Source organism: Arvicanthis niloticus, chromosome 5, assembly GCF_011762505.2.
Source record: "Arvicanthis niloticus isolate mArvNil1 chromosome 5, mArvNil1.pat.X, whole genome shotgun sequence".
Classification (NCBI taxonomy): Eukaryota; Metazoa; Chordata; class Mammalia; order Rodentia; family Muridae; genus Arvicanthis; species Arvicanthis niloticus.
Genome location: NC_047662.1, coordinates 35323352 through 35391332, shown reverse-complemented (window position 1 = coordinate 35391332; position 67981 = coordinate 35323352). Strand labels below are relative to the sequence as shown.

Sequence of the window (67981 nt, the reverse complement as noted above, 5' to 3'; positions counted from 1 at the left end):
GAGAACCAGTCGACTGACGGAGCTGGCTGAATTTGGAAGTGAAACAAAGGTGATTGCATAGTAACAAAAACGGGGCAAGAAATAAGTAAATAGAAACAGATGAAAAAGGATTTAAAGATGCAAGGAGTAAATTGCAGGCTGCTCTGAGTCAAGAGAGCCAAACAGATAGATAAAGGTTATAGTAACAAAAACAGGGCAAGAAAAAAATAAGCAAAAACAGATGAAAAAGGTTTTAAAGATGCAAGGAGTAAATTGCAGGCTGCTCTGAGTCAAGAGAGCCAAACAGATAAATAAATAAAGGGTATAGTAACGAAAATGGGGCAAGAAATAAGTGAGTAAAAACAGATGAAAAAGGCTTTAAAGACGTGAGAAATAAATAGAAGGCTGCTCTAGACAGAGAGCTAAGCAGAATGATAATGTCAATTGATTTAACTTTCAAAATGGGTGTGATTCTGAGTTATATAGTTATATTTTTCTAGATAAAAACGCAATTTAAAGGTTTTTCTGGTTACTGGCTTAAGGAAAGGCTAATTTGGAAAAAAAGGTTTTTCTATGAGTTTTCTAATGAGGCCATTAAGGTAGTAGTTATGTCTTCCAGAATTATATGGATCAGACATGACAGAGGTAGGCCTCCAGAACACTAGATTTCAGAGAATCAAAATAATTATCTTGATACTAAACCTTGTTTTGAGATTTGTATATTGCAGAATGAATCTTATCACCCACATGTTCACTGATGCCCTGGACTTCCAGCTGGATGCAGTTAAGACAGACTTCAGATGCTTATCAATTTACCCTTCCCCTCATTCCTCTTCTAAAAGTCAACGCCCATGTTCAGCTTGAAGAAGTTAATGAAGAGTCGGCGCCCCAATTCCCTGGACTTGGGGACTGAGGTGGTTAATATTAGGCTGTCTTTATCTGTATAATTGTTACTAAGCTGATGCAAAATTCAAGGATTTCATTGGTATAAATTTGTGGGTACAAGGCTTAGACCTTTCACTTCTCCAACAGGGGAAGTTGTGTGTTGCCTTAAAGAGTGTTGCTTTTATATCAACGGTTTAGATATTAAGTCTCTTGTCTCTCGGGTTCATGCTGTTCAAACTGATGGCTTTGGTACGGCAACAGATAACAAATGAAACCCATACAGGTCCACTATTACAGGCTGGAAGTAGGGGACTCTGAAACCTCTGTCATTAAGACTGATGAAGATTAACCCCTAACTTGCGTGTTAAGCCGGATAGCCAATGACGGGTAAGAGAGCATATCGAGACCCTTGCCCCTAAAATAAGGGAGGCCTCACCATCTTAAGTGAGGCTGGGGTCCTTTGTTCCAACCTAGGACAGGCACAGTTTCCGTAAGTTTTCCCAGCCTTCCCTTTTGAAAAAAATTTTAAAAGGGGGACCTGTTGGGAGCCAACTTTAGTAGAAAGCGGCTAGATCAACTTTGCAGCCATCTGGAACCATATACCCTGATGAAAGACTTGGTTGTCAAAAGCCTATAACAGCTGAAGCACACTCTGATAAATATATTGTTTATCCCACATAGCTTGTTTTGCTGTTTAGTGACCTCAGCTGTATGGTGCACGTGGTAAAATGTTTTCACCTGTGTTCTCCTGCTTGTGTATATAAATACCTCCGAATTCCCTTCAATAGGAGAGACTTGAGAAAATAGAAGAGACTGAATCACACCCTGTCTTGTCTCCATTCTTCGCGTCACTTGCCCCAAGAGCTACACTCTCTCTTGACCAGAGCACTTAGCCCCAAAAGTGTTGAGGCAGAATGTGGGCCTCAACAGGACCCATCCATCCACATCAATCATCAAGCAAGAAAATGCACCACAGGCTAATCTGGTGGAGACATTTTCTCGATTGATTCTCCTTCCCCTATCTTGTGTCAAGCTGACAAAACACTGACCAGGAATTTCTCTTTTATTTTATCCACTGTGGACATTTTCTCCTGACTCTGATTCTTCCTATGGACTCTAAGGTTTTGAATCCCATGAAAAGCTCCTTAGCAGAAATTTAACTTGCACCCGCTTTTCTGAGTATCCTGTTGGCTGTAAGGTCAGCCATCTTCCAACTGGCTGCCCTTCCACAAGCGAATCTCCACTGTATGGTCATCTCCACCTTACAACTTTTACTACACAAAGCAGTATAACCTCAAGCAATCTGTTGACACTCCTGTCCCTTGTGTGTTACCTCAAGGCCTAAAATTTTTGTTTTAAACCTTTAACCTTTTTAAAATTTTAATTTTAATTTTTTTTAGGACATCTCTATACTCAACATACTGGACCCCACAAGCAGGTATGCCGTCCCATTGCATACAGCAAGAAGGCACACTATCTCATATAATGTGAGGAAATTTTACACCATAAAATGTCAGGATGCCCACCTCCATCCCCGAATGCCTACAGGTTGCTCTGCCCTCAGACTGTTCAGCCTCAGTTCTATGCCCTGCTACTCATAGCCAGGACCATGCAATCACACCTCCCAAACTTATTGCTGGTTCTGTCAGTCCCTGCTTATGTATCATTATACTGTGGAATATAAACAAACATCTACTCACTCTACATAGGGAACCTCTGATAGCACAAAGTATGGATACACCAGAATCCAACCTGGTAAATCCATGAACTTACTGGCATTACTTATGGGATATGGGCCAGTGGTTACTCACAGGATCAGAAATGACCGAATAACAGCTGCATCACAAAGCACATCCCAGCACCCAGTGCTGTGGTCACGAAAGCTGGACACCTGGGGCTCACTGGACAGCCTGCAGGCTCAACAGTGTCTCTTTGATGAAGGACATCTCTTCTTGGAAGCTCAGCTTGTCTGAGAGTATCTCTCAGTCATTCTGCTTATGTAAGTTTGAGAAGGGCAGAACCTATTCAATCTGGTCAGCTTCAGGGACTTTTTGAAGTTTTTAAGTTGTTTACTTCCTGAGTCTAAGCAGCTTCCCTGAGGAATAGTGTTTCACCTCCCTTTAGACAGTGGTTCTTAACCTTCCTAATGCTGTGACCCTTTAATGCAGTTCCTTATGTTGTGGTGACCCCAACCATAAAGTTATTTTTGTTGCTACTTCATAATTGTAATTTTGGTACTGTTATGAAACATAACGTAAATATTTTTGGAGATAGAGGTTTGCCAAAGGGGTTATGACCCACAGGTTGAGAAATGCTGCTTTAGACTATCCTTCATCTTAAGACTGAATGTTTTATCTTATAAAAAATGAGAAGCACCAAATAACCTTTTCAGCTAATTGTGGATATTCTTCATGTTCTCGGAAAGCTGGAGATGATAGCTTCCTGGAGATAAATAGCAATGAAAACGTTTCATATTTTAGTACATTAATTGATCTATCATTGTGCAGTGAGAATCACGAGCTCAAGGTTAGAACGGATAACATGCAAGAGTCAGTCTCCAGAAAAGTATCCATTGATCTGTCTCATTCTTTGAACAGCTCATTTACACAGCGTGATTTTGTAAGAGGTATTAAATCATTTGAAGAATACTTCTTGACCAACTTACACAGCGCTCTCTCTCTCTCTCTCTCTCTCTCTCTCTCTCTCTCTCTCTCTCCTCCACCTCTTTTTCCCCTCTCCCTCTCTCCCTCTCCCTCTCTCCACAAAATGTCTCATGTAGCCCAGGTTAGTCCAGAACTCACCGTGAAGCTGAGGATACTAGTCTTAGTACCATGAAGTCCTAGTCTTCCCACGTCCACCTCCCAAGTGTTGGGATCACAGCCACATGCCATCATGCTCATTTTCCCTTCTGTTCTGAGGCAGGGTCTCACAGTGTAGCCCAGGCTGGCCTAATTCAGGATTAAATGGAACTCATAGAAATCCTCCTGTCCCACCTGCTCACATGATTAAATGTTGACACATCTCTTTATACAGTATCAAGACCTCAGCAGATACACACATTCAGAGCATTGCCACTCGTCTCATCAGACCTGGGAAGCTTTAAATTCATGGCAACGATTTACCAATTCGAATTTTTATGTCGAAGCTCTAATTTCAGCTTTGGCAACAAACACTAATACTTTATTTCTTGGACTAACACACTCATTTCATTCATTTTAGAGAAAAGGTCTGACAAATTCACCGGTCTGAGAAGTACAGCTCATCATGTTGGGGAAATCCAAGTCATGAGCTTCCAGCCATCCCAGGCCCTGAGCACATCTCAGGAGCTGTCTCCTTCTCAGAGATCCCCACTCTGGTAGGTGGGCACTCTGCTTTCCGTGTGGGTCAACAGCCCAATATTCTGGTAAATAAAGTATACTTCCCATTTTACCACACACAATATTAAAAAGGCATGGGCTAAAGGGTTAAGTATAGTCAATCATTAAGCAGGAGGCACACATGCAATCCCAGCACCTGAACACCTGTAATCCCAGCACCTGAACACCTGTAATCCCAGCACCTGAACACCTGTAATCCCAGCACCTGGACACCTGTAATCCCAGCACCTGGACACCTGTAATCCCAGCACCTGGACACCTGTAATCCCAGCACCTGGACACCTGTAATCCCAGCACCTGAACACCTGTAATCCCAGCACCTGAACACCTGTAATCCCAGCACCTGGACACCTGTAATCACCGCATCTGGACACCTGTAATCCCAGCACCTGGACACCTGTAATCACCGCATCTGGACACCTGTAATCCCAGCACCTGGACACCTGTAATCACCGCATCTGGACACCTGTAATCCCAGCACCTGGACACCTGTAATCACCGCATCTGGACACCTGTAATCCCAGCACCTGGACACCTGTAATCACCGCATCTGGACACCTGTAATCCCAGGATTTGAACACCTGTAATCCTAGGACCTGGACACCTGTTCTCTCAGCACCTAGATACCTGCACTCTCAGCAGTGGGAGGCTGAGTGAAGACCAGGACCTTGGCTCACAAAGCAAGTTAGTTGGGGCTGAGAGATGACTCAGATGTTAAGAGTATACTTTGCTCTTGTAGAGGACCCAGGCCTGATTCCCAGTCACTGCATGGTGGCTTCCAACCACTTGTAACTTCAGATCCAGGGATCTGAAGCTCTCTTCAGACTGCTGAAGTCACCACAGGCGTGCCCCCCCGCCCCACAGAGGCACAACATGCATACACACAAAAAATTAGGACATCTCTAAACAAATGTAGCCCTCAGTCCCTGTCCTTTGAAAAAACAATTCATTGTCCTCTGGTCTGACTAGGAATGCATAGTTCCTAGTCAGTTGCCAAGTTCCTTGACCCTACTTACATGCCAGCATTTTTACTCACTGTCACTCTGGTGTCCTATGTGAAAATATCAGCAAGTCAAAGTGACAGATAACAATTTGTTATTGTTAGCAATAGCTTTTGCCTGTGGATACACAAAAGGATCTTTGCACTTACCAGGATTGGTTAACACCTCAGAATTGTTCAAATTAAAGAATTACAACAGCTAACCCAGTGGTGCATACCTATAACCCTGCAATGAGATTGCAATCTCAGCACTGTTATCCCAGTTTGAGAAGGAAGGCTCAATGTGAATTTGAGGCCAGCCTGGGCTTACATAGTCAGCTCCAGCCTCAGCCTGGATAATAAAAGAACGTAGTAGCCATATTTACTTTTTATTTTACTTTAAAACATGTATTATATGTGTGTGTTATGTATGTATGTGTCTGTATGTAAAGGCATGTGCATGTCACTGTGTGTATATTATGTATTTGTGTGTAAAGGCATGTACATCTCACTGTGTATGTGTGTGTGTCTGTGTGTGAAGGCATGTGCATGTCAGCGTATGTGTGTGTGTAGATCAGAGGACAATCTTGGATACTGGTCCTCTTCCACCTTGTTCAGGCAGGATCTCCTGTTTACCACTGCACTTCATTCTCCAGGTTAGTTGGCCTGTTTCTGTGGATTCATTCTCCTGTCTCTGGCTCCCATCTCACCATAGGCATGCTGGTATTACAGACCTCCATTACCACTCTGGCATCCAGAGGTTCAGAATTTATCTCATAGGTTAGTGCTCCAAGCACCAAGCCCTTTTTACCTGCATAGCTAGTCCTCTGGCCCGTTTACTTTTCTTTTTAAATGACTCTTTTAAAAAAGCTATCACTCCAAGGCATGTAAAAATGCTTTCATAAATATCTCATGGAAAAAAAAATGAAGACCAACTCCATCTGTGGTACTATTTGCTTTACTTCCTCAAAAAATAAAAGTGGGGGGAGGAGAGAAGGAGAATTCGGCCCCAGGGGACTGTATCAGGCATGTGAAGCCATCCATCATGTATGTCATGGTGAGCTGACAGAGTCCTGGGACTCGAAAGCCTAGTGGTGCTGGGAACTCAGGGCCCTCCGTCACCTTCTCCCCTCCCACAACCCTACTAGCTGCAGAATGTCCATAACACAGTCACACAGTTTGTCTGTCTGTCTGTCTGTCTGTCTGTGTCTCTGTGCCCTCTGTCTGTGCTTCTCTGCCTCTGTCTGTGTCTCTTTTACACGCATGGGTGTGCATGCACATGCCCACATGCACACTGCTGTGGCTGCTCTCAAACAACATAAGTAACGAGCTGAACCACGTGTATGTTATAGCTGCACAGTCACATAAAAGCCACAGAAAAGTCTCAACAGCCAACAGCCAATCTCATAGTGTCCAAAGCAGTTCTTACTGTTTCATGGTCACAGCCAGAGAGCTTCAATTGCCATAGACTCATTCATAACCCTCAGAGACCAGTATGGCCCCTATGTTAAACATCGTCTGCCTAAGCAGTCTGTGTGTACTCTGATAGCATAGACTTTGGACACATGCCAGCCTGGGCTCAAGTTCAATCTTAACCACGGATTAATTGTATAATTATTTAACCTGTATGTCCTTAGCTCTAGAAAATGGAGATTATTTTTACTTTACAAACTTGATGTGAAGATAACATAAAATAACAAGGCAAATGAGAGTATACTGTCTGACCCAGTGTGACCTGAGGACTCACGGTAACTGCCATGTGTGGCTCTTGTCACCAGAGGGCACCAGGGCTCCAAGGTGTCTGTGGAATTTGTTGGAAGCAAATATTCCAGAAAGGCTGCGATTCCTGGAGTTTGAGGATATGTGCAGACTACGGAGGTGTATAGGTGTATTGAGACTGGGAAGGTTCTGGTAAACCCAGCTAGGGCCTCTGTATGTTTCTAGGCATGCAGGGCATACTCTAGGGGAAGATCCTTGACTGGGAGGGAGCATGCAGAGTCCCCATACACCAGGCTTCCTTCTCCCACTCCCCCACTGGGCAAATCCTTTAATCCCGCACAATGCCAGGCTTCAGCCACAGCTCCTAGCACAGAGGAAGCCTGAGGACATGGATTCCAAGTCTCAGTAGTAGAGGAGCTGGGGTGCCAGCGCTGGAAAGCAGGATTCTGAGCACCAATCCACAAGCCTCACAGAGACAGCCTTCCTTCCCTTTCCTAGGTTGCACCAGAACTTCCTGACCCTGCTGTCTTTCCTGGTACTGAGCCAGCCCCAGCTGGCCTTTCCTCTCTTCCAGTCGGCTCCACACCTGCTCCCCGAGCCAGGCCCTGGTAAGAGGCTTATCAGACATGTGTTGGGGACAGATAAGGCACACACCCCCTGTACCCCACATGTCTTATCCAGCCCTGCCTTCCCAGCTGCTTGGACTTGTAGGAAGACTTGCCAGCAGAAGGAACCCCACCCACCTAGGCAACAGGCCACCCTGTCTCTAGCCCTCAAGGGCTCTCTTCCCAGCAAGCTCATTCCCTGTGATGTCATCACTTGGGGGGAAGCTTTGTCTATCATTCAAGTCCAAGAGAAGCTGGGAAAGTGGGATCAGAAAGAAGTGCTCCCCAGACACCAGGTCAGCAGCTGGACTGGGAGCAGGGGGTAGTGTCACAGGATCCTCCCCCAGAGTAGAGAGCTATTTTGGTGTTGGCTGCTTCACACATAGCCACTCCTCTTCCTGTCCTCCCTATCCATAGAGGCTCTGGGTTCATTGGGAACATGAATTGTGGGAAGAATTTATCCCACCACAGGGAAGCACTGAGTATCAGCCTCAAGTCTGGAGCTACCCCTGTCCTCTTCACAGAGAGACTCAATATTTGGGAGTCTGTGGGACCTTGCATCCCATCACTTGGAACAGCACTGAGGAGGGAGGGGTTATTGGAATGGCATCAGATGAACATAGCACCATAGCATAGACTGCTGGTCACACACATTAACATGTGGATATCGCTCCTGGTGACACAAAATCATGTTATATATTGCATGCCCATAGGATTCAGTCTCATAGCCATGTCCTTGGCCACACATGGACTCCAGATGGCCTCCTACTGAACTACAACCAACACCCCAAGAATGATACACATCAGGCAGGCACCATATATGTGGAGGGGGAGACCCCTCTTACCCAGGGCCATAATCTCGGAGAGTGACACAATTCTCAGCACACAGTAGATGCTCAGCAACATTTGGTTAAGTAGTTGCTGAATTTTACAGGTCCTGTGACCAGAGCAAGGTGGGGCCTGAGGAAAAGCCATTCTTGCTGCAGCGACTCTCCAGGCTGTATGTGGGAGCATGGGGAGGGGGGCATCTTCACTTTTGTCATTGCTACCTCCAGCCTACTTCAGTCATGGCTACTCCTCAGCTCACACCAGTCATACAGAGCCACCTCTTCTCTGGTGACCTATGACAATAGTGTTTTGCAAGTTGGCTATCAGGAACATTTGGAGGTATAGCTGTTCAAGCATCGTGAGGATGGCTTTTGAGTCCTCGATGGGGTTGGTGGGGGGGAATGCTGGCTTCCTTGGCATTGTAAAGCTCTGTTAAAGGCATTTAATAATCTAGGCACTGATTGCTCTGGAGACTTGGAGGGCTACCTGGACAGGGCCAAGCTCAGTACTTCCTGTCTGGCTGCTTGATTTCATTTGTGGCCACTGAGGTCCTGGCTGGATTGACTTAAGCTGTCATGAGCGAGGGTGACATAAGATGACCCAAAAGACACGTGGAGCTCCAGAGGAACTCGTGGATTTAAACAGCTGTTCCACACTGGGTCAGGGCAGGGAAGGAGTTGTGTAATGATGGTTGGGTTTCAAGTTCAAGAGAGGATGATTCTGAGAGCAAAGCCGACAGGATCCTCCCGACAACTCTTCCTAGCCCCCTAGGCTGGGACTGTAAGGAGGTAGGGACCACTGATCAAGCCACACTCAAATTTAAAGTACAGAATACTGCCAATTTCTCAGTAGTGTGATCAGCACACCGCCATCAAGGTGCCTCTAAAAAGTGGCTCAAGTCTGCTATCCCTCTTCGATAACTATTTGGACTCTGGTTAAGTTCTCTGATACACAGGATTTAATCCTGCTGGCTTATTGGTGACAACAGACAGGCACCCAGCCAGCACTGGGGGATCTGCTGCTGGGCCCAGCCCTCCCAGGAAATAACTCTGTAACTAGAGGTTCCTGAGACACGCCTCAACAAGCAGTGGGTGTGGTCCAGCACTGCCTGCCCACTTGCTGCCCTGTCCTCAGGTAGCAGGCCACTGGGATCTGACCCCATCCTTCCTCCCGTCTATCAGACCTGACCACCCTCCTCTCCCATGTCTTCTCTTCCTGTGGGCCAGCTGCCCAGGGCAGGGAGCCTCCCCATCAAGCATGAAGGCCATCCCAGCTCTGACCTGGGCTAGGCCCAGACCTGTCTCCCCTGAGACTTCAATCTGATTGGAAAAAAACAGACACTCTAGTTCCTGTCTTCCAGAGACAGCTTTTCAGCATGGAGTGTTTCCCTCAAGCCTCTCTTCAAAACCTACTGCAAGCAACAGTGTGACTGTCTGAAGCCTTTTATTAATTAGATGGATAACATACACATATCTTTTTGCTTTGTCACTGTTAACTAGCAAAAACTACTGAGAGTCAGCATGCCCAGTCTCTCCAAATGCCCCTTGAGATAATAATCTTCCTCAAACCCTGAGCTTCAGGACTAGGTTGCTTCTCAAATCCCAAACTCTCTGGTTATTCTAATTCTGCAATCCCCCTTCTCTTCCTCAAACCTCCACAGGCCTCAGCCTGGGGCAGGTGTGTACCCTGGGTGTCTCCATATCAGTATCCCTGCACCAACTCTCCTTCAGATGGGTTCCTTTGAGTGGATAAGGGACCTATTTTTCACTGGTCTATTAATAAGAGAAGTAGAGGCAAAAGAAGAGGCAGAGGCAAGAGGACTGCCAGAGGTTCAAGGCAGGTCAGGAGTGCATAGCAAATTTCATGTCTTCCAGAGCTGCATAGGTAGTGATCACTGTATCAAAAAACAAAACAAAACCCAAAGCAAATAAACAAAAAGCAAACAAGAACAAAACAACCCCCTCTATACACACACACACACAGCTCAGCACAAAAGCCCTTAATCCCAGCACTGTGGAAACAGAAGCAGGTGGATCACTGAGTTGGAGGTCAGTCTAGTGTATATAGTAAGATCAATGTCGGCCAGAGCTACATAGTGAGACCCTGTCTCCAGAAAAAAAATTCAGGGAGCGGAGAGGGGCTGTGTGTGTGTGTAAGGGGGCACCAGGAGGAGAAGCTGAAATCTGGATATATAGTGAATAAAGAAAGAAAAAGGAAAAAACTTAAAATCAAGTTTTAAACATTTTCTTAGAACCCTCTTAATGCCTTGTAGGCCCATCTCATCCCTATAAGGTGGACAGAAGCCTCTCTCTCAATCCCAACCTTCCCTTTACCTGGCGGCTTCTCCCAACAGCCTCCTACCCACCAGTCTCGGGAAGGAGCCATTTTGGATAATTTAAAAGAGGAGACGGGATATGAGAGACTACAAACAATTTGTAGAGGAAACTAACACCTGGTAGGAAAGATGAGAAGTGTTTAGATGCTATCTGCCCAGATCCAGGGCTTGAGCACACACATAACAACACAGCCTGCTGCAGGACCCAGTTACACTTCCAGAATCTTCTACCCAAGCACAGTCAAAGGCCACGGACACAACAGATTGCTTAGGTAGATCTACCTGTGTGTCCCTTCCCTACTCTATGCAAAACCTCCTGTAACTAGTTCGTAGGAGACTATAAACCCCAAACAGGCTATATCCGATGTGCTCAAGGACAAACTCAAAAGGGACATAAATGTCTTCCTAGATCTGATGAAATCTCCAGAATGAACAGATTGTGAGTTCCATGACAGTAGAGAGCAGGATATATGAAGGTATTGCTGGAAAAAGGCTGCAGATGTACTGTGTGGTAGAGAGAGGCCAAACTGAAGGAAGTGTGCTGGCTGTTGTCTTTTTCAGTGATTATAAATTAATAAGGTGGCTTCTCACACCAGTTAGTCTTGTGCGCGATTTTGACATGGATGCACCTGCTTTTTGGAGACTGGATGTCAATAAACAAGCAAGTTTCCTGGTCAGAAAATGAGAACTCGGTGCTGAGGGGAATCCGGAGCACATCTCTCCAGTCTCTCCAGACTAGGGCGGTTTGCTAAGCACTGGCAAGCAACAACACTCCTCTGCAATCAGCATTGTCTGTTTTGAAGGAAGGTTGGCGGTTCGCTCAAGGTAAGCAAATGTGGAAGCCCGTTCCAGATGTTAGACATCACTGACAGTATGGAGCAATGCGTTTCATGTGGGTATGCATTTACTTAGTTCATCCTTTCCATTTTGCAGAGGAGGAAACTGAGGCTCAATAAAGCATCTCTTGGCAGAGACTGAAACCTAGGCACCTGAAGTAGGCAGCCTCTGTAGCACTACTAACCAGGTAGGGCTGATCATATCAGTGTTGGAGAATTCTGGGAGAAAGGGCTCCTCAGCCTTGCAATTGCAAGGAGTGGGTCCCAGGCTTTACTCAGCTGTGCCCACAGTCTCTAGCGGCGCTACTCCAAAGGGAACGGAATTTGCTCTTGACTTCTCTCTAGGGGAAACGCAGGCGCAGAAGGCCAGGGGCCTGGCGGGCTAACTGCAGCCCCAGCCCCCCAAAGCGCCCCAGGCCTTTTGGCTTCATTCCAAGCCTAGCCCGAAGGGGAGGACATCTTCTTCCTCCAAGGGTCCCAACTGAAGGGTAGAGAGGCAAAGGAGATGGGAACTCCCTTGCGAAGCTCCACTCCCAGGGGTTCGTGAGGATCAATCATCTGAAAACTAGAGCCACTTGTAATCTTATTCCCTGGTAGGAGGAGCCTGAGTAGTCGGCACGCGGGAGGGAGGAGATGGGACCAGGGCGGGGGAGGGCGGCCAGGGGAGCCGCTCAGGGAGGGGAGGGACTTGGCTAGGTTTCTCAAGCCTTCTTCACTCTCCAAACTTTCACCAAACTCTTAGCCCCCGCCTCCCCGAAACCAAAACACAACAAGCTCTGGAGGAGCGGCGAGCAACGCGGCGGGGCGGGAGGACTGGCGGCTGCAGAGAGCCTCGGGAGGCTGATGCAACTTTCCCTTTAAGAAAGCCACCTGGGCGCACCGCGGTGCGGACCCAGCCAGCCTGGGCCGGGGGCTGCAGTATGGTAAGAGAGCTGGGGGAAGGGGACTTTGCGGCCCGTGCCCTGGTCTGTCCAGTCGTGGTTCTGGGCGTTTCTATGACCCTGGAAGGCTGAGCCCCAGAACCAGCGTTTGGATGTGTGTGTGGTGCGTGGATGCGATAGCGTTTGCTTGCGGGCATCTGTGGCGAAGAGTGTGAGTGCTCGCACTGGGATGTCTGTCTCGCCGCCAAGGTCTGGGTAGGTGCGTGAGTCTGTGTGTCATCGTTGTCACCAAGGAACTAAAGCAGGCGAGGGGGGGGTGATTTCGGAACTGGGGGGGAGCGCTGCGTACCGACGCCGGCTCGGTCGGGGGCGGCTGGTACGGGGCTGTGCGCGCAGCGCCGGAACCGAAGAGCGTCTTCGGTCTTTCTGGGGCGCCAGTGGGTCTGCCGCGGCCAGGAGCCGGCAGCGGGGTCTGTGTTCCGCGTGCAGCCTCTCGCCCCACCTCCTCTCCCAGCCGTCCTGGCTACCTATCTGTCCGCCCCAGCCGGCGGCCTTCCTAATCTGCCCGCCCACTCGCCCGCCGGGTGCCGGTTCCCGCGCGCCCGTGGTTCCTGGGAAGCAGCGAGGAAGAGCTCCTGCGCCCTCCGGTTCTCTTTTGTCCGCGGCTCGCGTGGCTGCAGCTTTGGGAGGGGACTGCGGGGCGGAGAGTGGTTTTGGGGGGCTGCTACTCTGGAGGAAAAAAAATCCACGCCCTGCCACTCAACCCTTCACTCTAGCCTTCCTTCTGGGCGCGCTTGGGGCGAGTACGGGCGGCCACAGGTGAGGCCTGGTTTCCCGCAGCTCCGGGGCGCCTGCCCCCAGCCTGTACCCCGCAGCAGGCAGCCACACACGAGCGGGAGCTGAGGCCAGCGAGCCGGGAGGGGGCTTGCCCGCAGACCCGGGAGGGGCCGAGGACGGACGGGGGCGGGGCAAGGGGGCGGAGACCTCGGCACCCCGGTACTTTTCCACCGCGGGGGGCGGGGCGGCATCCTCCACGCCAGCTGAGAGGCGCACACGTGGTGGCTGATGTAACGCCCGCCCCCCAACACACCTTGCACACTGATTAAAGCGAACCGGTCACATTTCGAGGAAGTGGGCACTCCGAGCGATGCCATGGCTCCAAAAGTGACCGCGCCCCACACCGCTAGCCTGTCCCGGGCCTCCAAGCCCTGGCCCGGCAGCTACTTAAAGGGGCCGCACCCCCTCTCGGGCCTGTTTTCCGTAGACCACGCCCCTCACCAATCACGCTTAAAGGAGCCGCGTACCACCCAGTGCTCTGACAGCTCCCTTACAAAGCTATTTCTCTCCCCCCCCCCCCCCCCCCCCCCCCCCGCTTTTGTATTTTGAGACAGAATTTCTCTGTGTAGCCCTGGGTATCCTGAAACTTAGTCTATAGACCAGGCTGGCCTTGAATTTAGAGATCTGCCTGCCTCTGCCTTCCAAGTGCTGGAATTAAAGGCATGTGCCACCACTGACTGGTACTCGTTCTATTTCTTAATTAAAGCAAGTCTGAGGCTGTGACCTCTAGAAGATTATGAGGGCAAAGAATGGGCAAAAAAAGAACACCTAAGAGGTTAGCGATATCCCCAAAGTGAGAGGCAAAAAGTTAGAGAGTAGGTGATAGAATTGATTAGGGAACAGTGGAGAATATTGAGCATGCCCAAGTGTTTCAGAGATCTCAGAGAAAACGCACCTTTACTCCTTATGTTCACCGGGACTACAGCAGTATAATTCTTAGGATACAGAAGAATCACACCTCTGCCCTGGCAGAGCTCTTCAGATAGATGGGGTGGGCAGAAGCAAGCACCCTGCACTTCGACCAGCATGCTGTATTGCGTCCTTGAGGGGTACAGTGGAGGGGTTCATGAAGATAATGGCATGGGGACTGGTTTCGATGTGGGTAGGCAGTGTACTGGTGAAAACTGGGGACCAGAGACCCTTACAGAGGGAACTGTTTCCTGAGCAAAGGTGGAGAAGCAGGAAGCCTCTGAGAAGGCTGAAGATTGCAGCAGGTAGCTGGCTTGGGGCCCCAAACAGGACGTTTTATGCACCCAGTACTGTCCTAACTCTCCTGTAGTAGTGAATAGGGACTGTGTCTCCTCCCTTCAAACTGTGAAGTACTTGAGGTTAGGGAGACCTGTTGCCTTCAGTTACTAGTGAGGGCTTGGTTTAGATAGACCTCTAAAATTGATCCACCTAGGGGCTGGAAAGATGGTTCAGTGGTTAAGAATGCATGCTGAGCCTGGCTGATCTTCCAGAAGGCCAAGGCCTAGTTCCCAGCACCAATGTCAGGAGGCTCACAATCACGTGTAACTTCAGCTTCAGGGACTGTGATGTCCTTTGTAGGCACTCCCTGACCTCTGTTCCACCCCTGTATTATGCATTCACACACATACATATAAATAAAAATAAACTGGGTGGTGGCAGCACTCAGGACTTTAATCCCAGTACTTGGGAGGCAGAGGCAAGCAGATCTCCTGAGTTTAAAGCCAGTGTGGTTCACAGAGCTAGCTCTAGAACAGTCAAGGATACACAAAGAAACCCTGTCTCAAAAAAAAAAAAATAAATAAAATAAAAAAATAAATAAAAAACAAAACAAAAAAAACAACCAAAAAACAAAACCCAAGATAAAAGAACAACCAAAAAAAATCTTTTTTTTTTTTTTTTTTTTTTTTTTTTTTTTTCTGAGACAGGGTTTCTCTGTGTAGCCCTGGCTATCCTGGAACTCACTCTGTAGACCAGGCTGGCCTCCAACTCAGAAATCCGACTGCCTCTGCCTCCCAAATGCTGGGATTAAAGGCGTGTGCTACCACTGCCCGGCAAAAAAAAAAAAAAAAATCTTAAAAAAAAAAAAAATGCCTGCATACTGCCCTTGCAGGGGACACAAAGATTCCCAGTGACCATGTTGTGGGGCTCATAACCACCTGTAACTCCAGCTAGAGGGGATCTGCTCCCTCTTCCCTGTATACACATAATTAAGACTGCAAATAGCATATAAGTTGGTCCACCTGGCTGCTTCCTGCTCACTAGAAAATCAGGAGCTTGAGCATGGGCACCTTTAGGAGGGAGCCAGTAGACCAGCACTACACTTGGTACCTTTGAAACCATAACCAAACCAAAGCCTTCCCTCTTTCAAGAAAATAAAAGGTGATCTGACAGTCCCATTTTGGGAAGAGGAAAGTCACAAGTACTAAAGGGCTCTGTGACCCCCTGTCCCTCAGCATCAGTCTTGGTGGCTCACAAACAGCCCAAAGCCCGTTTGTCCACTTCAGACCATCTCTCTTTAAACCTGCAGCATCTTGTCCCCGGAACTGCTACCAGCTTGCTCTCACTGCACCAACAGTTGGCATTCTTCTCTCACCACCTGCAGGAAGTCACTTCATCCCCACATTCCATCTCTCTATTGTCTAGATCCCCCTCCTCTCTGTCAGGGCTCATTCTGCTCCTTGGTCCTCATCGATGGTTTTCTTCCATAACTGCTTCAGCATTTTCTCATCGTTTTATCTAGAGCGATTCATATTCTCTCTCTGATCTTTTAAGTGTGTGTGTGTGTGTGCCACGAGCACGTACAGTGCCCAAAGAGACTAAGGCATCAGATCCCTGGGACTGGAGTTACAGATGGTTGTGAGCCACTTATGAGAAGCAAACTCCAGTCCTTTGAAGGAGTAGCCAGTGCTCTTCACCACTGGCCCATCTCTCTCCTCCCCCTCTTTTATTTTTTTTTTGTTTGTGTTTTGTTTGTTTTGTTTTGTTTTTTGAGACAGGGTGTCTTGGTGTAGCCCTGACTGTCCTGGAACTCACTCTGTAGACCAGGCTGGCCTCGAACTCAGAAATCCACATCCACCTGTCTCTGTCTTCTGAATGCTAGGATTAAAGGAATGCATCACCACACCTGGCTGTTCCCTTTATTTGTTTGTCTTGAGATAGGATCTTTCTATGTTACCCAAGCTAGTCTCATACTTGTGGGTGCAGATGACCCTACTTTCTCAGCTTCCTGGGGATCTGAGACTATAGGCGAGCGCTACCACACCCAAGGAGTGGTGCTTTCAAAATGCCCGTTCCAGCAACCCACTCTCCTCCAAGTTGTTCCACCTAAAAGCCTTTAATAGCTACCAGTGGCATCAGGACTCAGATGGACGTTCAGACCCCATCTTGTCCTGCTTATCTGTTCTGCCTTCCTCTTTGGCTACCAGAGCTTTGCCAGTTTCATTTTCTCCAGTCACCTCTGCCCTCTTCACTTCCTGCCCACTGCCAATTGTCCTTTTGCCCAGAGAAGCCTCACCTGCTGTGGAGTGCACACAGAGAGTTCCTCTAGCACATTGTTTATCCACATCTGTGATTACATAGTTTGACTCCCACTGCCTTCCCTGGGATGCAGGAAGGCGGAGAGACCTTTGTGTTCTTGGTGCCTAGCACAGGTCTGCCCAGAGCAGACCTGCAGTAACTGTATGTTAATAAATGAACGCAGCTGTTAAAATGCCCGCTAAGCAGTTCAGGCCAGTTACTGTTGGCTGTGTAAAACCCTGGGAGGGGATTGAAACTTTAGGGGTTTAAGAAGATGAACAGATGGAAAAGAAGGAAAATATGGAGAACTTGCCATAGACACAGAAATTAGGCAGAGACAACCCTACACCGCCCCCTCCCACTACTCATAGACACAGAAATTAGGCAGAGACAACCCTACACCGCCCCCTCCCACTAGTCTTAAGGGAATTAATTCTCAGCTGCATCCTCCAGACTGAGAATAGTCTGACTCAAAGAAGTCAGAAACCACTTAGAATCATACCTGGTGAGTACCTGAGGCCAGATCCAGCCCAAGCTGGATCCCAGAACTGCCATCTTCATTATGTTCTACAGTGACTGTGACCTGCTGCTGGTCAGTGTTACTCGTGTCTGGGTTGGAGCAGGTCTGGGGTTGGGGTTTTCCAGCTCTTCGGCACTTGATGAGGTGCCTGGCATAACGTAGGCAATTGCTGGGTACATTTCCCCCCCACCTCTCTCCATTGCTATGGCTCCAACCCAGGGCCCCAGCATGCCAATCAAGCACCTCCACTGCCCTCTACCCCTGGTTCTCCACTGATTCCTTTTGAACATCCAGATGTTCAGATGGATAGGGCCATTCCCTGGAAATGGTAAAGGCAGGAGAAGCAACAAAGCCTCATACCCCTCCGTTCTTCTAATGCAGATTAGGTAATCAGTCTTATCTTTGCTGGTGCACAAGCCACCGGAAGGCAGGGACTGCTCTGTAGTTGGTACACAGTGCTCCAGTGATTGGGTGTGATCACCGATGTCCGGTGTTAACAGTTCGCCCAAGCTTTCCAGACTAGGTGTTAGCCTCTCTGAGCATCTTCAACTATAAACCTCAAGTGTCAGAGTAGCCCAGTGAGAAGACTCTGTGGATGCAGACCAAAGACATTCTCAGTTTACTTTGATGCCCAGAGGACATGACTTCCAGCCCAGGAGGTGGATCATAACAGTATTGCCCGCCACAACTGCTATCATTTTTGTCACTATTGGTCCTTGGCAACTTTGGGATGTCAGGTCTACTTGCCAAAGGGTTGACTGATTGAGCAGGACAAAAGTATGATTGCCTTTTGAGGGGCACAGCCCTCTTGTGACTGTCACCAAAAGACCATAGCCAGGGGGATGACTTCTTTAAGTGAACACCTTTGAGAGGTGGAATCCAGCCGGAGGCACTGGCTGTTACTTCCCACCTTATCCCTGCCTAGGGAAGAGGAAACCAAGCCAGGACAAAGAACCTAATGAGTCAAGGGCTGATTTGTATAAGTAAACAGTGGCATACCTTTCCTTTGGACTTCTGTGACTTCCTGTGGGTGAGAGGTGGCCCTTGACAGGTGGCTATTGGTGAGCAAGTAACTCCGAATAGACCAGGCCCAGTGAAGGTTGAACCACCTACTCTACCTAACCCCAGGTTTTCCTCCCATGACTCGTTTGAGAGCTCTTACAAAGGTTAATCCCTTCTGAGACCTATTCTGTCCACATCTGGCATTGATGGTATGAGCTTCACCATGAGGCTCGATCTTCCTGGTTTCCCTTCCTCATCGCCAGCTCACCTGCCCGCCACCTGGTTCTTAGATGCTTCCTATACAATCCTAGGTTGGCAAGAACCTCATTCCAGGACCTCTGACTTACCAGGTCCCCCACAGTTTAGCTCAGCCCATACTTGTTAGCTGACCACTGTGCCAGGACCTAGACCCAGAAGAACAAAGGAAAGTCAGTTCCAAGCCCTCAGGTAACCACTGACTCAGGGCTGATAGGCTTCTAACCAAATGTATGTAACATGAGGTGATAAGAACCTAGTAAAGATTTGTACAAACCAGAAAGGAAGAAGACATATGCTTGTTCTCTGGGAGAAGCGTTGGGAGGGCCACAGAGAGGAGGCGGCATTCAAGCCCAGTGGTAAAGGACTTGCAAAGTTTCACTTGCAAAGTACCATTGGAGGGACAGTGTTGTAAAAGCAGGAAATGTGACTACATCTGGTGTGTCCTGTATGACCAGTGACACCGCCAAAAGCCCAGCCACCCTCCAGCCCAAGCTGAGTGGCACTAGGGTTGGAGGCCAGCATCATGGTTGCCTGACTGGGGAGAACTACTGAACGCACCCCCCCTCCTGGGGAAAGGTTTCAACCACTCACATAGATGATGAAGGACTTGGACCCCATCCCAGCTCTCTGTTCATTTTTTATCTTTTATAGGATTGGGCATCTGGAGAGTCAAAAATAGACCTTTGCCCATTGGGACAGGAAGCATGGAGAATAAGGGATCTGGGGGGAGGGCTGAGAAGGCAGTGAGGAAAGGGCTGAACCCCAGGGTCATTCAGAAGGGAGTTGGATCAGGAATGGCCTGGCAGAGGGAGTGGGTACAGAGAGAGGGACATTAGGTTCTTCTAGCTGGTGGTGTTGGTTACGTATCGTAAGAGTGTTATGTTAGAATCCAACCTCTGCTCAGACCACAGTGTCTGCAGAGGCCTCATTTCACAGATGCGCACAGGCTTATGCTGGAATACTGTGAATCCCTAGCTAACAGACATCCTGGGGCCAGGATCTCTCAGAGTTGGAAGTCCACTGTGGATATTGGTGCTGTATCACACTCCTTTCCCCATTGCCTGCCTCCTGCCTGGGAATGGCTTGGTCTGTGGAACCGACCCCATCTGTCCGCCATGCAGGTCTCTTCAGAGGCCCTGCCATTCTGTCTCTCTCTGGTGCCAGGACCTGAATTGTCTTCAGAGGCCCTGCCATTCCTTTCTGTGTATCTGTCCATGGCATTAGTAACTTTTCTGTTGTCTATTTTTGTTTGTTCATTTGGTTTTTTCCAAGGGCTTCTCTATGTAGCCCTGGCAGTCCTGGAACTCTCTCTGTAGAGCAGGCTGGACTCTAACTCACAGAATTCTGCCTGCCTCTGCCTCCGAGTGCTGAGATTAAGGGTGTGTGCAACCACTACCTGGCTTAATAACTTTTCTAATAAACTTATTAGTCCCTGGTGATCCCTCTCAGCCCTACTTACCCCCTCCCCCTAAAACAAAACAAAACTTCTTACATAGTACTTGTTCTGGAGCGCCCAGAGGGCCTGCCTGGTCTAGGTCCTTACCTCACTCTGTTTTCTCCACAGCTCTTGAGGCCTATTGTCTGAAAGGCACTGAACGCAAGAGTCTGCAAGTGTGGTCCAGATTTCCAGATCCCCCAACCCACTGCCACCATGGTAGGAAAAGGTGCCAAAGGGATGTTGGTGAGTACAGGGGCGAGGCTTTAGGGAGAAGGGGTACATAAACACTGCCCTGGGAAACGACCTACCAGCTGCTTGCCTTGACACAGGGGCCTAAGAGGTTCTACAGGGCCAAGGTTGGCAGTGCCAGGGCTGCCCCAGGCCTGGGCAGGCAGCCCCTTACTCAGCAGGTTAGACAGCACTGGGCTCCAAGCCTGCAACTGGGCAGGTTCTACCACAGACTCAGCAAAGAACTGCCAAGGAGCAGAGGCCATTTATCCCAATCCTGGTCATAAGAGGTACTCTAGAGTGGACACAGGTTGTCCTGCTGAGAGGACAGTAGAACACTTGTGATTACATCACATGCTCACCCAAGGCTGGGCATGCTCAGACCCTGTCCAGTTTCTCCTACCTGTCTGCAGCCTTCTCACTGCAGGAACTAACAGACGCCTTCCAAGGCCTGTCAGATGATTCCATTCCTCTGCATCTTCTGCCATAGCCCTTCCTTTGCTCCTGACCTTAGAGCTCAAGAAAGGGTTAAGTCCCTCCACACCCCACCTTTTTGAGATAGAGTCTTGCTGTATAGCTCTGGTGTCCTGAGACTCACTATGTGGGTGAGAGCTGCCTGCTTCTGCCTCCCAAACGCTAGGAGTAATGAGAGGTTCTGATTCTTTCTCCAGCCCTGTTCAGAACCTCACCAGTCCCTGACTCAGTCCCTCATGGCTGCTCTAAAGTGAGCCCCTGAACAGATGAAGATGCACAGCCATGCTTGGCCCTCGGTCAAGTTCTCAAGGAAGAAGTGAGGGCACTGGTGGATGGGCCGGGTGGGATTGAATGCAGAGCTAGAAGGAGGTTGCAGATCCAGATCCTATCCCAGGTCCTAGGTTGTATGTTTTCCTCCTTGAGATCTTGTTTCAAGGAGAAGCCAAAATGGGCAGTTTTTGAGGTGGACACCAGTGAGTGACAAAAGATAGTCCCTCCCTTAGCAGCCCCGGCCCGATCTGTGCCTTCTACTGACTTCTGTATGCAGTTAAAGGCTGGTTGGCTTGAGGTCTCTACTGAGCCCTCTCCAAATGAATTCTGTCTCTTACCAAAGATTTCTGTGATTCAAGGGCTCTGGTCTGGGGAAACAGATTGAGAAAGGTTCAAATCCTTTCTCTAGTTCTGTTCAAAGCCTTTAGACCCCAGCCCTTGACCCAGCCCCCTCGAGCCTGCTCTAAAGTGACCCAACCCACCCCCTGTTGGAAGTGTATCTGGGCCAATCTGAAATCAGGGTCTCAGGACATACACAGATGGAAAACCGCCCCACCTGCACACTCAATAGAGTGGATTCTGTCTTAAGACCCAAAGAGGACCTGACCTTTCCCTGAGAAGTCTTAGACTGTTGAAGGCCTAAGTGAGATGGTGTGGCTCTGCCTCCCCCTGCCATGGAGATTCTGAGCCAAGTGAAACCCTCTGAACATTCCATGGCTGCACTGTTTTTCTCTGGCATGACCCTGGAAAGGCTAGACAGACAGGAGAGATGGGGGTAGGGGGTGGGGTGCGTGGGCAGGACAGAGAAGCATGAATCACGAGGTCCTACAATCCCTGCCCTGGCTGAGCTTCCAGGACCCTGTCCTCTGCTGGCTAGCCAGACCAATCTGTCTGTGGGAGGGAATGCTGCCTTGGGACTCCCATTCCCAGTACTGGGATGTCTAGGATGTGCCTAAAGATAGCTGAGGCTTGCTTTCTTCTGTGCCCTCTGCCCTTTGGCTTCTACCCATTGCTGCCTGTGAGGCTCATAGCATCTGTCCCATGGGCACCCCCTGTGGATGCGTTTATTCCTGCCTCAGTTCAGTTCTGCTGATGACCTTGGCCTACTCTATTCTTGGGTCTGTTTGGAGCAGATGCTGCCTCTGTTCGGTGTTTGTCTCTAGGATACAGCCTCAGAGGTATACTGGGCAGCCGTCCCCTGCTAAGCCCCACTCTTCTCTCTAACCCGAGAGCTACGTTGGCACCTTTTGGGTGCTGTGTTTTCCTAAGGCCAAGGGGAATGGGCTGAGGGAGTTCCTTCCCAACAGGCTGTTCCTTGGGATGCCCAGGGAGGTTGAAAGAGGGTATTCGAATAAGATGATGGCCCTTGGATCTTTCTGGTTTTCTGGGGAAGTTTTGCTCTATTCGTGCCCTGCCATGTAGAGGATTGACAACCAGCATCCTACCACGGAGCCCTTGTTTCTGTCATCCTTTGTCTCAAGTCTGAGTGTGAGGAGCTTGACCTCTCAGGTCTCTTCTGTGTCATCCTTGGTACTTCTGCTTGGCCTCTGGAGCAGGTGTCCCATGGAGAAGCAAGTCACTTCCCGGCACGTGCCCAGGCCCACATGCTTGCTGCACGTGTTCCTCCCCCCACTTTCAGCCCAGATGGTCTCTGCCAGGCCAGCTCAGCTGCCTTCCTCACGGCTCAGTGGCTCCTAGAACAGGGCTGCAAGAGAACCCAGCTGGCCAGGGTGCCTCGAAGCAGGGGAGCAGCTGGGACGCTTGGGGCCACGGGGTGGATGAGGCAGTCTTTGCATGTAGACCTAGAGCCTCTGTACACGTGTGGGGCAGGGTTAGGTCTCCAAGGACAGGAGCTGGAGGAGGACAGCCTAAAATGAGTAACACAAGTACCCCCACCACCTCACTATCTCACGCTAAGTTTCCACGTCTGCCATCTTAGTCAGGTGAGCCTTACTTCGTCCCATGTCTTTAAACACACCGATTGCCTCTAACACTGGGAAGCTTCCCAGTCACTCTGATCCCAGGGTCCTTGGTGCCAGAGTTTCTAACTCCCAGAAGGCTCTGCAAGTGCCACAGGCCACCTGAGGCTGCCCCACCCTGACCTTATATTTTGGCATGAAGATTTGGGTACCTCCCATCTGCAGCATGCAGCATTTGTGCAGGTCCTGGCACACAGTGGGTACTGCTCACAAAGCCTAGGCTTGGCATTTAGCAAGTGCTCAACTAGTACAGGCTTGGCACATAATGGGAGATCACCAAGCAGAGATAGCTTAGCACATGTTAGACACTCCCTTGGTAAAGGGCCTGACAGGGTTGGGTATAAGTCTTAGCATGTAGCCAATGCCTAGCTAGTATAGACTTAGCATATATTGGATGTTCCCCTTAGCCCAGGGCCCACCACCCAGTGGGTGCTCATGCAGCATGGTGCTGGGTACGTGGTGGGTATTTCACCACATCTGGTCCTTTCCTAGAACAGGATTTGGCACATACAAGTTACTCGTGTAACTTGTAACACTGAAAGACCTTATACAATAGTTTACACAACATGAGCTGACACAGAGCTCTCAGTATTGGACACAGCACATAGTATGCACTTTTCTGACAGAACCAGGAGAGCACACAGTGGGTGCTTTCCTAGAACACACCCAGCACATACACATTCTTCAGGAGGCCCTGGACTTGGCAAACAGCAGATACTTGGCTACTGCAGGTCCTAGCATACAGCAAGTGCTTTCCTAACAGAGACTGCACACAGTGAGGTTTTTTTTTTTTTTTCAGTACACACCTGGATCACAATGTATTTCTTTCAACCTTACCTTTGGCACTTAGTGGGCACTCTACTGACATAGGCTGTGGCACACAGTACTTGCTTTCCTAGCATAGGAATTGACACATGCAGAAATTCTCTTAGCTCAGAAACTACACATGCAAGAGGGAAGTGCCTTTCTGGCCAAAAAAGACTAGGCAACAGTCTTGCATTGGTCCTGGTGTATATGCAAAATGGAATATCAAGGTCCAAAGGGAAAAGGGCCTGGCTTCTGGCTTTCTCTAGTCTTGGGTCTCTCCCCCTCTCCTCTCCTTGTCCCTGTAGCCCATCTTCTCAGCTCCGCAGCTTCTTCTCCTACAGCTTCTGCTAGCCTTCCCCGCATCCCACATGCCTTAGTCCAAGCTCAGCAGGACCTTCTCTCTAGAGCCACAGAGGACAACAAGGTCCCTAGACTCTTTGCCCCTCTGGAAGCATGCCCACTCTTATTAAGAAAAGTCAGAAGCTGGGGCTGGGGGAGTCGGCTTCCTTAAGTGGGGATGGAGCAGCTGGATTCCACTAATGAGGCCTCATTACAGCCAGGGCCCAGCTGGGCTGCTGCCTCTTGTCCCCATGGCCAGAGCCAGGAAAAGCCATCCAGCCAGGGCTGCCTGTTCTGGGCACCCAGCCCAGCGCAGGGCAGCCAGAGCCCAGAGCCCACCCTGGGTGGAAGTGGGCATTTGGGCATCATGGGTGACTGGGCCTTCCTGGAGCCAGTGGCCCAGCTAGGGCCTTGGCCTTCAGTCTGTGCCTGCAGGAAGTCAGGGAGTGTCTAGGGGCCTTACTCCATGACACAGACCCAGTGAGCAGCTGTGACAGTGGGGTCTGAAGTCACTTAGGAGACTTACTTACGTAAGGCCCCCACAAAGTGGAGAGCAGAATGTGCTGAGCTCATGGGGCTCCCGAGAGGCCAGGGTTAGTAGGTATATGGAGTGTTTAGGCGGAGCCTGGCTCATAGTAATCACCTGATAGGTTTCATCTATCTACTATTGCCAACACTAACTGGCTTCAGTTAGGGGTATACACTATCCTAGTTTAGAGAAGCAGAAACTGAAAGCAGACAGCTGAGCAAGCTACCTAGGGTTATATGTGGTAAGAGACTGAACATCTGGGGTTTGAACCTAGGTCTGACTCATTATTTGTTTTGCTTGTTTGTTTGGTTTGTTTACCGAGATAGAGTTTCTAAGCCTTTGATGTCCTGGAACTTATTTTGTAGACCAGGCTGGCCTCAAACTCAGAGATCAACCTGCCCCTGCCTCCCCTCCCAAGTTGTTGGAATCAGAGGTGTGCATCACCACCACATGGCTAGCCTGCCTGATTTTTAAGCCTGTGCTTTTTTTTTTTTTTTTTTTTTTTTTTTTTTTTTTTTTAAATCATTTATCTGCCGGGGTTGGGAATATGTGCATGTAAGTGCAGGAGTCTGTGGAGGCCAGAAGAAGGTGTTGACAAGTTCCTGTGAGACACCTGATGTGAATGTTGGGAACCAAAGTTGGGTCCTCTCTAAGAGCAGTATGTATAACCACTGAGCTATCTCCAGTTCCAGACCCTATGTCATTATGACTCCCCTCCCCCCCCCCCCCCCCGTAAGCAACATTCCCCTATGAAGTCACACTTACAGACTCTCAGAAGAGCTGTACTCACACTGGAATTCATTCATGCTGCTATTTGTCAGCCATTTGCTAAGACCCCACTGTGTGCCAGGCCTTTGCAGTCTTAGCAGTCTCCAGAAGGGATGTGTACCTTCTTAGTACCAGAACATTGTGCCTACCTTCCCAAGTCTCTGGCTTATGGTGTCTGGGTACCAGTGAGGAACTGATCGATGAGTGTAGATCTGCCTCAGAGGAGAGAGACTGAATGGGTTGTGTGAGGAAGGCTGACATACAGAGTTCTCTTAGAACTTAGATATGGCACACAGTAGGTATTTTCTAACACAGAACATGGCATACAGGTCAGGTGTGGACTAACATCTGCCACAGTCATGAGACATTGCTAGAATTACCCAGCCTACTCTTCAGATGCCAGGCAGTGCAGCTCAGAGCTCCACAGGTCCTTCTTCCACATCTGCCTCCCTTGGTCTGGACTTTGTAATGACCACTGTCTTAGTGTTGTTTTTCTTTAGATAACAGCATAGTCACTAGGCCCTCATCACAGTCTTCTATGAAGACACCCCATCATCTTGGTTGGCTGTTCACCAGAGGTGCAACCATGGGACCCTGTATCTCCTAGCCCACACCACTCACTCATTCTAAATACTGTTTGCTGTGGACTGCACCCTCTGCCTTCCTGTCCCAGCTCCATCCGCAGATCCTATAGGGAACAAAGCCCATCACTCATCTGCAGCCACTTACCCTTCTAGGAGCCCACTGGTACCCAGCCTGCAGGCTCAGCTCTAGAGGATAGCTCTTTGAAGGGATAAGCCATCCCACTGCTCTGTCCTATGCCCATTCTCATTCATTCTCTCTCTCTCTCTCTCTCTCTCTCTCTCTCTCTCTCTCTCTCTCTCTGTGTGTGTATGTGTGTGTGTGTGTGTGTGTGTGGTGTGTCTAGTTACTTGCTGAAAACAAGGGAACACCACAATGCATCAGGACTGGCCAGAGAGGGAGGGCCAAGGAGGGGGGTAGGCTGAGCTTAGGGAGGAGATGAGGTGAAAGTAATTGACGCTGCCCAGCTCGGCAGTGAGAGGCAGGGGATGTGTCGTCAGTGTCTTGCTGGAGCTGGCAGAGGTGTGAATGAGCGGTGGAGACACGCGTGCTTGCGAGTGTTTGTCCCAGGATGGCTGCGGCTCATGGACCCGTGGCCACCTCTTCCCCAGAACAGGTCAGTCACCTTCCAGGAGGTCAAGGGCCCTTCCCTGGTTCCAGGCAGGCTTGGTGGCTAGGTTGGTGGTGGGGCAAGAGACTAAGTGGTCTGAGCCAGGAGGGGCAGGCACAGCCAGTGAGTGAGACAGACACCAGCCAAAGTGACCCAGAAAGCTGGGACTGCAAAGGAGTGCAGGAAGAGTTAGTTGTGTGGTGGGGGGTGAGAGGGAGGCGAGTGGGGGTGTTAGGGCTCCCCCAGCCCAAAGACCTGCTGAGAATCTGCCCTGAGTATCAAAGCTACATTGTCCCAGCTCCCGGGGAGACGGGCCGGAGGTGCCCAGGAATTGTACTAATCAATACAGGCTCATTGTCTGTGCCACGGCAGTTACTCCTATGGGGAGAGAGGGTGTGGGGGGGACAGGGAGTGTGGTACATGGGCTCAGTGGTGAAAGCTTGGGGGAAGGGGACAGGCAGAAGGCTCTGCTAGAAGGAGAGAGACCCTTTGGAGCATTTGCCAATATCCAGGGCAAGTGCCGGCATGGGGCGGGAGCTGTGTATTCTCAGCCTTGGAAGTTGAGACTTGAGGAAAGATGAGAGACACAGTACAGCTAACTAATGGCGCTGAGGGTGAGGGGGCTGGGAAGGCTGCCCTTCTCCCCTGGAGGACATCCTGACTTGACCTTCTAAAGGCAAGAGAAGGGATGTCCTCTGAGGCCGTGTGGGCTAGTTTTGGAGAAGCATTATGTAGGCTGTTCTCAAACTTCAGGACTTCCTAGAGCCAAGGAACCAGGGCCACTTCCCAGAGTACCATCCTACTGCCAACTGATGAGGCAGAGGCAGCACACAGCTGCCTCTGCACAGTCTTCCAGGCTGCCGAGCTTCTCCAGGAAGGAAGGTGAGGCCATAGCAGGGCCTACCCAGCATCCTCCATCAGTCTCCACGGGACCTGGAACAGAGCCTGGCATGCTTAGGGTTGCTGGTCTTCTGTCTGCTGCCTGCAAAGTTGGCAGGTCACTCTCTGTCAATCAGGGCTCTGTAATGAGCCAGTACCAAGGTATATCCCTGCCTCTTAGCTGCCATACGCGGGCCTGGAGTCCCGGAAGGAGCCTAGAAGGGGTCCCGGAAGGAGCCTGGCATTGCTCTGAGCATTCCATGAAGTAGAATACACTCAGAACTCTGGGGAATCCAGCAGGATGGGCCAGATTTTATCACTTCTGTCCACCCCCGCGCCCCTGTCGCTCCAGCCTCTGGCTGTCTCACAGCTAGGTTTCCAAGGCCAGAGATGAGGTCTGTGGTTGACTGTCTCGGTCCCACCTGATGTCCGGCAGGTCAAGGATGGAAGCCTGCTATTGCACATGTGTTGCTTGAGAGCCACTGTGTGCACCGATGCCAGGAGGAAAGCATTTGGGAGAATAGGAGCAAGGGATGCCTTGGGGTGCCTTGGGGTGCCTTGGGGTCTTCTGAGGCAGCACTGACTTATAATAGCTGTTCTGCCTCCTTTCTCCACTGGGGCTCCGAGCAAGTTGCCTGTTGTGATCTGATTTGGTTCCAAGTCAGTCTGGGCTGTGAGGTCTTGCCTGCTCTCCTCCATTGAGTTTGTCTTGGACAGACTTCATCCCATGAGCAAACCCTGGGGCCAGAGAGTCCCGAACAAGAAGCCTGCTGGGTCCCAGAGGAGCCCGCCTGCCAGGGCAGCTCCAGAGTTCTTCCGTATCCACGGAGGGCAGGCAGAGGGAGTTCACAATTCACAAAAATATCCACTGAATGCTGACCTAGGAGGGTGGGAGTCCCCAGCCAGAGCAGAGGCATAGTTTGGGTTCCGGGGCTGGGCTTCTGCGTCGATACGAGGAAGAAATGAGGGGCTCCTGCCACATATTGGCTGGAGTCATATCAGAGCTGGGCCTGCTTGCTATCCCTCGATGCTTTTCTAGGTTTTCACATAACACTTTGTTTTATTGTTTTAAAGCCAGATATGGTGGCTCACACCTGTGATCGTAACATTCAGAAGGCCAAGGCAGGTTCACTGTGAGATTGAGGCTAACCTGGGCTACAGAGTGAAAGCTTTGGGGGAGGGGAGCTGGTGGGCACTAATGGGAGGTGGAGGTGGGAAGACATTCAGAAACAGTTGAGTTGAGGCTGTGAGAGATAGCTCAGCGCATAAAAACACCACGCAAGTCTCAGGGCTTAAGTTTGAGCCCGGGATCCCAAAATGGAAGAGGAGAACCAGTCCCTGAATAGTTCTCCTCTGACCTCTACGTGCACACTGGGGCACACACACACACACACACTACTAGTATTAATTAAACATTTAAAATGTTTTGGTTGTTGTTTGCTTTGTTGTAAAGAATAGCTGAATTGCAGGTGAGGTAGTGCCAACATTGGTAGACCTGAGGATGCTGCCTGGATGGACTAAGAACCCACCAGGCCTACAGCAGTCTGTCCTCCGGATCTCAAGATAGGGGCACTGAGGTACCTATGGTAGAAGGGACTCGCCCCAGGCTGCTAGGGAGCAGGTTCTAGACTACCTAGGTCCTAACCTCACACTTCCTGTCTTGGCCAAGCCTGGAGCAGAGTGGAAGAGCTGATTCTAACAACTCCTCCAGCCAATAAGCCGGGCAGAGAGGTCTGTGTAAAGGACTCACATGAGCGACTGGACTCAGGTCGGACAGGCAGGTGCAGACAGTGGGGTTGTCAACCTAACAAAGGTCACAGACCTGATGTGAGGATGAATACTTTGGCCTTCATGGCTGGCTCTGAGAGTGTGTACATGGAGGAGTGTGTGTACATGTGTCCGTGCATGTGTGAATGTACGTGGCAGTCGGGTTTCCCCACTCAGTTGTGGGACGAAAGCTCTTGGTCCATTGTGCCCAGCCTGAGGGAGCTTAGGTACCTGGTAAGCTACCCTTTCCTGAAGAACCACCTACTTAGGCAATGGTCTTTCAGAAAGCAGCCAGAAGGGGTGGCAAGGCACAGACAGAGTCAGAGGAACTTGTGTGTCAGATCACAAGGGGAATCTGCCTCAGCCGTCTCATTCCTCACTAAAGAATGAGCAGGTGGGAGAGAGGAAAGCATCGAGGGGTAGGCAAGGTGACATGTGGTAGACAGGGCAAGACCGGAACTCAGCCCATCCAAGTTCTTAGGCAGCAGCCAGGCAGACAGTCTGGGTCAAACCGTGAGCACAAAGGGCTTCGTTCTTTTATAGGCATTTCAGAGCCAAAGACATGGTTAATATTAGTGAGGAATGAAGCAGGTCAAGAAAAAGGAGGGTCTTAAAATAGGAAAGATGATTCAAGGAGGGCAAGAAATTATACAGCATTGAAAACATGGGCTAACCCTGTGTGGTAAAGTGTTTGCTGAGCAGTCATGAGGACACACACACACACACACACACACACACACACACCCTTTCCTGGATTGATTCACTGGGACATTGAGGGCTCTCCAGAGGAGAGTTAGACAAAGAAAGATTTGGAGCACCCATAGAAAGGTGGGCTTCCTCTGTCTATAGAACTTAGACAGTCTAGCTACTTAAGATAGACTCAGAATAGATGGCAGGGGCCAATGGTGTGAGGCTCCTCACATCAGTACCACTATGCCATTGGGATGAACAAGAGAGGGGACCCTGTCTTTGGACATCCCTAATTTCATCAATGACTTCTTGTCAGTGCCTAGTGACAGGCCCTGGTCTAGCTCCTGTCCTGGGGCATCAGCTTCCCTCATTGCGTGCTCAGTTGAATCAGTTAGCACACGGCTCACTGGTGTACAGGCTCACTGGTATTTGTCTTGCCAGCTAAACCCTAGCTTTTGAGGACTGGAGGAGCCTATGGCATGTGGCTGGGGACTTCCCCCCCCCCATCTGTCCTCATCCCCCTCTGACAGGGAAAGAATAGAATTTAGGGATTCAAATATGGTCCTACTGTACTTGGTTGGAGAGGCCAGGAGTCTGCTCCTTGTGGTCCTAGATCAGAAGAGAGGCTTTGAACTTAGTTTTGGAGAGATGGGTGTCTTTGGGGGGCCTAGCCCTTTCCTTGTCCTGGACCCTCAGTTGTCCCTTTACAACGGGAACTACTGTCCTGTGACCCAACCCTTGGACTCCAGAGCTGCTACAGTCCTGTATTGTGCTCCTAAGTAAACAAGCCCGGGACAGAATAAAAGTGTTATTGTAGGGCCAACAGATAGGAGCCTATGTGGCTGATACTTGTTTGAGTGCAGATAAGTCACCCCAAGCAGGCCCCATACCCTTCAAAACATGGTCCCCTGGGCCTGTGGTATAGATACACCTGCCCCAGGATCCCTAGAGGTGGTGATGTAAAATTCTTTGGAGGTATTTTGCAGAAGGCGTACCAAAGCTGGTGCCACCATCTCCCAGCACGCAGTGTGCCTCCATGTCCCTTCACCAGCAAGCCTTGCCTGGACCTCACCCTGCATTCCCTTTTTGGTCTCACGTACTTTGGGGGCTTTGAGAAGCTCCATTTGGTGACCATGCTCAAGTTGCATACAGGATGGTGTGTGCTTTTGTCTGTTTGTTTTTGTTTTTCATGACAGGGTTTCTGGTGTGTAATAGCAGTGGCTGGCCTGGAACTTGCTTTGTAGACCAGACGGGCCTCAGACTTGAAGAGATCTGCCTGCTCTGCCTCCCAAGTGCTGGGATTATTGTTGATACGTGCTCTTAGTTCAGTAATATCTTCTAACACTGGATTGTTTCCAACTGAGTTGCCATTGCCTGACACATAGTAGAGGATTTGAAAGTCTTGATATTTGGTGAATGATGGAGCAAGTGAATTAATGAATGCAGATGCCTTTAGTCTGCCAGTTTGCTCTGGGTGCTCTGGGAATGAGTCCCCCTCCCTAACTCCTGGTGCTGTGCCCTACAGCCTCCTTTGAGGAACTGAAGGGCAACATTTTCTGAGCTGAACTGGATACACAGGTCAGTCCTCCCCAACGGTGCTCATCTACCAGGCATGGGTGCTATGCAGATCTATATTCCTTACAGGCCTTTTCAGAAGGCACAGGGCTCCGGTGAAGCCATTCAGCTTTGTCTGCCAATATTAGGGTCTGAGAGTGTGTCAGAGCGACAGGCCACCTTTCTAATCATTGGCGAGTGGCTGCTGAACTTGAAGATGCCGCTTTCCCATGACAGTGTTGTGCCAGTCTCTTGCCACACTGCTCCAACCTTGATCCAAATGTCTTTCAGAGGAACTCCTGTCCTTTCCTCTCAGGGTCGTGGCTCATCTCTGGGAAGCTGTTGGCGTACAAGGACTCTGTGTATTTCTATACTGGTGACTCCCAGGGTCCTTATGCTTCCTAATGACACTCTCAGGCCCCTCAAGTCTGGCTTATGCTGGTTGATTCCCATTCATAATGGAAGAGGGCTAGGAGAGGAGTGGCTTGGGGAAGGGGGACACACTAAGGGATTTTCAGAGGTAGTTCTACATCTGAAGAAGGGACTCCTCATGGAGTCCTCAGTGGGTCCTGGACAGCTTAACCCAGCACTTCCCACAGGCAGGCGAGTACCCATCAGTGATTCATCTGCCGGCCACCGTCTCATTCAGTGACACCCTTTCCTGGAACCACCTCTGTTTCCTGTAGCAGAGCCTGTCCTCAAAGTCTGGCATGGTGCCTACAACTCTGGTCTCCTATCATACATAACTCATAGCCCAGCATCTCCTGCTGTGGCTCAAGCCAGGTCCCTCTGATATCCAGTATCCTGCCCAGGTCTGGCCTAGCCTAGGTGCATAACCCCCTCTTCCACCCAGGCCTGCTCACCATGTGCCCCCAGGAAGAAGCCTTCACTAGAGATCAGTCTAGCCACTGACTGCCCATGGACAGCGTGCTTAGCCTGGCGATGTGGTAGGTGGCGGGTGGGGGGTAGCTATCCAGACACAGGCCCCTTTGTGCCCAGCTTGACTTGGCTGCTTGGTATGAGGCTCAGCTGCTCGTAGGTCCTTAGCCTGAGAGGAATGGCAAGGGTTTAGAGGGGTTAGGGGGCCCTTGGCTCAGGCTCCCTCCTCAGTGTTCCCTTTCCTGTTGTTACCAGTTCTTCAGGTGGGCTGGTATACCTGGCATAGAGTGCTGAGGGCTGGGCACCATCTGGCAGCTGTACCTCTCCTCTCTTCTGCCAGGCCAACCTTCAACTCCTGCCAGCAGAGAGGAAGCCCCAGGATGTGTGGCGGGGTGACATGGAGGTCCAAAGAAAAACCACTGGGGGAGACTCAGAGGGTCAGACACAGGGCACACATGCCTTTACTGATGGTAGCTTCTTTCCTGTCCCCACAGAATGGTGCTGTGCCCAGTGAGGCCACCAAGAAGGACCAGAACCTCGCCCGGGGCAACTGGGGCAACCAGATCGAGTTTGTACTGACGAGCGTGGGCTATGCCGTGGGCCTGGGCAATGTCTGGCGTTTCCCATACCTCTGCTATCGCAACGGGGGAGGTACCCAGTGGGCACAGGGCAGGGACCACCCATTTTGGTAGAGCCCATCCACCAGGGCTTGGGCCACCATCTCCCCAGAACAGACACTACTCCAGAAAGAAGCTGGCCTCTGGCCCTGATGTTTGCCCCATCCATTAGGCATATTTTGCCTAAGGTGCAGACCACCTTCAGATCCTGGCAGCCTGTTCTCTGGGCCTGATCTGCTAGCCTGTTCCTTGAAAGCTAGAAGTAGAGAAAGACACTTGAATTTCCTGGGTTCCCTGTCTTAGCATCCAATATTTCAACAGCCCCCCAGGTAGATATTTGAGGATCCCAGTGATGTGCAAGAGAGAGAGAGAGAGAGAGAGAGAGAGAGAGAGAGAGAGAGAGAGAGAGAGAGAATCAGTTGGTTAAAGCATCGAATCCTACCCCAACATGGCAGTTCCAGACAGGATTTTTCTTCAGAGCAGACTTCCTGGGAGCTTCTGTTCAGTTCAAAGGCAGGGCAGGGAATGTGTGTCAGCCCCTGACTGCTGCTCAGTGCTGGCACACTCCTGTCCCAATACTAGTGAAGCACAAAGGTTTTACTGTGGGTTTGGAGAAGGGGATCCAGGGAGAGATTCCTCGAGCCCACCCTGAGCCTGAGCTCTCCTCCATGCCAGGCGCCTTCATGTTTCCCTACTTCATCATGCTGATCTTCTGTGGAATTCCTCTCTTCTTTATGGAGCTCTCCTTCGGCCAGTTTGCAAGCCAGGGCTGCCTGGGGGTCTGGAGGATCAGCCCCATGTTCAAAGGTGAGGTTCTGGTGGGGCATGTGCACACATCTATGCCACATGCTTGTCTAGATGCACATGTACGCATGCACGCGCCGGGAGGCCAGCCGGCTTGTCCATCTGTACAAACATGAGCATCCCCTGTGGAGACTCAGTGCTGACCCCAAGCTCAACATCAGTGGACACATGCTGGCTGGAGCACATTCTTACTTACTTGGCCCCCACCTTTGCCTCCTGCCACGCATATACACAGAACTCTTTCCCTCCCCTAACTTACCAAGGCCTGAACCTTCCCATCTGTAGCTCTCCATCCGCGACTGCCCCTTGGGCAATAGGAACTGTTAACCTTTAGCCAGGTAAGTGAGGCTGGCTCCTCTCTCAGTGGCGCTTACTGTGTTTCTCCCACAGGTGTGGGCTATGGCATGATGGTGGTGTCCACATACATCGGGATCTACTACAACGTGGTCATCTGCATTGCCTTCTACTACTTCTTCTCATCCATGACGCATGTGCTGCCCTGGGCTTACTGCAATAACCCCTGGAACACACCCGACTGTGCCGGTGTGCTGGACGCTTCCAACCTCACCAATGGCTCCAGGCCCACTGCTCTGTCTGGCAACCTATCTCACCTGTTCAACTACACCTTGCAAAGGACCAGCCCCAGTGAGGAGTACTGGAGGTGAGGGGACCGGGGGCAGCCCTTAGACCTCCTGTTACCATCTGACAGCCATGTCTTCATCATCTGCAAGTAGGGTCTGCTACCCAGGGGGTAGAGGTGGGTTGAAATGACAGACATACAGAGGGCCATGGAAGACCTGAAGGTGAACTGGGAATCCTTACAAAAGAGCAGTAGATGACGGCTCTGGAAATCTTAAGTCTCCAGAAGCCAGTCAGGGCAAGGGAGGTTAGCATATTATGGAGAGCATCATGAGGGAGGGTCCCAGGGGAGACCAGAGGTCATTCTCAAAGCTGTGGGGAGCCTACTCCATTGAGACTCACATGGATGGACGGATCCTGTGGGCTTTGAGGTGGCCTTGAAGGGGCAATGTGTTCACAGAGAACTAACAAGAGTTAAGCTTCCTGTGCATACTGTAGAACAAAAGGAGCCGTGGACATTCACTAGCCAGGGGTACCAGGACAGCCAGACCCATTCTGTTCGGAGGTGACCAGGAGACTAGTGTCTCTGGGCCCTCTGAAGGGAGGCAGCTACTGGAGGTGTCTGTCTGGATCACCTTATCCCAACTGGCAGATGGAAGGCGCAGTGGGGTATTCTTCCTACATCTTACTGGAGAATCTTGGGGCAAAGGACCTTTGGATGTGGGAGGTAGGCCTCGTCTATTTATTCTGCAGGCATCTGTGGCGTCTGCTCTAAAGGCCCCGTGTGCCCATGGGAGGTGTAAAATGGTTCTGAGCCTCTGCCCATAGAAATCATAGGCTGTGGGGAACATAGTTCAGTATGTTAGGGGCGGGTGCCCTGGCACGGAAGTGTGGAAGTGGCACTCAGAAGGTGGTGGTGACTTCTGAGAGATGGGGACAGGGGAGCTGATCATAGGTGCCCAGAAATGGGGGAGAGAGAGAGAGAGAGAGAGAGAGAGAGAGAGAGAGAGAGAGAGAGAGAAGTTAGGAGGCATTCATGAGTAGGTGGGCAGAGGCCACAAGGAGGCTGAGATTGAGAACAAATGAGACACTGAGAAAAGAGACAAGGATGGCGTCCATCACATGGTGCCAGCTTCTATGACAGCCTAAAGGCTTGAAGCTTTCCCTGCTGGGTGATGGAGGCCAAAGGTGAGGCGCACGTGGCCCTGGGCACACGGAAGTTGTAGCAAGTCCTCTAAGTCCAGTCCTGAAAGTGCAAATCTCACGCAGCTGTGGGAAGGGACAGTCCCAGAGAGGAGATGGGGAAGAGAACGAGACAGAACCCACACCCAGTCAGATGGGGACAAGGATGCTGATCATAGCTGCCCAGAAATGGGGGGGGGGGAGAGAAAGAGAGAGAGAGAGAGAGAGAGAGAGAGAGGAGTTAAGAGGCATTTGCCAGTAGAAGGGCAGAGGCCACGAGGAGGCAAACTGAGGCCGAGATGTTGACTCTGGGTAACTATCCGTGGCGTTGGGCGGGGGGGTGATGCCCACTGGGCAGTTTGACCTGGATGGAAAGGCAGAAGATGAACTGCCCTGGGTCCCTGGAACTCCCAAAAGTACAAACCCTGCATACCAATCTTAGCCCAGGCAGATGCTACAGTGTTGCCTGCCTCAGGGGCAAAGCTCCCGAGACTTTAGCCAGTGAAATCAGTGGAGGATAGCTCTCAGAGAGTCTGCCTAGGGAGGCATACTGAGGGGACAGCTGGGCTCTGCTCCGCACCTGGGGTTGTGCCAGGCCTACCTAAGTAGCTCAGTTCTGCCACCTCCTGGAGAGCCAAAAGGACATTCTTCCCCCTGCTCGGCTGGTGATGGAACACTGCGCCACGCCCACATGTATGCCACGCCCACATGTATGCACGCCTTATCTCTGAGCTCTATCCCCAGCTGCCTTTTTACATTTTCATTTTGAGGTTGGTCTTGAACTTGTGATCCTCCTGCCCAAGCTCTAGAGTGGCTGGGATTGTAGGTCTGCATCAACAAGTCTGGCTGAGAAATGGTCCTTAAGAGAACAGTGTGGTTAGAAGGAGCCAGTGAGCAGAAGGCTTGGCTAGCATGTCTAAAGGCCCTGCCTTGGAATCCCTAGCACCAGAGAAGACTAGAGCTGCCCAGGCCTCGCTGATGAGGGGAGAGGGAACTAGTACTCCTACTTACTAGGTGACAATGCATTACCTTAGTAAGCCTTGTTAGTTCTGACTTCAGATTTATAGACTGACATCCAAAGTTAAGAAACCAAACAGTTCTGGAGGTGGCTGGGCTGGTGCACCAGGCCCACCCTGCCTCTGCCTGGTTGGCCGGTCCTAGGCCAGTGGTGCTCTGCCAGTGTTCCTAGTCCAAGGTGTGCCCTTGAAAAGTGGCATGATGTAGTTACCAGTTCATGAAGGAAGGCAAGCAGGCGACCAGAAAGATGAGGATGGCTGGAGTGTGACTCCATGGTAGAGCTTGCCTAGTGCTTGAGGTCCCAGGTTTGATCTCCAGCACCTTAACAAAAATAGACAGGCAGGCAGGCAGGCAGGCAGGCAGGGAGAGGTCTTTAAATCAAGAGAATCTGAAAGGTCAGGCTTCCAGCCACTCTTCCTGCTCATCTTTCTTGCCTCTTCCCCAGACTTGTTTTACACTCTTCTGTGCTGGCCTGAGTACTGCTTCTAAGCTCTTGACCAGCCTTTCGGCTCCACAGCCTCTGTGACAGCCAGCACCCAACACAGAGATCCTAGCCCCACCCACACCCACCCTGGTGTCTTGTGCCAACTTCATAGGCTGACATCTCAAGTCCTGGGTCTCCCACTGGCCCACTGTGTGTTCATGGGAGGCTACCAGATCTCCCTAAGTCTTGGGTGTTTACCCCTCAAATCTGGATGGCTATAATTCTTCCCTCATTGCTGCAGAGGTGTAACGTGCTAACATGGCATAATAACCAGAGGTCAGCAGCAAGGGCTCAAGGGACCAGATCTGTGACGAACCAGAAGAGGGGTCTCTCTCCTCAAGCCAGTTACCGTCCACTCAAGGAAACAAGATCTCTATATTTCTAGCTAGAGTTGAGGGTTTTGTTTGTTTCTTTTGTTTTTTGACATAGGGTCTTGTATAGCCCTGGCTGGTCTGAACTCCTAATGTAGAACCAGGCTAGCTTTGAACTCACAGAGATCCTTTTGCCTCTCTATCTCCTAAATGCTGAGATTAAAGGCCCATGTGTCACAACTGCCCCCCCCCCCTTATTTTGAGATGGGATCTTACTTATATCTGGAGAAATGTCAAACAGGAGAAGAGGTGAATGTGGTGGGCCACCTATAATCTGAGCTACTGGGAGGCTGAGGCAGGAGGGTCATACATTTATCTATCTATCTATCTATCTATCTATCTATCTATCTATCTGTTTGTTTGTTTTGTTTTTTCGAGATAGGGTTTCTCTGTGTAGCCCTGGCTGTCCTGGAACTCGCTCTGTAGACCAGGCTGGCCTCGATCTCAGAAATCCACCTGCCTCTGCCTCCCAAGTGCGGGTCATACATTTAAAGCCAACCTGTGCTACCTAGTGGACCTAGTCTCAGTAAAGAAAAAATAGGGGTGGGGATGGGGGTGGGGAAAGGCAGGATAATTCCTGAGAGGACATCCACCAAGAGCCAGCTTATAAATAAGTCACGTTCCAAGCGCTCTGAGGTTAATTGTTTGATCTCAAAAGCACATGGGCCAAAGAAAAACAAGAACTAAATGTGGTACAACCTAAAATAAAGTTAGAATCCATTCCTTGGTTCCCAGGCTAACCATCTAGGCTCTGCAGTCCCAGTACAGTAATGCTGTACTCGTGCAATAAAAATAACATCAAATACTGCCATTTTAGTGTGTGCTGTTAGGCAGTTTGTTTTTTAAATCCTTTAAGTGAAAAAGGTTTTCATGACTTGAGTGTTGGCACTTGGGAAAAGTGATTCAGTAGAAGCAAAGGGAGCCTGTGGTTATTCTGAAGGTCCCACGTCACCAGCACTAGTGTCTAACAGAGGAACACCCAGGCAGCCTGGCCTAGGCTGCCAGGAGCCCTAGTCCATTGCCCTCAGCTTTAAATGGTCTTGTCCAACCATCTCAATGGGCCAATAGAACTGTTTTCTGTGTATACTTCGAAGGGGGAAAGGGCAGGAAAGCAAGGCCAAAGGAAACCAGGCACCCCATGGCTCCTGGACTTCACCCCTCTGTCTGCTGATTTCCTGTGTGGCTGAGCAAGGAGAGGGTCAGGTCGGCCCCTGATACTGACAGTTGGGAGAATTGGGCAGAGGGGAAGGAGTCAGACGGCGCCCTCTACAGGCTATGCTGTTAAGGAGGAAGCAAAAGGAGGCAGTTTAAGTACACTTGGGTGGGCGGGCAGGCAGGTCAAGCAAACACCAAGTTCCAGTTCTGACATGGTTCCATGAAGATCCAGAGTCATATCCCATCCCAAATCATTAACCATGCCTGTATGAGGTTTGAGAGCTGATGTGGGCATAGCTAAGGGTGCTGAGCAGTGGGGGAACAGCCTCCAAATGGGATCTATACTGACAGGAAAGAAAGTGTTTTACCTAGCTATCCCCCACATCTCGGGCTGGTGTTGCGATCCTATTTGCAGATGAAGAAACTGAGGCTGGAGAGCGTCTTCTTTCCCTCCTGCACACCTCTAGCCTTGAGTGTTCATGGGGCTCCCTCCTTTCTGCCTCCCAACCCATTTGCCACAGTATCCATTCACTCAAGATCCAGTACTGTCCATGGCAGGCACTGGGAACGTACAGACAGCAACAAAGTGAGTGAAGACTCCTGCGATCGATCGTAGAGGGCAGCAGCCAAAAGCCATAAAAAGGGCTGTGGCCGTAGCTCAGTTGGTAGAATGCCTTCCTTGCATGCATGCATGAAGCCCTTGGTTCAACCCTATACAATCTGGCAAGCCGGCACAACATACCTGTGATCCCAGCATTCAAGCAGAGGAAGGGGTGGGATCCTAGGTTCAAAGTCATCCTCAACTACCCAGTTCAAGACCAGCCTGGGTGACATGAGTCCTTGTCTCACATAAAGCAAAGCAACCATCAGTAGTAAAACGTAGGAAATGAGAGAAGGATGTGTCTGCTATGGAGAAACACAGAGAAGGACAGGCATGTGTGCTGGGATGAGAGCTGCCTTTTATGCTATAGTCAAAAAGTGGCCATCTGAGTAAAGACTGGGGTGAGGGGGAGGTCACACAGACAAGGCCAGCTATATCCTATACAGGGATATAGTGTAAAACACTGCACATTGTTCACATGTGGAAAAAAAATCTCAAGGCAGCCCAGGGCCTTATGTGCACATAGCTTTCTAGGGGGAAAAAAGAAGCTACTTCAGACAAAGGCCCTGGGGCATGCTAACATGTTTGAGAAACAACATGTCCGGTCAGTGCAGGTAAATCTGAGCAAAGGGGAGGGAGGGGGATGAGAGATCAGAGATATAGCAGGTCTGGGGACACTGGATCCTGTAGGACCTGTAGCCAGTATAAGGGTTCTGAGAGCCATTGCAAGACTTGGAGCCATAGAGAGGCATGACTGTCCCAAAGCCAGCAAACAAAAGTCTCAAAGCTCTCCCATTGCCCTCAGGAGGAAACTGGAAAATTCTTCAGCCTCACTTTCACCACCTCTGACGACAAGTCCCCTTCCTGTTCGCTGCTCTTCTATCTTGCCTGTCTTTTCTTCCTGCTCGAGCTAACCAGCATGCCCAGGCTGGCCATGCTGGCTCCTGGCCTTCTGCCCACCACCCTTTCACCCACATCCTCACATCGTGTAATCCCAGCCTCATCCCTTCAGGAAAGTCTTTCATCCCTGGCTTTCCCTCCAGGTGAGGCACTGTGTCTCCTCCTCTCTGTGGTGTCCCTCCTGCCCACAGGAACTTGCTCTCTTCCACAAGGGCAGGAAGAAGCTCTGACAGTGAGCTGAGTGGACTGCAGAGTTGATAATGCCATTCTAGCTCCTCCTCATGTGGGTGTGGCTCCACCTGGCGCCCTATGCCAGGCAGGCTGTGCTTTTTCAGTCAATCACATACTTAATGTGTCAGAGCTGGAGCAGACGGTTAGGGTATACCTCTCTCTAACAGCTTCCTGGAGGATGCGCTTTGGATAGGATGAGTGGGCATTCCTACTGTGGAGTGCATGTGAAACGGCCTGGGCTGGGCCCAAGCGGAGCCTGGGAGTCATCCTCTCCCAGGAGAGAAGACTAGCTCAAACTTAACTTAATCTCTCAGAGCCCTTGAGGGTCCCAGGACAGACTGCAGGGCAAAAGGCCAGGGTCCTCAAAGCAACTTCTATTCTTCCACAAGCAGGTTTCTGGGATCTTGCAACATGGGGCATAGATCATGATAATTAGTTGCTGGGCAGCAGAAGCTGGCCCTCAGTGACAGTCACCTTCCCATCCCCAGGCTGTATGTGCTGAAGCTGTCAGATGACATTGGAAACTTTGGGGAAGTGCGCCTTCCCCTCCTAGGCTGCCTTGGCGTCTCCTGGGTGGTTGTCTTCCTCTGCCTCATCCGAGGAGTCAAGTCTTCAGGGAAAGCAAGTACCCTCCCCAGGCAGGGTTTGTTCCCACCCTGCCTCTCCTATCTGGGTTGCTGGGGTTAGGGAGGCAGTACGGGGGGTGGGGGGTGGGGGTTGAGGGGTGGGAAAGGGCTCTAGGGGAATCCATGGAGCCTGTCTTGTCCCAGGTGGTGTACTTCACAGCCACATTCCCCTATGTGGTGCTGACCATTCTGTTTGTGCGTGGAGTGACCCTGGAAGGAGCCTTCACGGGTATCATGTACTACCTGACCCCACAGTGGGACAAGATCCTGGAGGCCAAGGTGGGATGTGGAGGGTTGACCCCCAAAGGGACTGCGGCGGGTGCATCCAGCATCTGCCTGCAGTAGCTCACTGACCATTCTCTCTGCAGGTGTGGGGAGATGCAGCCTCTCAGATCTTCTATTCCCTGGGCTGTGCATGGGGTGGCCTCATCACCATGGCATCCTACAACAAATTTCACAACAACTGCTACCGGTAAGCAAGCGCCCCCTGCCGGCCTGGGGGCTTCCCCTTTCTCCATCCTCTCCACAGCCTGACCCCTGGATCCACAGGGCCATCAGGCTCCAGGGACCTCCTGCACTCATGACCTTGAAGTCTTGAGGATCTTGTATCTCTAGTGTGAAAGAAAAGAGCAAAGCACCTGCCAAAGTGGGGGATGGGGTGGATGAAGGGTCAGGAACCCTGGACTCACTTTAAAAGACCCAGAGCAGATAGAAAAGGAGTTAGGGGCACCTTTCTTTCTAGAGTATCTGATCTCTGTGTCTTCTGGCCTAAATCGATGCAAGGGAAGCAAGCCGCGTCTCCTAAACTGTTTGCTCTGTTTCCTCTTCCTCAGGGACAGCGTCATCATCAGCATCACCAACTGTGCTACCAGCGTCTATGCTGGCTTTGTCATCTTCTCTATCCTAGGCTTCATGGCCAATCACCTGGGTGTGGATGTGTCTCGAGTGGCAGACCATGGGCCTGGGCTAGCTTTCGTAGCTTACCCTGAGGCTCTCACACTGCTTCCCATCTCCCCACTCTGGTCCTTACTGTTTTTCTTCATGCTCATCTTGCTGGGGCTGGGTACTCAGGTATGACCTGTGTGTGTGTGTGTGTGTATGTGTGTGTGTGTGTGTGTGTGTGTGTGTGTGTGTGTGTGTGTGTGTGTTTTGGGGGGCGAGGGGGCTGGCAGCTTGGGCAGGAGGAGCTGGAACAAAGTGCAGGCCCTTATTCTGATAGCTGTGGCTGTAGTTCTGCCTCCTAGAGACCCTCGTCACTGCCATTGTGGATGAGGTGGGGAACGAGTGGATTCTGCAGAAAAAGACCTACGTGACCTTGGGTGTAGCTGTGGCTGGCTTCTTGCTGGGCATCCCCCTTACCAGCCAGGTAAGAATGGAGATGTGGGGGTGAGGTGGGGCTGCACTTGCCAGGCACCTGGGAGTGGGTGAGTAGCGAGTACCCTGGTCAGTGGCACCCTGGCTCACCTGTCCACTGGCCCACAGGCAGGCATCTACTGGCTGCTGCTGATGGACAACTATGCAGCTAGCTTCTCCTTGGTTGTCATCTCCTGCATCATGTGTGTATCCATCATGTACATCTATGGTGAGTGTCCTTGTCTTAGACCATTCCACTGTGTTCTCCTGAGCTGCTGCTGACACTCCCCCCCCCAACCCCTTCCACCCCCTCCTCGTCTCTCCAGGACACCGAAACTACTTCCAAGACATCCAGATGATGCTGGGATTTCCACCGCCTCTCTTCTTCCAGATCTGCTGGCGCTTCGTCTCTCCAGCTATCATCTTTGTAAGTTCCTTGGGGGCCCTCCCGAGTAGCTCTGACTTTGGGCATCCAAGAGGCCCGGATAGTCAGATGTGTGCACACTTAGAGGTGCCAGGTCCTGGCCTTGGGATAGGAAGTGGATATTGAGCCCTTTGTCTGACTGCACATGCTCAGAGCTGCAGCGTCAGGGATGTCACTTCCTGGCATTACTGTCCAGCTGCCTCCAAGGGTCCTCTGGAGTCATTGATACCAGTGTGGCTTCTATCTACCTTACTGTTCCTACCTGCCCCCAAGCAGGGGGACACATGGGAATGTGGCAGCATTCCTCGGCAGCCCCAGGGCCTGTGGGTGCAGGGCTAGGAGCCAGGTCGGCTCTGTGATGGAGGCCACTTCCTAAGCCTCCAAAGACTGGGAACTTGGATGGCTTTGAAGGGAGCACACCCATTTCTTTGAACGCCAAGCATCAGGGGAACCCATCAGAACACTGCACTGCTAGTCCTTCCTCCACCCTGGTCACATGTTAACTTAAGCATCACCTTCCTGGATTATCAGTTCTCCCCACTCCAAGGCACATGGGTGTTAAGCCCATCACCGCACAATAAGGGGCAAGGATCCTGCAGCAGGCCTGAGTGCCAAAGGAAACCATGCTATAGTGGAACAGCCTGTGGGCTAAAACAGGCTCATGCTGCTGCTTCTGTTTGAAGTGGGGGTGGGGTTGAGGGTGATTAATGGCATAATAGTCATATATGAGAAGAGGTCAGAGGATTCAGTGGCAAGGCAGTGTCCAGAGTTACCTGTGTCTTTCTTAATTCCTCAGAATTGTGGACAGCTCTATACCAGACTTCCACACTGGCTCATGTTTCTGAAAAAAGGTCCCTGGAGGACCGAGGCCTCTACCACATGGGGTGTGGGATGTTCCTGGGCCTGGCACAGACAACAGTTCTGGCCACAGGCCCAGCATTGAAACAGGAGGAGCGGAAGTCTCCTTTCAAGGCTGAGAGGCCAGAGAAGGCTGGAACCAATGCCCAGCACCATGCCTTCTGGGGGTGTGGCATTGGCCCAGAACCAGGACACTCTCTCCTGAGGGCAGGGAGGCTGCACTCTAGTACCTGGGGTTATCTACCAAGGGCCTTGGCCTGGGTCCTGTGGATTCTCTAGCCAGAGAGATTAAGTGAAGCAGGCAGTGCCCAGAAAACTGGGCTGGAGGTACCTTAAGGTGAAGCATTCAGGCTGTGCAGACATATTTCTCTGTGGAGCCTTTTGTGCCTATGACAGCTCTTCTTGACAAACCCCATCCTTCTGTAACTCCAGTGAAGGAATTCATCTGCATACGTCAGGCTTTAAGCCACGTATGGTTGGACTCGCACTTAATTGCAGCACTGAGGAGGCAAGAGGCAGAGGCAAGCTAGTATCTGAATTTGAGGCCAGCCTGGTCTACATATGGAGTTTTGGGTTAGCTAGGGTGATGCAAGTGAGACCTAGTCTTGAAAAAAAAAAAACACATACACGCAAACCCACTAGGTTAGTAAGCGTGTACACACCATGTATGGGGCCCAAGGAAGGATGCCCTAGGTTCAACGTGGGAAAGGTCAGAGGTACTTAAGCTCCAGGATGCCCCTACAGGCCGTGTTGAGTCCTTCCACAGACCCTCTTGGGGTGTGACCTAGGAGCCACCTGGGCAAGTCTCCTGTTTTAGATTCTTAGCTTGCCTCATCCACCTCGTTCCAAAAAGGTGTGTGTCTACTACTGGACACTCAGCATTTACAGCCTCTAGGCACTCTCCAGGCTGTCTGTCACTTGTTGCCACAGCCACAGTGAGGCAAGACCTTATCTGGCTTGCTCCTTGACCCCCTTCCCAATCTGAGCATCTCCTGGTACAAATCAGCTCAGTTGGATAAATGAGATTGTGCAAGGCACCTTAGACCCAGACTTGATGCAATAATCTCAGGTGCTCAGATAGTGCAAAATAGGAAGCAGAGTGGCCTTGAGTTACACAGATGGGAGATGCCATGGAGAGGCCTTTTAGGGGGCAGAAAATCCAGAAAGGCCTCCTGAAAAGGTGGCACTGGCTTGGCAGGAATGCTGAGGGTGGGTCTGCAGAGTAATCAGAGAAGGCAAGAAGTTCTGAATGTGGTGAAAGCCTAAGGCAGGGAGACGTAGCCAGCAAGATAACAGGTCATCAGGAAGCGCTGAAGCCTAGGGCTAGGGAATTGTACCCTCTAGGCAGTACAGGGCTGAGAGACAACGGCTGCTTTCCAAAGGTGGCAGCAGCTTGCATGTTCTCTGCCAGTTCAGGACTGGCAAACGCAGGTTACCTTTTTCTGTTTATGGTGCCTCCCTGCCCAGCCCTTCCCTGGGGTCCTACTTCTTTCACACAGGTGTTGGCATTTACCTATGCCAGAGCCAAAACACCTTTTGCTGGCCTGGGAGTCCAGAGAGAAGGGTTGCTGCGAGGAGGGCAAGCCTGGGGTCCAGGAGGGGCTGTCCAGCCTCACATCATCCTCTGTACCCTCTGCAGTTCATTCTCATCTTCACGGTGATCCAGTACCGGCCAATCACCTACAACCACTATCAGTACCCAGGCTGGGCTGTGGCCATTGGCTTCCTTATGGCTTTGTCGTCTGTCATCTGCATCCCATTGTATGCACTGTTCCAGCTCTGCCGCACAGATGGGGACACACTTCTTCAGGTGAGGAGTGAAGATGGGCTGGGCTTGATGGGCAGGTGAAGTGGAAACATTTCCAGCATAAGGGTTCTCTTCTGACACACTTTTCACTGCGCCCCCTGCCTGCAGCGTTTGAAAAATGCCACAAAGCCAAGCAGAGACTGGGGCCCTGCCCTCCTGGAGCACCGGACTGGGCGCTATGCCCCCACTACAACCCCCTCTCCTGAAGATGGGTTTGAGGTCCAGCCATTGCACCCGGATAAGGCCCAGATCCCCATCGTGGGCAGTAATGGCTCCAGCCGCCTCCAGGACTCCCGGATATGAGCAAAGTTGTTGCAAGGGGAAAAGCCCCACCCAACCCTTGCTCCCACCACAGAGACTGGGGAGGCGGTGGACAGGTGGAGGCCTGCCCCATCATGCCCTGGCCAGGATGGCTGCTGTCACCTTGGCCACCACTACTCATGTCCCCAGTGTTTACACATCCTTTGGATGCCAAGACAGCAGCTGGGGGTGGGAAAGCGATGGGGGGATTGTGTGGGGGTGGGGCATGGGGCAGCAGTGTCCAAAGCACTTTGAAGGAGGTCTCAGGCCAGGTCCCCAGAGGCCTGCCAGGCTTCATATGGCCTCTGATACCCTCATGCTCTGCCCTAAGCTGTTTCACTATGGGATAAGAGATTCTGTGTCCACACCCCACCCTCATGACCAGTGTTCCTGACCCCAGAACAGACCCTAGCCTCCGCCCAGGCAAATCTCTATCTTCTACTCCGGACAAGGTGAGGGCCGCGGGGCTGTACAGTGTTACTTGTTGGACTGCGCCACTCAGCCCTATTTGTGTAATTATTTTTTTAAAAAATTGTATTACCTGTGGTTGCCACCCCCTGCCCCAGCCTTGGGTCCAGTCTGTCTTCCAGGCCTGTCTGCACCTCACTTGGCTGCTCCAGGGTCTCTGTCCTTTGTTCCAACCCTGCTTGTCAGGCCCAGCCAGCAAAGGCCAGGACCCAGCAGCCTGCCCAAAGCACTTGTTTATGGAGGGAAAGAAGGGGACTTCTCTGTAGGAAGTTTGAGCCCAGAGCCCTGGGGAAGGGGACCCCGCACGACATTCCCTTGCCTACCCTCCACTAGGTTGAAGGCCCAGTCTTCCCAGACGTGCTAACCCCATTCAATGTGCCAAATGGCCCCAGTCCATATGCTCATCCCCACCTCTGCAGTCAGAGCACCTTCTCCCAAGACCCACAGTCCATTTGTCCATCCTCTGTGCCCTCTACAGTGACAGCCCTGGCCAAGCCACTTCTAATCCTCTGTAGCAATAACGGTGTGCCGCCCGCCGCTGCCCAGTGTGCAGCACTAGGGTTTTAAAGTCCGTAGGTTTTAATGAAATTTCTATTCCTGTCTCTGAGCTGCTGATGTGCTTTGTCTGGGTCCCTAGGGGACAAAAGTCAAGCTGGGATGGGACCTCTGTCCTCCAAGCCTCTGTGGAGGCTTGTGTGGAGAAAGGCTTTGAAGGTCAGAACAGGTGTCCTGCCACTCAGTTCTAGATAGCAGTGACCTGACAAGGGGTGGGGCTGGGACCAGACCAACACACAGCTTGGGGGGGGGGGGGGATGGGGGACATGTGAGCTCATCAGAGAATGAAACAGAAACGGAGCTGTAGCAGCTGGAGGCAACAACAGATGGGCGAGTCTCAGCAGAAGCAGAAGCCTGTTTTGTGAGCAGCCCTTCAGGTCGGTGCCCGGGATGCTGCACTGGAAACTGATGTGGAAGTTGTCTCTTTGCAATAGCTGTACCGAAGTTGCCGTCCCCAGCGGTGGGTGCTTGCCTGACCTTGAGGGTGGGGGCAGTGCTCCGAAGGAGGTGTAGGCATGTAGCCATGGAGACAAGGGAAGGGTCTAAGGCTGGGAATGGAGGGCCTCAAAGGCTTCTGCCTGCACAGGATGAGTAGATGTGAGGTGACCATGATCTGAGCTTCACTCTACACCGCCCACCCTGTGTCCTGATGTACCTGTGCTTGACATCGAGACAGGAAGGTCCCAGAGAGACCTGTAGCTCCCGTTCCATGGCCTTCTTCTGATCCTTTATCTCTGTGAAAGGGCACAGCTGAAATAGCACCTGGCTCTTCTAGAATATATACAGTAGTATGTACAGTATGGGGTAAAGGGAGGGGACTGGGTACCCTGGGGGCTCATCTGGGGTCCTTACCTCCCAGGGTGGGCATTAGGGTATCCTTGGAGGGCTGGCAAGCCTGCATCTGCTCCATTTCCAGACAGTGCTATGGAGAGAGCTGTTTCAGTGGCCCTGCCTAAAGTTAAGAGATCAAGAGCCCAAGTATGGGGCTCAGGAATAAGACCATGGAGCCTCTTGGTCTAACTGTCTTAAGAGCATAGCCTGTGGAAATCCTGGCTTAGCAAGATGACAGCTAGGCATGTACTCAGACCTAAGTAAAAGGATGCAGGAGACCTGGGGCTGTCGAGTGGGTTAGTCTAAAACTGCTATCCATGGCTTGATAGGGGAAATGGGTGTAAGACACACGACCTTGATCTGCACATATATACAGACACACAAACATGATCCCTGCTAAAAAAAAGAAGCTGGGGGAAGGGCTGTGCTCACCTGCAGCTCAGAGATCTCTTTCTGCAACATGTGACACTCCTCCTCCAGGAGGCTTCTAGACAGGAACATGAACAGCCAGAGCCAGTGAGGCAGGACCTACTCAGCTGAACCCACTACATGGCCCCAACCTCCAGAACCACCAGAGCCAAGACAGCTCCTCCATCCCAGGCTACATTGTCCTGGTGCTGCCTTCCAGCCCGCACCATTTCCAGTCACTTCAGTACCTGCACCCCCACAAGCACTATCTTCTACACCCTGGCACTGGGGCCTGTGGCTCATCCATTAGCCCCATGTCACAGCCTGCTTATAACCCTCTCTTGGCTCACCTTGTGCCAGGACCCTCCTGGTCCCTGTAACTGGCTACCTGCTGGTATTGTAGCAGCTCCACTAACTGCCCACCGCAGACAGACACACAGACACACACACAGAGTCTACCTACCTGGCATACTATTTCTTTCAGGCAGTCCCAGCCCCTTAATCTCCATTCCTGTCTTTTTGCCCCCAATCTGTACACTCAGGTGCCCCTAGGCCTCACCTCAGGTGTCTGACAACTTGATCAATGTTAGACACATTCAGTTGGTCCTTGATGACAGTGAGGTCCCTAGGACAGCTGCTGACAGGTGAAGTTAGCATCACCCTTTCTGTGTTGTTCCTTCTAGTCCTTCAGGGAACAAATGCCACTTTTGGAGCCTTTTGGTTTTTCTCACACAAGCAACATAACAGAGTGCAAACAATAGTCCCAGAGCCCAGGCTTGCACCTGGTAGTTCTGCCACCTTTACCATGTGACCTTGGGGCAATTGTTCTGAGTGTTCATTCTCTCATCTGAAAATCTGGGGACAATGCTCAGCTTATAGGATTGTGGGGGGATTTGAATAAGAAATTGGCAATGGTCTACTTATGAACATAAGGACATTCATTTCTCTCTGTCCCCAGCTGAGAATATCACTTATCACCTCTCAGCATTCCTGTACCTCCAGCCCAAGCCCTCAGTCTACTCTGCTAGGCCTGAGAAGAACTGCTCACTGGACATGGCCTCCTGTCCCCCTCGCCCCCAACCCCCTGTCTGCAAAACCTCTTTTATCTGCTTGGAAAACTACTCCCTGCCACCAAGCTGGGCAGGTGGCCCCTAAGGACTTCAGCCCTTATGTGCCAACCCCTATTACAAGTGGCTATAACAGCGTCCAGCCCCCGTTGGGTAGAGTCTTCTGTCTTTACCTGGGCTCACCAGCTCTCAACGGGAATAGTTCCTGTTGCATTGACTCACACCCGGGCTCCTCTAAGGCAAAGCGAAGGACCCTGGGACTATACTGGGCCCACATCTGGGTCTGGTCCCTGAAAGCATGTGCATGAAGGGACCTGAGGACCTCCTTTTAGGAAACCCCAGGAAAGGTCACCCTGGTTCTTTATCAGGGGCAGCCCATCTGGTGTCTGGGCAAGGAGGCCATGGCTGAGAACCCCACCTGCCCTCACTGATAGCCTTAAGGCGGAGGCCTTGGAGTAACTGTCGGAGTTCTTGGCGCATGATGTCCCTCAGGAGAGGGGGTGGTGCCAGTAGGGAGGGAGAGTCAGAGATGGAAACTTGAGAAGACTGGACCTCTTGGAGCAGCGCCTTTAGCATCACCACCTGTAAGGAGAGCTGGGGTACCTTGCCACTGGGACAGAGGGGATGGGTTTGTGTGTGTTGGTTGGGGGCTATCAAGGGATAGGAAGAGCTAAACAGAAGAGAGCAAGGGCAGACAGTGAGAACAAGGTGTTAGGGGGTCACCAAATAGGGCTAGGGACCTGGTGGTGGTAGGAAATCACGTGAGTTGAAGGGCAGGCCTGGAATGTGACCCACCCCCACCCACCGGACTCCCACCTCCTCTCGCAACTCCAGGCTCAGGTCCACTGCTGCCTCTCCCAGAATCTTCTTCACCTCAGGCCGCTCTGGGAGTGGAACATGCTCCTCCACCAGCTCCCACAGTGCTGGGGAGTCCCCAGGCATGGCCTGCGTGGGTCGCGGTCCCCTGATCAGACCTACAGGCCAGACTGCCCGCAGGTCAGAGTGCTAGATTTCCTGGGACACGGATGGTTGCTCTGGACCAGAGCCACGCCCACCAAGCCCCTCCAGCTGACATCGATACCCCGCCCCTTTCTGCCTATCTCCCCACACCGCAATTGGGCTGTCTTTTGGTGGCCTACTATAAGCAGACCCTTCAGGGTGCGGGATCCTGGCCTCTTCTGGGGTTAGCCTGGCTGTGGCAATCCGGCCTTAGCCCCTCCCCTCCTAAGAGTCCGTCACCTGGGAAACCATCGCGCCCTGGGATCAGCCCTTGAAAGAGGCCCTGCCCTCCGCAGTGGCTGAGCACCCTGTGCTTATCCCAGGACACCTTTCTGCCTCTGAGGGAGAAGAGCTGAGAAATCTGGCCCCGTTGGTTGGCTATTTCCTTATCCCTACTAGTCTGAAAGCAGTGTCAAGGTAAAACTTTTTTCCTAGAACAGCGGAAGTAACGGACTAGGAAATTTGTTAAGTCACTAGAAGACCCTAGCCAGGTCACCTCCCACAACACAAAGGAACTTCGGGGAACCAGATCCCATTCACAAACAGACAAGGAGCTGCTCCGTTAATGTTTTTTACTAAAGCACCCACACAAGTTTCTGTGCAAGATGCAAACAAGAGCAGGTCCTGGGGCCTCTGCCTCCTCGCTGAGGGAGGGAGGCCAGAACCACTGACTGATCCAGGCCCCACCTGTCTCCCATGCAAAGGCCAACCCCATGATCCCAGGAAACAACACAGCACCCCTTCTGGTCCCCTCCTGGGGGCACTTCTCAGTAGGTGGCTTGCCAAAGCTTGCCCCTACAATATTGAATGAAAAAGGTTTCCCCTCCCCTGGAAGCATGAGGGGTCTCCAGATCTGAGAATTCCCCCAGAAGAGACACTGCCCCCTAGTCAAACCTCCCACCTTTCCAGGCCCTAGGGGACTCAAGGGGAGTAGGGAAACTGAGGCACAGAGAGGTGGAGTGACCTAGCCCAGGCCACTCCGCGAGGCAGTGCAGGGGCTGGCCCAACCCTAACAGTGAGGAGGTTTGGGCTGGGAAAAGTAGGACAGGAAGAAGGGTTGACCCCAGAGGGCCATAAGAGGGGCTTGCCCAAACGCCCCTCAAAGTGAGTTCTGAAACTTCTAGGTGCAGCTGGCTATTGAGACTCAGAAAACAGCTCACAGTCTCAGTCTTGGGGACACCCCTAGAGCAGCTGTCAGCCAGGCTGTAGGTCAGTCCTCTGGCAGGCAGTCTTCTATACCAGAAGGGCATGGAGGGTCCCTTAGTGTCAGCCTTGAGTGAGCCATGACATGGGCTGTCCAATGTCCACTGTGATGTTGGTGAAGAGTGGCTGCCGAGACACTTCCAAGACTCGGTACCGCACCGATCCAATGCCGTCCCACTTCATGCTCATCTTTGTGTTCTGAATCTTATTAAACCTAGAAAGGGAGATGAGCTCAGATCAAGGCTAACAGTCTCTGCTCAATCCTGAATCTCTGCAGCCAAGGCACAGGCCATCCTCCCCCTTCAGGTAATAAGAGACCTCAGCCCCTTCAGTCAGAAAGCTTAACAACCTCTCACAGGTCTCTGTTCAGACCTCCACCGTGTGTGTGTGTGTGTGTGTGTGTGTGTGTGTGTGTGTGTGTGTGTGTGTGTTATGGGGGGATGTGTGTGGAGGTCAAAGGGTGAAGCTGGGCCTTTTTGTGGGTTCTGGGGACTTTGGGCTTCCCTGTGAGTACCTCTACTCACTGGACTATCTTGCTGGCTGGACGCTAGTATTCGAGGCATCCCACATGTATCCCCAATGCAGTCTCTGTTCCCTGAGAGACATGTCATCTTCCCTCCAACCCTTGTCATCTTGTTTCTCTTTCATCAGTCACTCCATCTTCACTCCCGGATGCCAGACTGTACTCTGAGCAACAGGGACACAGCCATGAACAGGACATGCACAGTCCTTCCTCTCATGGCAAGTCTGCTTCACTAAGGGAGACTAGGCAAAAGAAACATCAGAGTGCTATGGGTATGAGGATGTGACACTAAGCTGAAGGCAGAGGGAAAAGTATTTCATGCAGAGGTCAGAACACACGATAAAGGGAAAACAGACTAGCCTGTTGGTTAGCGCATGTATGGGCAGGACTCTCTAAGTCATAATGAGTATTCATATTCCATGAGCAGGAAGACACCAAGGGATTCTTAACCCAGTTTTGGCAGAAGGGTGGGATAGCGAGGGGGAGGCAGGAAAACCCTTGCAGTCACCAGGGCAAGACTACAGAGACCAGACAAGGTAAAGGTGGAGAAGGGGGAAAGCAGACAGACTCAAATGCTTTGTGTGTGGTCCTGACATGCTTTGCTGATGGTCTTAACATGTAGGGTAGGGGAAAGAATCCTAAGTTTTGTTTTTCAAGATAGGTTTTCTCTGTGTGGCCTGGGATGTCCTAAAACTCTCTCTGTAGACCAGGCTGGCCTTTAACTCATAGAGATCTGCCATGGCTCTGCCTCCCTGCCAGTCTGACTGCTGGGATTAAAGGCATGCACCACCACCACCTAGCCCCTGAATAACTTTTAAATATGAGGCACATTATTAGAACCAACTTCCTTAGTCCAGAAATTTCATGCTGTCTAGTCACATCCACAACCACACAGACATCACTAGCAGATCACTAGTTGATTCTGAATGACCAAGGGTTCTGGATTTATCTGCCTGCCACTCCTTCCCTGCTGACCATGGTTTCATCTAGACCACTTGCTTTTCCATTGGCTCCCTGGACTCCTAGGGGTTTCATGCTTCTGAATTCCAACCCCGTCAGTCCACAATCCATCTCTCCACTCCTATAGTCCGAGATTAGAGCAGATAAGTCAGGGGACACAGAAGTCTCCCCTGTCAGACTCCCTCCAGTTTTATGAATTCAGGCTTGGTCAAGGTTCCTCCTAAGTTCACCCAGCAGCCAGGTCATTCCTTCACCTTCCTTGAGCACAGAAAATAAGGCCTCCAAACAAAGTCAATGGTGTCTTTCCTGTTAAGGGACTTTCCAAGGTCCTCAAAGCCTGGTACTCAGCTACACAGCACTAAAGCCCTCAGATGTTTATGAACCAAATAGCTTTATGGTTTCAGTATGCAGCAGGCATGCTCAGAATCAACTCTTATACAAGTTCCTTCATCCACTCTGGTCTTCTCCATTGGCCTGGCAATGTAGCACTGGTGAGCGTCTATGCCCAAGGGAACGTGAGGCAGGTCTCAGTAAAAGAGTAACCTCTCAAGCCCTGCTTTACGTCTCCACTATCTCATTCATCTCTCTGCCAGGAAACCACCTGTTTTCCTTACCTAGTGTGAGCCTCATGAGGGAGAGGACAGTGACTGGGTGTGACTGCAGAAGGCTTGGCACCACTCACAGATGCATCTAGAAGCTTACGGAGTCTGCTTATATTTCCCATGACTGTCAGACCTTTCCCAGCCATCCATGAATACCTAATATGGGTATCTTGATCCACACAGGTGGGGCTTGAGAGATGGCTCAGTGGTTTAGATCACTGGCTTTTCTTCCAGAGGTCCTGAGTTCAATTCCCAGCAACCACATGGTGGCTCACAACCATCTGTCATGGGATCCGATGCCCTCTCTGGTGTGTCTGAAGGCAGCTACAGTGTACTCACATACATAAAATAATCTTTCTAAAAAGTAGTTGCTCTGATCTCAGAGGGCTTGGCACCGTCTCAATCTTCTCTTCCCACACTTCCTCTGCTTGGCACCCCTTTGTTGGGTTCCTAGGATCTATGGCTAGCACCCGCTATCATCTTATCTGCTCTGACTGGGACAGTACAAGCAGGGGTCATGCAAAGCTCCTCAGTGAAGTCTCTGAGAGCACTGATGGAAATGTGCCTACGCAATGACAACACAAGCTGGCATCTAAATCCTAGTCACCTCTAGGAACCAGGCCAGAGGTGCCAAGAATCACCTTTAGAGGTCAGGAACATTTGGGTCATTTCTAGGGATTCAGTTGCCTCTGGAAAGCACTTCTCAGGGGCCAAGGATGCTCAGAGGCCTCCTCTATGGGGACAGAAATCAAAGGCATTTTGGATATTGAGAAGTTATGGCTGGGGATCAGGGGTTCCTGGGGTCAGGGGTGCTGGGGTCACCTCTGAGGGTTGGGCTCGTTATGTTTGTCCCGGTCGTGCTTGATCATTCGGTAGCGGCCTATCCGGACATCTGGGCGTGAGATCTTCATCCCAGTCAGAGAGATCCTAGGATAGGAGACAGGCAGACTGAAGAGGCACTGGGAAGGGTAAGGAGCCCCACCCAGTCTGTGCCTCCTCACTCCCTGACCAGCCTGCTCTCTGCCCCATCTCTATTTACCGGTTGAAGATGTCATCGTCCTCGCCGCCCCAGCCCCAGTACTCGTTGGGAAAGCCATTGATCCTCAGAAACTGGGACTTGCTCAGGCCTGACACACCTCCAAAGTAACTAGCATAGGGCAACCTATGACACGGAAGAGCAGTTGTTAGGGTCTCAAGGGGAGTCAAGATGCAGGGTCACAGACAGTGTGTAGGGACCATGTGTAAAAAGGACCTAGGGAAGATTTGCATTACATAGAAGGATCTGAACCAGGGACCAAAGGCTAGGAGGATACTGAAGCCGGGACTCAGGGCCTGGGTGAAGTGGGGGTGGGTAGGTCTGAGTCTAAGAGAGTCTCACCGGAAGCCAAACTTGTCCATGGCAATGGCAAAGTGGCGGGGCTGGTCACCACAACGGTATAGATTGCGGTCATCCATAGGGACCAGGTCCACATCACTGAAGATGAAGCAGTCATAGGTAGCATCCTCTTTCAGTGCCTCTAGGAAGCCCACGTTGAGCAGCTTGGCTCGGTTGAAGGTCTCCTCACCATGCTGGGGGATGGGTGGATGGACACAAATCAGCTTTGGGGCCCTGACCCGCAAGTACCTGCCTTTCAGTTTCCATCATGATCCCAGGGCCCCATGCGTTTGTCCCCCACCTCCACAACTCCCTCAGATGCTCAGGATTAACCCCAGCTTCTCACCCTAGATTCCCCCCCCCCATTTACAGTTTGGTTCCAGTCTCCTCTTGGGTGTTGTAAGAATCCACAGCCCAAACACATTACATTGCTTAGACATCACAGAACATGCTGGACTTTTTGGTTACCCAGGCACTGGGGTTGACCAGCAGTTCCCCGTCTAGAAAACTCATGCCTGGAAAGGCTGACTGCCAAACAAACCTCCAGGCCCCAGTACAGCTCCCCCTTCTCTCCACGCCTTCATTTATACCCGTGTCTACTGGACCACTGTTTAGCGAGCTCATCTCATTCATTCATTCACTCACTCATTCATTCACACACACACCCTGCGACTTTCTCCTTTGTACTAGGTGCGCCTCCTGTGTGCCAGTGGAAAGTCTAGTGACGAGGAGCCCTGGTTTATCCCCCTACTGAGCCTACAGTTGTGAGGTGAGACAAGGGATGCCCTAAGTGACCAGTGCTGAAGTAGATCCTCTGGCCCGAGTTGATGCACTTCAGACTCCCTGGACAGCCCCAGAGACAACGCAGGAATGCGTTAAATGATCTTGTCTTCCCAACAAAAAAAGATGAGCACAGGGCTATGGCAGTCACATCTCTGTGAGCTCAGGACCCAAAGAAACAGGACTGCAGAGCTCCCTGGCCATACAGGCCCAGGCAGCTCTGGACAGAGAGGGGAGATCTGACAAGAATTGGCCCTGGGCTTCTGCTGCAACCCTTGCTAAAGACAGAAGCATCTGCAACTCGCACCTGTGAATGGGCACCCCCCAAAAACAGGGGAGCCAGTGACCTCTCCCTGCCCTAGCCAAGCCTGAGAGGTGGGAGCTGCTCTCTCTGGAACAGTGGACTGAACTACACCCGCTCACTGAGTTCCACCAGCCCTGAGAGGGAGTGGCCGTTTTCTCCTGGCTTATTTATCATCATTCACCTAGCCGCTCACCAGCCCAGACAGCTCATGAACATGATCAATTCTCTGCATGGAGGGAAAAAAACAACAACAAAACAAATAAAACTAAAAACACACACATACACAAAAACAAACAAAAATAGCTTCCCTCCAGACATCACCCTACCTTTTGCCATTCCTTCTCAGAGGATTTTTTTTTAAAAGAGTTGTCTCCAATTAGTTATTTTGTCAAATTTGATTCTTTCTTCAACCCACTGCAATCTGCTTCCTCCCCCACCATGCCCCTGAAATGGCTCTCACTAGGCCCACTGTGTTGCTAAATCCACTGGACATACTTGGTCCACATCCCTCTCACTCCCCCACAGAGCTCACAGCTGCCAGGCTTCCTCCTGACACTGACTGCTGGGCTTCCAGGATATCCACTTCTGAGGGATCCTGACACTCTCCAGGGCCATCTTCCTTTCTCCCTCTAACCCTTCAACGCTGTCCCTGCCCCAGTATCCCATGCTCTGCAGGCATGTCAGATGTGGTGGATTTTAAGAAATTTCTAGCTGGTGAGATGGCTCAGCAGGTACAGTAATTCTCATTGTAAGTCTGGTGATCTGGGTTTGATCCCCAGGACTCCACAAAGTTGTCCTCTGACCTCCAAAAGTGTTCTGTGGTGATGTGTGTGTGTGTGTGTTCGTGTGTGTGTAAACCAAATGAAACAATTATAAAAAGCAGTCTCTAAATTACGGGCAAATGAGATAGCTCAGTTAATAAAGCATTTGCTGCACAAGCCTGATAATCTGGTCCAAGGAACCCAAAACCCATGTAAACCACGAAGGAGAGAACCCACAAAGTTGTCCTCTGACCTCCACAGGTGTGCCATGGCTTGAGCGAGCACGTACCCGTGCACGCACGCTCGTGCACACACACATACACACACACACAATTATGTAATAAAGAGATGTCTACATACCAGCGTTTCCAGACCCTCCTCTCCCTCAGAGACATCCCTCCTAGGTCCAGACTCAGTCTGACTCCCTGTAAGATGTCCTTCCTCTACCTCCCGCAGGCTCCTATCATTCCAGACAAGAGAGCATCCCAAGCCACACTCCTCCACATTTGGCCTAGCTCCTCCGGGCCCCATCCCACTCACAGGTGTGGCCATGAACACAGCCAAGACTAGAACCCTTGCTTTGTTTCCACATCTCTCTCCTCTCTTACAGTAATGTCTCCCTTTACCCCTTGTACTGCCTCACCCATAAGCACGTTCACCAGCTCTTTTCTGGCTGCTGTAATCCCTTCCTAATTGGTCACACTGCTTCTTGGCAACCCCTCCCTCCATTGGTCACATGTAATCACAACAGCATATATGGGTTACCCCTACTTCAAACAATGGTGCCCCACAAGTCCAGGCTAGACTTCAACTGTCAAGCACACCTTTCAAGCTTTTCTTGATGTGGCCTTCCCCAATTTCTCTAGCTAACCTCTGCTACCCAGCCTGAATGTTGAACTCCACGCCCCAGCCAACAGTTCCTAAACACAAGGGATCAGCTCTCTTGCTAAGCGCTGGTCTTCCAGGCTCCTCTTCCTAGAAGGTTTACCTCCTTCTCCCTCTGCTGCCTGCTCATCTCTCATAAGCTACAGAGATGAACCAGGCCTCTGTGTTCCCACTGCCCTTACTCCAATTCCAACCATATTCCTTCCTCCCGAGTCCCCCAGGGGCAGTGAAGGTATGGTATGCATCAGGTCTTCTCCGAGACCCAGTGCCTGATATCCCAAAGAGATGTTAAAACAGGCCATGTACACACTGCAAGGGTACATGCCAACATTTATATGTTCATATCCCTTCCTCACACATAACCTTCCTGTGTTCACTGATAGACATGCACTCTCCATATCCATGCAGACTCACACAACCGTGAACAGGCAAGGCCCCACAGATTTCGCCCCGTGTGTCCACCAACAGGCACGAGGGTGTACACCCCACATTCCTGACCAGCACACCCACAGGTGCACAGCCAAGGGCTGCAGACCACGCACCTGGTTGATGACATAGACACCATAGCGCAGCCGCTGCCGCCTCAACATGGGGTGCAGATAGTGGAGCCAATAGCGTAGGTGGTGCTCCCGGTGTCTAAAGGGGATGATGACTGCCACTGTTTGGGCTGGGGTGCAGTCTGGTGGAGAATAGCGGCCGCCCAGGAGCACGCCTGGGTTCTCCCTCTGCACCCGTTCCAGAGGCATGGGTGAGGTGAATTCGATGACCACTCGGCCCACTGCAGCAGGACAGTGTCAAGAGTCAGGGTCTTTGCCAGAATCCAGGGACACTAGCCACCTGAGAGTGGGCAACAGAGCCCCAGGAACTGCCCTCTTTCAATAGACCTGGAGTCTTGGTGCCCCATGTTAACCATAGTCACATTCTCTAGTCACATTGGTAGGCTCCTCCTCCCACCCCTACAACAGGTAGGCTCTACTCTACAGGCTCACCAAGACCAGGCGGCACGTCAGGACAGGGCGGAATGACTGGAGCTGTGGGGCCAGGCCTGGCACTGGGCACTTCAGGAAGCCCAGAGCTAGCGGCAGTGGCGTTGGGCCGAGAGCAGTTGGTACTGCTGCTGGCTGCAGGGTAGAGGGCATGGGCTGGGCTCCGGGTACTGAAGCGGCTGAAAAAGGCCAGGTGCTGGGCGTAGACGTCAAAATAGAGGATGACAGCCACAAGGAAGTGCAGCAGGCAGAGAAGGAGCACAGCCTTGCAGACCCGCTCCAGCGTCCCCCCCAGCAGTCTGCTCATCCCGCAGGTGGCCAATGGCCCGCCCAATGGGCCCAAGCATCCGGCTGCCAGCCTGAACAGGGGGAGAGAAACAGATCCCACAGGTCAGGATAGGACAGGTGATGAAACCCACTGCTTCCTAGTTGGCTGCTCATTCACAGATCCCTCTCCTCCTTACCTTTCATGCACCTTGACACTCACGGGCTTGTTTGTATTCTACCTGCAAACACACCAAGCTCAGCGTCTGCTATCCTAGCCATACCTCAGCACTAAGCCACCTAAACACACACATAAACCCTCACTGTACAAGTCCGTACACGCATGCCCACAGCCGTACAGACAGGTGAATTTGATTACCCAGGATTGCACCTCAGCACCGAACCGCTTTTGTCTATAGGCTTCACCTGTGCCCCAGAGACCAGCCTCCTCATAGGATAGACTCCTCAACACAGGACACATGGTTTAGAGAAGGGATCACTTACTGAGTGCCTATCATGTAGGAATACTTTACTATGACTTCATTTAGTTCTTCCAAGGGCCATGATGAGAAGTCACTTAGACCCATGGCCAGTTTGGGCACTCAAGTCCCAACAGCAAGGGGCTAGCCAACTAGGACCAGGCTGAGATGAGTCCTTCAGCATTCAGGAGTGCCCCCACCCCAAAAGGAGAGGATGTTTAAAAGGGTCCTTCCCACTGGAACAAGGGGCAAAGGCATACTTAGGTGGGGGCAAGCAATATAGAGCCCCCACCTAAGTTCTCAAATTAGCTAGCTCTGGAGCCTGATTAGCGAAGCTAGCTCCGATCCCTGAAATGGAGTACACTTGGACCCCAGAGGACTAAAGTTCATAGGCTGGCAGAGGTGCTGGTGGAGGCTAGGGGTGTCCTTGCTTGGACCAGTTCTCCCCTGTAGTCCCAAAAGATCAACAAACACTCCTGGCCGTGCTCCTGAGAGCAGAATATCTCAAACATTCACAAAATCACATAGACAGCTTTAGTACCAGCAGTAGGCACCCACACTCAAGGGACACACAGAGACCTACATATAGAGCTAGACACACTTGGGGTGACAGTAACATACAGCCACATATATCAACAAACCGCAGCTCAGATTTATACAAGCGTAGCCATACACCTAGACCCACGTGCAAGTATTCCCACCCCTCCCTGCAGGACAGGGGCTCTGGGTCAGGCTAGCCACCAAACTGAGGGGTGCGTCTGGGCGGGGCTGGGAGGCTGAACACGTGGCACCCCGGGACGGGGGAGGCAGCAGAAGACAGGTGGGTGTGGAGCCCTGGGGAGGGGTGCATGCAGTGGGGGATGTGAATGTAGGGCCGGGGCCGAGCGCCTCTGCGAGACACAAGGCCGGGGCGAGCGAGGACAATGAGGGAGGCCGGATGGGGGCGGACGCCGGAGCCCAGGAGGCTAGCGGGATGGGGGTAGGGTGGGGTGCAGCCTGGCCGGGGATAGCGCCGGTGCCTCGCTCACCGGGTCCTGGGCTGGGATCTGTGGCGGCGCGCGGGCGGCCCCCTAGCCGGGCCGGGTCTGGAATGTCGGGGCCCTGGGTGGGGGGCCGCGCGCGCCCTCCTCTCACGCAGCGCTCCGGGCTCAGCAGGGGGCGCCGCTCCAGCTCGGGTAGCGATCCCGGCTCCAGCAGCTGTGGACGGCTCTGTCCCCCATGGCCCGGCCCCACCGCCGGGTCAGCGGTCCCCGAGGCTCCCGGGCCACCTCCTGCCGCCGCCGCGGGCCATGGAGCCAAGCCGCCCCGGGAGGCAGGGCGGGGCCGGGCAGACCCACGGACCGGCGGACCGACGGACCACTGCGCTGCCGCCTCCCTCCCGCGCTACGGCTCCTCGGAGGGGCAGGCCAGGCCGGCGCGCCCGCGCGCGCGCCCCCGCGGCCCCCGCCTCCAGTGCGCCCGCACGCGCCGCGCGCCGCTCCGCCGCCCGCCCCTGCCGTTGGCCCTGCGCGGCCCAGCCAGCGGGGAGGTGCTTTTGCAGATGCCTGAGACCCAGGAAGGGCGCAGGAATCCATCAGGTTCCTCCACCAGCTTCCCTTAGGGATGTAAGGCGACCAGGAGCCGGATGGCTGGGTCCTTTAGGTAGTTGGGAAGGGGTCTGGATAGTGGGCGACTCAGAGGGTTAGGGTCTTGTCAACTCTTTCCTGGGAGCCCGAGTCAAGGTCAGCCAACCAGGGTTGCCTGCTGGGTAGACCCTTAAAGGTGTTGACCGAAAAGGACTTACTGGGTAAAAGCAGGTTGGGTAAGATTGGGGTGGAAAGAGTTGTATAGGAATAGGCGGAGCTGAACAGGGCTCCAGGAACTAAGACGAGAGAAGAGGTTTCTGGAAGGGTTAGGTGTTTATACAGGACTATCAAGAAAAGTAAAAAAAAAAAAAAACAACTGAGCTCCAGTGAAGACACAGGTGCGGGGAGTTTCAGTACAGTGCCAGAGAGAATTAGCTGTAGTAAGTTTGGGTCCTAGTGTACAGGGGTCCAAGGATATAAGACTTTGAGGATCTTAGAGCCCAGACTCTTCCAGCATCACAGCCTGGGTGGTGGCTACCTCCCACCCAAGAGCCAGCACTGTCCAGAGCAGAGATGGTGTGTAGACAGAAAGTTCCAAGAGGCTGGAGTGAGTGCATAAGCCCTACCCTTCCTCTGTGAAAGGTGTCGCAAGGGGCCAACAGAAGCCTCACTGACTTGGGACAAATACCAAGTTTATTTCACAAACACTAGGAAGATGGGCTGGATGGGGGTTGGGGGGCCATGGGTGCACAGCTGTACACAGTCACCATCAGTAGCCCACTCCCCACACTGGGGTTCAGTCTGGACTGCAATGCCTCCAAAGTCAACAGGCATCAAGAGGTGAGTGCAGGAGGGCCCTGAACACCAAGCCCCAGAAAGGCTAAGGGACACGGCTCCAGCTGTCCCAGGAAAACCAGCAATAAATAACAGTGGGGCACGGCCCCACCCACACAGGTCATCTAGTCACCCATCTTCACTCTGGAGGTCTGCAAAAGAAGAACAGGACAAATCAGGCAGGGACAGTGACCAGTGGCAAGATCAGAATCAGCAAGCCAGTGGGTGGACAGACAGACCACAGATGGATGACCAAACAAGGACAGACACTATGACAGACAGACATGGATAGTAACAAAGGAGTTCAGCTGTACAACAAAGAAAAGTCCCAGAGACAATGTCAGTGTCCCCAAGAGTCAACCCAGTCAAGCACCCTAAGTTACATTTAGACCTTCAGGCCAGTCTTTTCAGTCACAAACTCACGCACTGACAAAACAGGAATTTAGATATGCTATTCTACTGACAAGATGTCATACACATACTAACACAGACCCTGAGAGAGAAATACCACAAAGACTCAGAGACAGAGACTCAGAGAAATACTCAGAGACAGCAGAGGAAAGAGATGCAAATGGAGGGACTAAAGGAGAGACACGTGTGCATATAAAGCAGCAGACAAGGGGGGGGGACCAAGAGCAGAGACAGCAGAGGAAAGAGATGCAAATGGAGGGACTAAAGGAGAGACACGTGTGCATATAAAGCAGCAGACAAGGAGGGGGGGGGGGGACCAAGAGATGGGAAGGGGCTTGGGTAAGGAAGGAAGGCACTTCTGTTCCTCTGAGCAGAGTAAGGCAGGGCTGGGGCCAAGAGCAAAGAGGCCACGGGTCCCTAGGGGGATTCGCACCTGAAGGATCGCGACGATGACCCCAAAGAGGCCAATGGCACTGCCAAAGATCTCCACGATGAGAATTTTTACAAAGAGGCTGGGGTTCTGTGCATCGGCCAGGGCGGCCCCACTGCCCACGATGCCCACGCAGACTCCACAGAACAGGTTGGACAGACCGACTGTGAGGCCAGCCCCAAACATGGAGTAGCCTGAAGGATAAGTAGCTCAGGTGAGGCCGAGGCAAGCAGGAGATGAACAGTCCAATGTGGGCTAACGGGCAACCCCACTCCAACTCTGCAGAGCACAGCAAGGCAGCTGAGACTAAAAAGGTCTAGAGCCAGGAATTGGATCAAGTGTGGAAAGCCCAGACATGTCCGTGTGGTGGGGTCTCACTGTAGTCATGCAGTGCTGGTTGGCCTCAACTTACTTAGTGCCGCCACCTCCCATTTCTGGGATTAAAGGCCCAAAGCACCATGCCTGGCAAGACAAGACCTCTACGTTGCCCACTTACCTGCATGGTAGTTTCGATGGCCAATGGCCTTGGGGTCAGTAGCACTGAAAGGCTGTGAGAGACAGAATAAGTCCTCAGAAGGCATCCCATAATGCACCTAACTTCTCTTCCCTCCAATCTTTAGGGAAAGCACAGACATCCCGACGGTCGCCTGTCCCTGCTGGTCCTCCCTTACCTCAGCCATGTTGCTGATGACAATTGCCATGATGATGCCATAGATGGCCACCGCCTCACAGAAGATAATGCTGGCAACCATAATGGCAAATGTTGGGGGAGGGGTAGAGAAAAGAGATAAGAAGGAAATCAGCCATTTCTTCAGAAAATCCCCAGCCAACTTTCCTTGACTCACATACACGCTACGATGAGACTGGTCACAAGCCAGTATGTCATCAGACCTCCATCGCAGCTAGTTTTGACGTTCAAAAGCCACTACACTTACCTGACCAAGTTCTTGGTTTTGATTCTGGGGGCTTTCACCCCACCCCCAATGATGGAAGAGCCAGTAATATATATTCCCCTGGTGGAAGGATAAGAAACCGATTAAAGGAGCCCAAGTAGTCACTGTCCTCAGGATGATTAAGAACCCAGTGATGATTCCACCAGCCACGACTCAGCACCTCCCACTTGTCCCACCACTTCAACACTCACCAGGCTGCTCCAACCACAGACAGAGAAATTGCTAGGCCAATGCCTAGATTCGACCACATGAAGGGGGAAGTTTCCGTCAGGAACCTGGTGTGGAAACAGGGAAGAAGGCAATTCAGCTGTGGTCAGGGAAGGGCAGGGGAGACCACACAAAACTCAGCTCGCACCCAGCTCCAGCCCACCAGTCCCAGACGTTGCATCTCTAGATTTCATATTTCTCAAAGGTCTGTGTGTCTGAGAGCTGGGCTGGAGCTCAGATCACAGCAGAGGGAAGGGGCTCCTACGAGAATCCTCTCCGTGCCCTCCCTTACCATGCCACATCAAAGCGAAAGCCCAGGTCAAAGATGGTGTAGCAGATTCCTGCGGCAATGAGGGAAAGAGTTAAAGGGCTGCTCTTTCGAGACACAGTCCCCAGTCTAGGAGAAAAAAAAAACTTGTCCAACTGTCAAAACTGCCAGCCACCTACATCTAATTAGACAAGCGAAGAGTCCCGGAGCGAAACAGCACCTCCACCCAGGCCTCCATTTTTTTTTTTTTTTTTTTTTGGCCACTCCCTAGGTAACCAGTCTTAATGACACCAAGCCCCTTCACCGGCTGGAGGGAAAGGGCGCTGCGTCCAGGCCGCGCCAGATCCTGCCGGCCCAATCGCTGTTTACCCAACAAGCTGTCAGAATGGGGGAAGGGTAAAGAGGAAAAAGAGGAAGCGAGGCGCCCAAATATGCGGCTCGCGGACGAGAGGTCAGGAACCTGGTGTCACGATTCTGGAAAGGCCAGTGTGGCTCTCGCAGCCCAAGGCCGGCCTCCTCCGTCGCGGGAGGGCACCGCGCTGGGCCGGCTCCGGCTGCCACCTGCCTCCCGCCCCAACCAGCAGGCCACCTTGGCCCGCCTGGGCCCCGCTCACCCACGACGATCATGCAGGCCCAGAAGGCCACAAAGATCCCGAGGTAGAGCAACTCCAGCCCCGTCATGGCAGCAGCGACAGCAGGGGTCGGATCGGTGGGACCTGAGCTTTACCGCGTCCACCGTCCGCCCCGCAGTCTGTCGACCCGCCCCGCAGCGCCACCTGACCGGCGCATGTGATGCGCCGGCTCCACGTGACCCCCGCGCACAGTGGCTGGCTGCCTGAGACCCGGCCCTGGTAGACGTCATGCCGCGGAGCACTATGGTGGTTGTAGTTTCTTTGGGAGCTCTCCTCGACAGGTACTGGCTCTCCAGTTGCGCAGCCTGTTCCTTTCTAAACTTCCCACTGGACTCCCAGTTTATTCTCCAATCACTGCAGATCCTTCGGGTCTGTTTTAGTCCTACCTAGTTCCCTCTGGTTGAAGCAGGATTTCGTGGTCTTCGCATTGCCTAGCTAATGCCTGCTGGTGGCCATCGGAGGTCATTCTAAGTTGTCTTTCCTAACTCAGAGGTAGGGTGGAGTGCCAGCCGTGAAGGCCTATGAGGTCCAGGTGATCTTATAAGACCATGCCATTCTCCTATTCAAATCCCCTGTGGATTCTATTTCACTCGGAACGGAAGAGAGATCCTTAGGATCCTAAAATATGTAAAGCAAGCACTGTAACAGAGCTAAGCTCCAGGGCCCTAAGAAACTGACTACCCTTCTAGCTTTCCTCATAGTCATAGCCTTCCCTTACATTTGCCCCACTCTCTAGCTTCCAACGTTTGCTCACCTTCAAGCCCTTCCTTACCCATTCTGTTGAATATTTCAACCCCAATCTCCCTTAAAACAATCCCTTCTCTTTCCAAGATTTGTGTTTTCCCATAATTCTTATCACTACTTGATAGGTTATTTTCCCATAGTTCTCATCTCCAGTTGATATAGCACGTTTTGTTTTGTTTCTGTCCACTCTTCCCAGGAGGTGGAAGCAGCATGGTTTCTGTTGGACTCACTACTGTTTCTAGTGCCTGCCATACAGATGGGTCCTAATAACATGCACACAGAATACATGATTGATGCTCATTTTAACCCAGTTCCCATGTCACCTTACAGCTCTGTCTTTATTATTAGCCTGGGCACTACATGATCTGGATAGTGGCAATATAAGATTCTTTGGCTAATATGGACAATAAGTAAATTTTGTTTTCTTCTTGGATTCAATAAACATACACACACACACAGAGTACTGGGAAACCCTAGGACCAACTCTCTACCAAGGGCAAACACTCTACCAAGATACTAACTGAAGTCTTTGTTTAGGGCCAAATGTTCTTTTCACTTCGTTTATTCTGACAATATCTTTTTGTTTGTTTGTTTTTCGAGACAGGGTTTCTCTGTGTAGCCCTGGCTGTCCTGGAACTCACTCTGTAGACCAGGCTGGCCTCAAACTCAGAAATCCGCCTGCCTCTGCTTCCCAAGTGCTGGGATTAAAGGTGTGTGTCGCCACTGCCCGGCTCTGACAGTATCTTTTTCTCTGTTACAGCTTAGGACTCCTCTGTCTAGGATGCCTCTTGAGTCCCCCTCAGGATCCTGCTATGAAACCCAGCTGCCCCTGGAGCTCCCTTCACACACAATTATATTTTCTGGGGTTACTACTTCCTCCCAAGCATATTTTAAGAACAGTAATCTGGTTAAATATAACTCACATACCCATCCACAGGAACTGTGTAGAACCAAGCTTTGGTGAATAAAGACAAACAGGAGAAAAATTATTTTGTTTATTTCAGTTTCTTTGGTGTCCCCGAGAAACAAGTCTGAGTCAATGTAGCCCATCACTGTCCAATAGAACTTTGTGCCACAGTGTAATTGTCCTCTAAAGTCCCACAAGCAGCCATGTGAGTACTTCAGATATAATTAGTGTAACCAAGAAAGTTTTTCATCCACTTCAGATGGCAAAAGCTATGTGTCCAATGAATGCTGTCTTGGACAGTGCATGTCTCTCACAACTAGGAGCAGTTACATGACATCTGCCGACATCTAGAGATAATCTAGGTTATCTGAGTTCAGTGGGGGAGGAAGGGAGGTGCTTCTGTCAGCTGAACCTAAACATCCTTTTCTATGCAGAATCTGAAGTAAAGAATTACTCTGTCCAAACTGTCAACATTGCTGACGTGGAAGAACTCTGGTCTGGATCATTCAACTCCTGCCCCTGACCAAGAGCAGAACTACTCCTGCATACCAGGAACTGGGGTCAGCCCTGGGACCTCTCCCTGCGCCCCCCACCCCACCAGTCAAACAGGCATTTACTGCACTGATGCTGAGCCAGTGCAGCACAGGCTACAGGCTCCTCCTCAGGAGGAGCTACCTACATTCCCTCTGTGTAGGCATCAAGTATCCTGTGAGAGGATGAGAAGTTGGCTTGGGGAGAACAGGTGCCAGCAGACTTAGCACTCTACGACTCTGGCCTCAAAAGGTATCAGCTGCTTCCCTCATCCTCATAGGCAATGGCAATACCTCGTCTTCCTCTGACAGCTTCTTTCACTGGTGTCTGGCCCAAACGGGGCTCCAGCCCCTGCCAACTCCGGGAACTAAGGAATGAAGCTACAAAGAGAAAGAGAACAAGCTGTATGGGCTGGACCCAGACAAAAATCTAGCAGGGGGCAGGTATTTGCATGCTTACCTGCAGGGCTGCTCTCAGCCAGCTCCAGCTGGGGCCTTGGAGTTATGGCAGAACATCTAGTGTCATCTGATGACTTCCAAAGAGGTGGCGGTCGGAGCTCCCCAGAAATGAGTGACACATCTGGGGTGTCCCACAACTCTGACTCAGGTGGTGGGAGTGGCACATGGAAGGGAGAACCTGAAATGGAAGGAGAAAAGAAAGCTATCCCAGGTTCTCAACTTCAAGCCCCAACTTTCGAGCCCAGATGTGGCCCCACCACTCACCAGGCAACAGCTCTGCATAATGTGTGAGGTGGGGAGCCAGGCCTGGAGGGGGCCAGGCAGGGTTGCAAGCAGCCTCCAATTCACACGGTGTCAATACAGGCCGAAAGAAACCACCTGAAGGCTGTGGGGCTAGTGCTCCCAGGGGACAGGCTAACAGCACAAAGACATCCATCTCAGGGAAGTTGGCAAGCTTGGCAGGTGTGGGTTTCCCCAGGGCTAACACATAGCTACGTTTTCCAGCAGCTTCAGTCAGTTTCCGCAAGTGTGCCAGTGCCTCACGGTGTTGAGCCACACCTAATGTGCCCGCCAGCAGCCCTACCACACGAGCGTCTCTGGCCCTCTCTACAAGATACAGTCTTCGTGCTCTTAGTCTCCCAGCCTTGGCACCCTGGTCTTGTGTCTGTCCTGTGTCTGGACAACAGGAAAAGAAGGGCCGTCCTGGTGTCCACCCCAAAAGCAGTCTGCTCAGATCTGGATCAAGGTTCGGGTCAGAGCTTGCTTGAGAAGCTCCCACATAGAAGGCACCATATTCTTCCAGACATCTCCCTGGGTTCAGGGGGAAGCGGCGCCCAAAACGCTCCAGTGACTCAGGCTGTGAGCTCGGGGACCCCACTGGCAGGGGAAGAGCTGGGCTGGAGATGAGCAGATCTTGGTACTTTGGGCGCAGGAGAGTGGCCAAAGGCTCTGAAAGAGGTGGC

The 67981-nt window shown here is 51.6% G+C and overlaps 5 protein-coding genes across 11 annotated transcripts in view; 1 reads left to right on the top strand and 4 right to left on the bottom strand.

The window, feature by feature from the left end:
* Positions 1-12257: 12257 nt before the first annotated feature.
* On the top strand, positions 12258-46704 carry Slc6a9 (solute carrier family 6 member 9). 2 transcript variants are annotated; one of them, XM_034503845.2, is made up of 14 exons: positions 12258-12466; positions 20092-20208; positions 32815-32971; positions 33613-33744; positions 34132-34402; positions 40750-40882; positions 41032-41166; positions 41256-41359; positions 41721-41958; positions 42119-42253; positions 42370-42469; positions 42567-42667; positions 45162-45332; positions 45438-46704. In XM_034503845.2, the coding sequence occupies exons 2-14, from the start codon at positions 20179-20181 to the stop codon at positions 45630-45632; spliced, it is 1902 nt and encodes a 633-aa protein (XP_034359736.1). In that variant the 5' UTR covers positions 12258-12466; positions 20092-20178; the 3' UTR covers positions 45633-46704. The 2 variants fall into 2 exon arrangements, with proteins under 2 accessions (XP_034359736.1, XP_034359735.1); XM_034503844.2 differs by lacking the exons at positions 12258-12466; positions 20092-20208 and adding an exon at positions 26370-26557.
* Ccdc24 (coiled-coil domain containing 24) lies at positions 46654-50415 on the bottom strand. Of its 3 annotated transcripts, XM_034503847.2 has the most exons (8): positions 49775-50415; positions 49377-49540; positions 49132-49248; positions 48451-48576; positions 47916-47970; positions 47505-47574; positions 47308-47386; positions 46654-47230 (listed from the first exon to the last, which is right to left on the bottom strand). In XM_034503847.2, exons 1-8 carry the CDS (start codon positions 49898-49900, stop codon positions 47026-47028), a joined length of 942 nt encoding a protein of 313 aa, XP_034359738.1. In that variant the 5' UTR covers positions 49901-50415; the 3' UTR covers positions 46654-47025. The 3 variants fall into 3 exon arrangements, with proteins under 3 accessions (XP_034359738.1, XP_034359739.1, XP_076790471.1); XM_034503848.2 differs by lacking the exon at positions 49132-49248 and having other exon boundaries at positions 46892-47230; XM_076934356.1 differs by lacking the exons at positions 49132-49248; positions 49377-49540 and having other exon boundaries at positions 46892-47230; positions 49775-49912.
* A 96-nt stretch (positions 50416-50511) lies between these two features.
* Positions 50512-60490, bottom strand: B4galt2 (beta-1,4-galactosyltransferase 2). Of its 4 annotated transcripts, none has more exons than XM_034503841.2 (8): positions 60108-60488; positions 58801-58842; positions 58340-58695; positions 57893-58128; positions 54624-54814; positions 54285-54407; positions 54068-54172; positions 50512-51374 (listed from the first exon to the last, which is right to left on the bottom strand). In XM_034503841.2, exons 3-8 carry the CDS (start codon positions 58641-58643, stop codon positions 51224-51226), a joined length of 1110 nt encoding a protein of 369 aa, XP_034359732.1. In that variant the 5' UTR covers positions 58644-58695; positions 58801-58842; positions 60108-60488; the 3' UTR covers positions 50512-51223. The 4 variants fall into 4 exon arrangements, with proteins under 4 accessions (XP_034359732.1, XP_034359733.1, XP_034359734.1 ...); XM_034503842.2 differs by having other exon boundaries at positions 58801-58838; XM_034503843.2 differs by lacking the exon at positions 58801-58842.
* An 829-nt stretch (positions 60491-61319) lies between these two features.
* Atp6v0b (ATPase H+ transporting V0 subunit b) lies at positions 61320-64535 on the bottom strand. Its single transcript, XM_034503761.2, has 8 exons — positions 64362-64535; positions 63772-63820; positions 63464-63547; positions 63255-63332; positions 62991-63060; positions 62816-62867; positions 62323-62513; positions 61320-61630 (listed from the first exon to the last, which is right to left on the bottom strand). The coding sequence occupies exons 1-8, from the start codon at positions 64426-64428 to the stop codon at positions 61604-61606; spliced, it is 618 nt and encodes a 205-aa protein (XP_034359652.1). The 5' UTR covers positions 64429-64535; the 3' UTR covers positions 61320-61603.
* A 1568-nt stretch (positions 64536-66103) lies between these two features.
* Dph2 (diphthamide biosynthesis 2) overlaps positions 66104-67981 on the bottom strand; it is a 3171-nt gene continuing 1293 nt past the window's right edge. The window contains exons 4-6 of the mRNA XM_034501673.2: positions 67284-67967; positions 67021-67197; positions 66104-66941 (exon numbers count right to left, since the gene is read on the bottom strand). Of these exons, the coding sequence (XP_034357564.1) occupies positions 66817-66941; positions 67021-67197; positions 67284-67967 (986 nt within the window). The 3' untranslated portion in view covers positions 66104-66816. The remainder of the gene's footprint in view (positions 66942-67020; positions 67198-67283; positions 67968-67981) is intronic.

What these genes read in the sequence shown, in the direction of transcription:
- Slc6a9 (XM_034503844.2), top strand. Translation starts at nt 26,513, where the DNA reads ATGGCTGCGGCTCATGGACCCGTGGCCACCTCTTCCCCAGAACAG. An exon ending in GAGTCAAGTCTTCAGGGAAA is followed by an intron (nt 40,883 to 41,031) that starts GCAAGTACCCTC and finishes GTCTTGTCCCAG; the next exon opens with GTGGTGTACTTCACAGCCAC. An exon ending in ACAAGATCCTGGAGGCCAAG is followed by an intron (nt 41,167 to 41,255) that starts GTGGGATGTGGA and finishes TTCTCTCTGCAG; the next exon opens with GTGTGGGGAGATGCAGCCTC.
- Ccdc24 (XM_034503847.2), bottom strand. Translation starts at nt 49,900, where the DNA reads ATGCCTGGGGACTCCCCAGCACTGTGGGAGCTGGTGGAGGAGCATGTT. An exon ending in CAAGTTGTCAGACACCTGAG is followed by an intron (nt 47,971 to 48,450) that starts GTGAGGCCTAGG and finishes GTTCCTGTCTAG; the next exon opens with AAGCCTCCTGGAGGAGGAGT. An exon ending in CCTAATGCCCACCCTGGGAG is followed by an intron (nt 47,387 to 47,504) that starts GTAAGGACCCCA and finishes GCCCTTTCACAG; the next exon opens with AGATAAAGGATCAGAAGAAG.
- B4galt2 (XM_034503841.2), bottom strand. Translation starts at nt 58,643, where the DNA reads ATGAGCAGACTGCTGGGGGGGACGCTGGAGCGGGTCTGCAAGGCTGTG. An exon ending in TGACGTGCCGCCTGGTCTTG is followed by an intron (nt 58,129 to 58,339) that starts GTGAGCCTGTAG and finishes GTCCTGCTGCAG; the next exon opens with TGGGCCGAGTGGTCATCGAA. An exon ending in AACGAGCCCAACCCTCAGAG is followed by an intron (nt 51,375 to 54,067) that starts GTGACCCCAGCA and finishes CTCCCTTTCTAG; the next exon opens with GTTTAATAAGATTCAGAACA.
- Atp6v0b (XM_034503761.2), bottom strand. Translation starts at nt 64,428, where the DNA reads ATGACGGGGCTGGAGTTGCTCTACCTCGGGATCTTTGTGGCCTTCTGG. An exon ending in TCTGTGGTTGGAGCAGCCTG is followed by an intron (nt 63,333 to 63,463) that starts GTGAGTGTTGAA and finishes TCCTTCCACCAG; the next exon opens with GGGAATATATATTACTGGCT. An exon ending in AAAACCAAGAACTTGGTCAG is followed by an intron (nt 63,061 to 63,254) that starts GTAAGTGTAGTG and finishes TATGGTTGCCAG; the next exon opens with CATTATCTTCTGTGAGGCGG.